Here is a 60,948-nt window from a genome sequence, read left to right on the forward strand (position 1 = left end):
TTACTATTTTGATATGCGAAGCATTCAATTTGGATCCTGAATCGAGTCTTTGTTAGTTGATTAAGTCGAAGTTAAGGTGGATTCAATTCCCCTTTAATTCTTTATCTAGATTCAAACCCTTAGCATTCTATCATTTCGTTATTCGTAACTTGTTAATTGAATTCGTATAAGTAGTAGAGAATTCCCTCGTAAATCTCTCATTAGACTTTGGGTGATTAGTTGACTAAACCATTGATAAAGAACTAGGAGTGGAATGAATCATTTACTCCCCTTATATCTCAATAGGATTGAGAGTAAAAAATATCTTTGATAAATCTAGTAACAAAGCAGTTTTAGTTTTACTTAGTTAGAGTTTCATCGCTTTATTCATTAGTAGAATTATTCATTTTACGATTATCAAATGGCACCGCCGCTATCTTAGTTCCCTTTTAGCATTGGTTTCATAGTATAATTAGTCATTTTAAGTCCCATTAAACCCACCCACCCTTGTTTGATTCATCTTTGTGGTTGTCCGTTTTTAGCACTTAAATTTTCCTCCATAAAAATACACGTGAAGCATTCGCCTAAATAGAGTGCTACCAAGGCCAAACGCATGGAAATTCATTTTGTACGGGAGCTTACGGGCTGTTTCAAACAGAGCGCCACTGCTGCGCCAAAACACTGGACATCGGACAAGTCCCCGAGCATTCTCAAGGCTTCAAAATGAGCCACCGCCCCAAAGACTGAACTCAAGTTGTCATTCCGAGTGCACCATACCAAACAGAGCGCACTCCACGCCTCTTTGGCCGAAATTGCCCGATTTCCTCGGGTTTGTTTCAAACTTTCCATTTCTTCAAGTTTTCAGTTGTTCTAACTTGTTATACACACCGAAAGCACGCGTAGAAACAAGACACTATTCATAAGCGAAGCAATGAGGCATTCAGGTACTCTTTTCTTCCACACCTCGTGATCTCCGGTTAGAGGTTTATACTAGTATATCAAGATTGTTTGGAGTGTTGTTGTCGGTTTAGACTTACCCCTTGCATGAGATTGAGGTCCGGTCGGAGAAAAACACCGAACGAATTAACCGGCCAACGCCAACAAACACGTCTATCTAGTATACCAATCACTACACCTCTAGCTACTATTCCACATAAAGACACCCGACATAATGGTTGAAGAAAGAGAGACTCCTCTCTCCAACTTTTACAAAGCCTCGAGCGATAACCTTAAATCTTGCATCGCTCTAGTAGACCGGTGGGGATTTTGAATCCCCCAAACATATTTAATTTGTTACCCGCTTTTTCATGGTTTAGACCATGAAAAACCTTATCATTTACATACGCATTGGGATTGAACAAGTCCTTATAACATTCCACCATCCTACGGTTGGTGCGGAACAAATTAAACCGAGAGTATTTCCCTTCACCTTTAGTGATAAGGCGGCGCCTTGGTTAATCGCCTTGCGCTAATTCTCGTGGACTCGTGGGCTAAACTTGTTCAAATTGTTTATGGAACATTTTTACCCACCCCTAAAGACGGATGAGATGCTTTCCAAGATTCATTTCTTTTTCGACAAAATCCTCATGAATCATTTTTAGAGGCATGGAATCGTTTCACCAATCTCCTTATAGAGTGTCCACATCATAACCTAGCTAAAAGACACGTTAGTTCGGCCTTTTCAAAGGACTTCTACACCACCAAAAAGAAGTCATTGACATAATGAATGGGGTAGTTTCCTAAGTAAAGGAGCCCTGAGGCTTACAAATTTTTAGAAGATCAAACTAAGCTTAAATAATAATTTGGGGGTAGTGATGATATCCCCCCCGCTCTCGCTAGTTCTTCTTCAACTTAAGGCACGGTATGTTTGGGATGAAACCCGATCCGTAACTTAAAAATTTAATCGAATCTCTAACTAAAAAGGTAGAGGCTATTTACATTCAACAAAAGCCTATCCCCGTCATGAATGTCAACTCCAACCCATGTAATTTCTGTTTGAGTCCCCGAAAGCACCTCGACTCTATTGTCCTCTCTCGCTTATGAACAACAACAATCAAAGCAAGATAATGTTTGCTCCATTAATAGCTATCCTATTCCTAATGCCCCATGGAGACAAAATTTAACTTCACCATGAAACAATCAACAAGTTACACCTCGAGTGGTTTAATAACAAAAATGTTAGGTGTGCAAACAATTATAACCAAGCTCCACCTAGGCAAGGACAAGGACAAGGTCGTGGAATTATAATAATTATAACAACCAAGTGCAACCACGACAAGGTCAAGCACAAGGTCGGGGTAATTATAATAGTTATAATACGATAGAGGTATCGTTAGGTTAACAATAATAACTATCACAATCCTACCATAAATAATCAACGGAGATAGTTAGTTCGGTCGCGGACTACTACACACCTACACAACCGGATCGTATTGATACCTTTATACAGGTTACCCAACAACTTTTCCAATCAATGACTTAATCGAACCAACAGATCTTACAATCCATAAATCGGGGCATACAACGGTTAGCTTAGCCAAGAGAAAGCCCAACCAAAAGGCGTGTTTCGGGCCAAGTGATACCAAACCCTAAAAACAAAAAACACCTTTGAGGTAAATGGTAATACTAGTATGAAAACTACAACCGTAGGTGAGCTTAAATGCCATCACCACTCTCCGCTCGGTAAAGTGGTTGATAACAAAGTAACTATGCCTATAGTTACCCCACCAAGAGTCCCCTACACCGGATATCGAACTAAATACGAAATAGAAAATGAAGAGCCTACCAATCGTAAAAGGTACCGGTTAAACCACAACCTAAGAAACAGATACCCAAGGTTAGACATCCGGTTGAGCCATACGCTTAAATATAGAGAGAAACCACCGTTTCCCGTAAATTAGCCATGCTAACCGTGGATACAAACTTTGAGGAGATTAGAACGTTTTTCAAAAATCTAACGATAAACCTTCCTTTTCTTGAAGCTATTAAAAGCTATCTAACCACGCTTAAGTTTCTTAAGGAGTTGCGGCACTACTAGGCGTAAGACCAACATACCTAAAGGCGCCTTTCTAACCGAGCGGTTCCTAACTTTATCAGAAAATAATGGAATTGTTAAGTACAAGGACCCTGGTCGTCCTACTATAAAATGCACCTTATGAGATTCCCACACCGACACCACTTTATTAAACCCGGGGCGAAAGTGTTAACTTACTCCCATTTTATTTGTATAAACAAATAGGTCTACGGAAATGCAACCTACAAAAATGACGTTTGCAGTTAGCGGACAGTCTATAAAGTATCCTAAGGGTGTAGTGGAAAAGCGTGCTTGTTAAGGTTCGTGGATTTCTACTATCCTGCGCTAGATTTTGTTATCCTCGATACGTAAGTCGCTAACGACTCTATACCGATCATCTTTAAGGCCCCTTCTTGGTAACCGCCAACGCGCTTTTATAAATTGCCGCGATGGTAAGATGTCCTTATCTTTTGGCCATCTTTCTTCGTTGAGGTAAATGTTTTAAAATGATGAAACAGGTTACCATAATCGCCTATAGATGGGAGGTTAGCATGATCGGAGAGTTTAGCTTAAGATTATTTTAACAACATGTTTCCAAAACCATATGTATAAATTCCTTTTTTTTTTGGAACTTCATATTTTGTAAATGACTCCTACTTAGAGGAAGTCAACACCATCCTCGAGTCCACACCAATTGTTCGGTTGCTCCATATATCGAGTATGAAGACTTGCTACCTAAGCAAGTATTCATTTACAAGATGAGGGACCCCGATGAAACATCTATTGACATTCCTTCCACCGATTGCTTAAACCTCTTCCCGAGTTAAAATATATTCAACTTGATCCGGATGGTAGTCATCCGTAATTATATCTTTCTCGTTATCTAAGGATGAAGAGACACGCGTTTAATCAGGGTGATTAGGGAACATCGGTCTGCGATTGGTTGGTCCCTAGCCGACATTAAGGGAATTAACCCTAATGTTTGCACTCATCGTATCCATTTGGAGGATAACGCGAAGACTTCTCGCGAACCTCAAAGATCTTTTAAACCTTGCCATGAAAGAGGTGGTTAGGGAAGAAGTCTTACGATTACTCGATGCGGGTATCATATACCCAATCTCTGATAGCGAATGGGTAAGTCCCATTCATGTAGTTCCTAAGAAATCGGGGGTTACCATGGTACGTAATGCTAAGGGTGACTATGTTTTCACACAAGGTCCTATGAAATGGAGAATCTGTATTGATTACGGACGTTTAAATGCTATGACATGAAAGGATCACTTTCCTTTACCTTTTATAGATCAGATGCTCGAACGTCTAGCTTGTAATGCTTTTTATTGTTTTCTGGATGGCTATTCTGGCTATTTTCAGATTATTATTGATATTGATGACCAAGAAAAAACTACCTTCACATGTCCCTTTGGAACGTATGTCTATAAACGAATGCCTTTTGGCCTTTGTAATGCTCCTAGTACCTTCCAAATGTGATTGTATGCTTCATATATTTAGTGACATGGTAGAGCTTTATGGAAGTTTTCATGGATGATTTTTCTATCTATGGAGACTCCTTCACAGATTGCTTGTCAAACCTGTCTAAGGTTTTGACGGTGTGAAGAAAAGAGCCTCGCTTTTAAATTGGGAAAAGTGTCATTTCATGGTGAAAAGGGCATAGTACTAGGTCACATTGTATCTAGTGATGGCATCAAGTAGATAAAGGCCAAACTAGATAAGATAGTGACTTTACCTATACCACCGGATCGTCCCAGTGATATTAGAGCCTTTCTAGGCCATGCAGGTTTTTATAGGCTTTATTAAAGATTTTTCGAAAATAGCTAGGCCTTTAACTAATCTGCTTTTAAAGGATGCCATCTTTGATTTTAATTTTAACCGTAAGCAGGCTTTTGAAACTTTAAAAGCCTAACTCTAACCTCTGCAGACTAATTATACGTGACCTCTCCGATTGGTCTAAACCTTTCGAACTCATGTGTGATGCTAGTGATTATGTAGTTGGTCTTTGTCTTGGGATAGAAACTAGATAATAAGTCCACGGTTATTTATTATGATAGTAAAACCTTAAACGATGCTCAAATCTAAATTATACAACTCTTGAAAAAGAATTCTTATTTGTCATTTATGCTTTAGATAAGTTTTCGGTCCTTATTTGGTTGGTTCTAAAACTTTAGTTTACACGGACCATCGCGATTTTTAGGTACCTTCTTGCAAAGAAGGATGCTAAGCAAAGATTAATCTGATGGATTCTTCTCCTACAAGAGTTCACATTAGAAATAAAGGACAAAAGAGGGGTTGGAAACTTAGTTGCCGACCACTTATCTAGACTTACAAATGACGATGATAGTGATTCCGAGTCCATCTGGGACTCTTTTCCCCGATGAGCATCAGATGCTATTTTTTCAGCACCATGGTATGCTGACATTGTAAATTATTTAGCGGCTGATGTTATTCCTTATGATTGGTCAAGAAATGAACGTAAAAGCTGTTCTTGGCGAGTTAAGTTATACTCTTTGGGATGAGCCCTACTTTTTAAGTATTGTGCGGATCGATTATTAAATCGTTGTATTCCCCAGTAGGAATATAATGAAGTTCTATCGTTCTGTCATGACAAAGAGTGTGGTGGCCATTTTAGTGGAATGAAAACAGCCGCTAAAGTTCTTCAATGTGGATTTTATTGGCCTACCCTTTTTAAAGATGTCCAAGTGCATTGCAAGACGTGTATTCGTTGCCAACAACTTGGGCGAATCACGAAGCGTAATATGATGCCATTAAATCCAATCATGATAGTAGAAATTTTTGACGTTTGGGGCATTGATTTCATGGGTTCCTTCCCTGTTTCCCATGGTTTCATTTATATTCTAGTTGCCGTGGACTAATGGTCTAAATGGATAGAGGCCATGGCTTGCCGTAGAAAGCAAATGACCATAAGGCGGTTTGTATTTTTATTAAGGAATATATTTTTGTCGTTTTGGCATTCCTAAAGCCATCATTAGTGATGGTAGAACACATTTTGCAATGAGAGTTGTTGCATCTCTAGTGAAAAAGTATGGAGTTACACAACAAGGTAGCAACTCCTTATCATCCACAAGCTAGTGGACAAGTAGAAGTTTCTAATAGAGAAATCAAAAAGATTTTAGAAACAATCAGTAAATCCCCGATAGGAAAGATCGGTCAAGTCTATCGGATGCCTTTTATGGGCGATAGGGGGCGACTTTCAAAACTCCTATAGGTATGTCTCCCTTTAGACTTGTATTTGGGAAACCTTGTCATTTGCCTCTGTTGAATTAGAGCACCGCGGCTCGTGGGCTATAAAAGCCTTAACTTCAATATTGATGAGGCGGGTGTCAAACGCTTGAGTTGCGAATTGAATGAGCTTGAAGAAATCCGTAACGATTCTTACGATCTCGCGAAAGGATTATAAAGCTAACATGAAACGTGTTCATGATAAGCAAATCTTGGCGCAAAGAGTTTGTGGTCGGTCAAAAGGTCTTGCTTTACAACTCCCGCCTACATATTTTCCCTGTGGAAACTAAAACCCGTTGGTCCGGTCCTTTTCTCGTTATCAAGTCACCCCCTTACGGGGCAATCACCTTGGTAAATCCCAAGGACAACAGTACCTTTCAAGTCAATGGCCAACGGTTAAAACATTTTCATGAGCTTTTGTCCGCTGATGTAGAGGAAGTCCTTTTACAGGACCCTGTCTATGAGGACTGACCTTTGTCATTTGGTGTACTTCCTTTCACTTCCATATAGTGGTAAGTGCACCATTCAGGTAACCGGGCCCTCCCTATGGAGTGTGTGGCTGTAAGTACCGGATCCTAAGTCCACGTTTGTCGCCGCGCCGTTTCTCCCACAGGTTGGGATTCGTCTTGATGATCTGACGTTAAAAGACTCACCTTGTAAATATGTTTACCCTTTCCCTTTGTATTAAGTTTTGCACATGGGATTCGTGTCAAACCGCAGATGTTGCATACTTGGAACACAAACGGGCAATGGATTCCACCAGACCAACCCTAGAATTGGTTACTTTGAGTCCCTTGGGGGCGGTTTGAGGATAGCCGTATGTAAAAAGGGCAATTTTATTAGATCAGAAAGCGCGACGGTCCGGGGATGGTACCGATCCCCGCCCCTAACCCTATAATACATAGAGGTGAAGCCACAAGTCCATTTGGATTGGGTTCGCTCCAGAGCCGACATGACAGTTGTCTATGATTTAAGATGGTGACTCCCCTAGACATCCAATGTTTTTCACGTATATCTCCCTTGTATGTAAATAAAACATTTACACTCTCCTTCTCTTAAAAATAAAAAAAAAATAAAAAAAAAAAAAAAAAAAAAAATTGTGACTTTCAAGAATGACTCATACAATTGGATAGAATTTTTTGTGCCGATTGTTTCGATATCTCATTCGTCCAATTCGGAGTCCAAACGAGTCGTGGGTACGCATTTAGATTTTTAGGTTTAAATCAGGCTTTAGGCTTGATTTGGGCTTCGAGAAATTTTTGGCCCAACCAAAATATCGATTTCTCGGTCCATTTAAACCCAAAACCCGATAACACGCAGCGCCACAAATACACGATTCGTCTTCCTAAAACCGGATCTTGCCCCTCTCGAATTAGTTTCGCACTAAAAGCAGGCCCACACTAAAACCGGTCTCGCAGAGACCCTCACTCCGATCAAGAATTCCTTCCGTCGGATCATCCCAATTCTCCCCTCATCAAGAATCAATATCCATCCTCTCTACAAACAGAAATGGCGGAAACAGCGGATTTGTGTTGAAAAATATTTTGGGAATTTGTTTGAAAGCGGGATGTTTGCACCATTCTTTGATCACTTAAATTCACTCTAGAGGATAGGAGAGTTTGTTATATGCCAATGGAGGGCTTTATTCCAAGGATTTGGTGATGAAATTTCACGACAATGGGAGCTTTAATGGCGACCATTTTTGGGTCACCATCGAGGGTGTCGCGCTTCTTAAGTCACACCGGTGTTGCTCTCCGGGATCACGGGCATTCCATCGGGTCGACCACGCATCGACTTCACAGTCCGAAATCCGTGTACCCACGGAATTACGACCTAATGCTCGACACGCTTAATCGAGGGAGAGTACAACATCGACGGAAATGCGATATCGGTATTTCGGTCGCGACGGAACCCAATACTAGCGGTTGACTCAATGGTGGGACCTGAACGTCATTGGCACCTCGAAGCCTTCCGACATCAACAAGACCTTCCTCCACCATCTCTGGATCCTCCAAGAGGCGAAAGGGTAACTTCCGTGATCGTTACCTTTCTTTTTGATATTATCACACATGCCACTCTTAGGTCAGCTCCCCTTGCCATTCTAGTAACGCAAGTCATGATTAATCTGGGATTTGTCTGCCACCCCACTACTCCCTATACCACAATATGAGAATATGCTAGTCTTTAAGAAATGCATACAAGACCCTTGGGAACCCACAGCACCTAGGGCTGCCGAGCACGCTAGCGTAGGATCCTCTCACCCACCATACTTTGATGAGACTGCCATGAGTAAGATCACCCAACCCATAGAGGCCCTACGTGCTTTGTGAAGCGGTGGTCTAAGAGACATGTACACTCGCTGTATCGATGAGATGAGGCCTACCTTGGGTGAGTTAAGGACGATATGACCACTTCGCCACGAAGTCGATGACGCATAAAGCATGGGCTTAATTCCAGCAGGAAATGAGAGCCTCCATGACTGCATTTCAAGACAATATGCTTACTCACCAGAACCAGTTCCAGCGAATGATCATGGCGAGCCAGCATCAGTTTCAGGCTCAGGTGATGGATACTCTTGGTGATATCCAGGAGCAGTTATCCTCCACGGGAGCTCAGATTGCCGCGACGACGCCGGGACTCACGGGTTCTTCTTCTGCAGCCCGAGGATTACGCTACTGACACTGAGGATCATCAGTAGCTAGATTTATTTTTTCTGGTCTTGTATAATATTTTTATTAGATACTTTATTTACGTGTTTGCATTTTCCAGCTTAATAGTAGATGGTTCCTAAATATTTCTATCTTAATATATTAGCTATATCTAATATTTTAGTATATAGGTAGGAACATATATTGGTAATAATAAATTATATATATAAATATATATTTTAAATGTCATACTTAAACAACAAATTTTAACGTAAACTAACGTTTTATAAAACATTCAGAAACCGATAATGAAAACGCATAAAAAACGGTCAGAAAACGGTCATGAACCACATCGAAAAAACGGTCAGAAAACGGTCATGAACCACATCTAAAAAATGGTCAGAAAATGGAAATTTTCTTTCTATAAATAAGTTCAACCCTTCCTCCATATTCACTCATTTCATATTCTTCCCTCTACACTTCTTATTCTAAAAAACGTTTTTAGATCACTCCAAACTCAAGATTCATGGATGCACTAGAAAAGTTTGAGCAGCAGCAGCTTGAATATGCTACTCAAGTTTTCAAGCTCGGTTGTTTTATTATAGTCATGTTGTTAATGTGGCATATAGTTCTATCTAATATTTAGGTTTGTAGTTAAGTCATCGTATCATTATGTTGTGTTTCCATACCATTTATGCGTTCTTACATCCTATTGTGATAGTATATCTACATTTTCCTTGTCCTTCTACTTAAAAAAAAAAAAAAAAAAAAAAAAAAAAAAAAAAAAAAAAAAAACAAACAAAGGGGCACTCCTTGCCACATGCCCCATTCTTCTCATCCACACTTCATCCACTTTTGTGCATATCTTAGAAGATACGCGTGGTCTAACTACCCTGTGACACCTCGAAACGTATCTTTTACATTTTCGGATGGGTGCCTATTTATACCAAGGATAGACACCTCAAAAATTTAACTTCCCTTTTTCCAAAATAATTTTTCACCACTCCATCTTTAATGGCCCTCACTCGAAGTTTCGTGTCTCAGCAAAATTTTATGGAAAATTTTCAAAATGGTCTTTTTCATCCTTTTTTTGACACTGAAATATTACGTCGAGGATGGTACCCTCTTTTACACCATAAGCAAACATTTTATTCCAGAGAATTAGTCTTGTTATTTTATAAAAGCGGTTATTTCCAAACGGACAATTCTTTTGTCCGTGCTAACGGATGTGAGCATGAATTGACTATGGAAATCATCATCTCGAGGTACTTCAAATTCCTATTACAACCCAAGGAGTACACCTTCAGATTCACCTTTTCGATAATATCCGGCATCTGATGTTTGCAACTATCCTTCACGGCGAATACAACCGAAAAAACCGTATTGTTTATCAGCGATCTTTACAAAAGAACCAATTATCTGTGATCCAATGGGTAGCTCATAATGTCCTAGGCACATCTAAGACTTCCGAAATAACCAAACCCCTCCTCCATTTACTCTGGGTGTTGCAGACTAACTGCAATGATTTTTGCATTATTAAATTTCTCTGGAATGCGATCGCACGTGCCAGGAAAAAGGCAGCCCCTTTACCAACCATTGTGACACTTATCATGATACATTGGGGTTTTTCTAGTACTTCTCCTCACACACCTCTTCGAACAGCTAACATTCTTACCATTCACTCAATATGTAGGAACGGATTCTGGAACCCCGACGTTGCAAAGAACCATGTCGGTGCAGGAACCAACGAAGATTGTTCCACCGACAACATCTTTCATGAAAATGCATTATGCAACGTATTTAATCCCATGGAAGGGCTTCGCTTAATTCAACAAGGACTGATGACATTATTCAAACGTCAGAACATTATTATCACCAGCCTTCTTGAATTTCGGGACTGCGGACAATAAACTAAGAGGAACAAGCACAATTCTTGCACGACCACAACCAATTCTTGGCAAACCACACTCTCATAATGGAGAACCACGCCAAGATTTACCAGACAGAAAGCAAAATGTTGCAACAGGCTGTTGCACGGATTGACGGCATAGAAAATCTTATAAATGGATCCCTCCACAAAAGGATCCTCGCGTTAGCATTTAGGCCAATGAAACCATTTAAATCTTGCAATTTTATATTATTTATCATTTTCTTTTTTAGTTTTAATTTTTCGTATGGTAATTTGTTTTTACTTAATTATTCTCATCATGCTCTAATATTTGTTTATCCTTGTCTAAACAGTCACATTTTTTTCACACAATGGAAGCTCCAAAGATGATTCGAACAATCCTTCCATTCATTCTTTGAATTCTCCCAAGATATGGACATCTTTTCGAGACTACATCACTCAAGTTGGATGGAACTCTCTCATTCTACACCGGAGCATATACTCCCCGTGTTTGGCAACTTATTTTTATGATAACATGGAAGATCTACCACCTGTCCGGGGTTTCCCTTTGAATGGGTTTACACTACGTATTGGTAACACCCGACACGCTTTTACGAGCCAACGGTGGCTATGGCTCTAGACCTTCCTCCTCTTCACCCGGATCTCCTCATCCAATACATGATAGAGAATGACCTTAATGACTACTCTAGGGAAGATTTTTGCTGCCCGCTATGGCGATGGCCTTGCTCACTTCAAAGAACGCGTCGCGAAGGCGGCGATGGCCAGAATTCACTATTCCACTAGCCGCATTATGACCATGAATGTTGGAACCGCAATGTTATTTATTCTTACGAACATCATGGGAGATTGGCATTTTTCCACGGCATCAAAGGCGTGTAAGACATTCCATGCATTGGCCCCAAAGAACGTACCACCTTCGACATTTACGTAACTAGTAATTGAGAATCTTAAGAAGGCTCGGTCTTTTCGGCAACACTATATCACCCCGCGATTCTGATGCGGGATAGTGAGGACGTACTTCCTCGAAGTTTGCAGCCACCTTCAGATTTGGGTAAAGGTCGAATTTATGTATCCAACAAACAAGATAATTCGTTCTTTGCGATTTCGGACATGGACACGCCACGCAAGGTATCTTAAGAAAGTTCGTTTCTTTCCCTAACGATGATAAAATGATAGCTCATCTAAACAATGCAAAGAAGAGGAAGTGGAGTGAAGTCCGGAAAGCTATGATAGATTGGCGGGATGCGAAGGAATGACATTTCTACTGAGGGGACGAGGCAAGGAGGGACTATCCCCCGTTCAAGGATGGGGCAATGTGAGTTTATGCATGTACATATTTGTTTTATGTTTTGATGTGAAATAAATAAATAACCTAACAAATTGTGCTACTCTAACAATTGTGTTTCTACTTTTATGATGTATAATATATAGTGTGTTACAATAAATTTCTGTGGAAGATGTCAGCTTTATTTTTGCTCAAAGCCCCTCAGGTATACTCTTTCTTCCTCTTAAACACTTTGAGGACACAGTGTCCGACTGTCTGGGGGTGGTGAGGACCTTTTGCAAAAATTAGGAATGCATAGTTGTATATAGTTACTTAATGTCTAAATAAACGTATTTAGTGACAAATTCTCGTTTCTCTTTCTATGATGAAAAATATTTAGAAATCTCACCCTAGCATCAAAATTAGGACTTGTTCTTAGAAACTTAATTTAATACGTATGCAATAGTTTTTACATCTTTTCATGAGCATTCATGCAACCGACTATCATTAAATGTACACAAAAGAAGTTTCGGGACCCACGGTTAGACAACTTAATTTCCATATCCCGTAAGAATCTAACCAAAAGCCTCAAAATGTATGATATATGAGTAATGACACAGAGGAGTAGTTCTTCCGAATAGAGAAGTTCACACGCCTACTTACTTGATCACTACCCAAATCCTAGGCGAGAATTTAGGCCTTCTTTGGATCGATATAGCCAAAAATTAGACTGTAGATTTTTTTTTTACCGCTTAGTAAGCCTTAATGAACCTTTCATTAATCCTTTCTACTTCACCAATAAAATCATTACCCATCTAGTAACCACAAATAAATAAGCCTACCTAGATGATGAGTATATGAAATAGGATGAAGTCTTGAGAAAAATGAAGAGAAAAAACCTTGTCACAAATCAAAATCGCACTGTTTTAAGAAAAGAAAAAGAAAATAGAAATATGTTTCCAAAAATCAAAAGGCCAGAAATCAAATCAAAAGTGAATACAAAAGCTTGAAAAATCCAAGTATGGAAACCCATGTTAGAAGCAGGAAGGAAAATAAGAATTCTCTAGTATAAATATCTCGAAGACCTTATTCTCTCATACTTATCATTTTTTGAACTTTCCATTCCATTTTCTTTTACACTACCACCTAAGCCCCATAACACCTAATAAAGACATCTAGCTCAATTAGGAATATGATAGTATGATAATAAGTAGTAGTTGTGACTTCTCGACCTCGGCTCCTCTAACTGTCATTGAGTATGTGAGGAAATGTGTGCCCACCGCATTAATCGGAGATAGCAAAGCTTGAGTGGAAAAATAAGAGAGAAATTGTGTTTCGGATACATATACCTGTGAGAACTTACTTAAGGACGCTTATCCAAAGGATCGAAAACGCCCCTTTCGTACATTTCATTATTAGATTCCTAGATGCATGCTCATATGTAGATGTTTCAATTATTGTATGTATATTAACTTGAATTTGAAAGAATAAAATCCTTGTTTCCCCTTTAGTGAGATGTCTAGATACCGAGATTAATTAAAGAAACAAGCCTTTGTTCCGAAGTCGTCGTAGTAGTATAAATGAAGTTTGTGAGTATCTTCTCGGAAAACTCTCACGAGGGCTATAACTCATCCACTAGGGAATTCCTAGTGGTTCAAGGCCTTGTTGCATACGGTCAATGCAACCGCACTCTGCGAAATGAGATTTAGCTTAGGACAACACATTTTTACCACTTATCGTCTTAATGTCTCTTCTTTGCTTGAGGACAAGCAAAGTGTTGTTTGGGGGTGGTGTGATAAGCACCCAAAACTATAATATTAAACCCCGAGAGACGTAGCATTTTGGTCGATTATGTGTTTAATAATCATGTAATAATTATATTTTCGTACTTTTGCAGGATTCCGCAATTAAAATAAATATAGTGATAAAACATGCATCGAAGTACAGGAATACGGGAATAATTGAAGTTTTCCACTCGACCCCCGTGAAGCCGAAGTTTCCAAAAGAACAGAACCAGTGCGGAACGGGCCCACATATAAAGAAGCAGCAAACTTCCGAAGCTCAAATCGGATAAATCTAGATGCCGACGTTGGCTAGTGAAGCTACCAAGTACAGGAATACGGGAATATTTGGAATTCCCACTCAATCCCCGTGAAGCCCAACAAAGCCTGACTAGAGCCGAAGTTTCCAAAAGAACAGAACCAGTGCAGAACGGGCCCACATATAAAGAAGCAGGAAACTTCCGAAGCTCAAATCGGATAAATCTAGGTGCCGACGTTGGCTAGTGAAGCTGCCATAGAGACCGGCTAATTTAACTCTGCAAGTAAGGACAAAAGTCGTAAAAACGCCAAAATCAGCGTCGCCACTGGACACACTCTGTGGGCCCAGAAGGCATGATGAGTCAGTATAGGCAGGTGGCAAATGATGGTTTCAATTTGATACCACCTGGCAAGAGAGAAGACACGTACCAATTCAAACCAGGTGGTTTGAATTGAAATGAGCTACAAAACGAAACTTAAAACAGCAAAAAGACGAAAAGTTAAAACAGTTAAAACAAAACTTTGAAAACAGTTAAAACTAAACTTTGATTCTCAAAGTTTCGAACCATTCAATTAGCATAAGGCCAAAAGCCAATTAAATCATTCACGGATAGTCATCCTATGATGCCTATAAATATGAGGGGGTGGCCTTCATATATCCTCCTTCAGCATATTAATGCTTTAGCTACGCTTTTAGTTTTTTTTTCTTCAAGACTTACCTTCCCCATTTCCATTTCAAAGAAACTTTTAATAATCGTAGTTATTTTACCTTTAATAATTAAGTCACTTCTTTTCTAGTTTAATTTCTCGTCCGCATTTATTTACTTAATGAATACAAAGAAGTTTTATTATTCCTTCTATAATGATGAGCTAATCCCCTCGTGGGGAGGGTTATCTTTGCTTTCATGTAAAAATCGGATTGACTTGTTAATATTATAGAATCACTACTTAGGAATTAGGCATAGAATTAACATCCGGTCCCAAAATGACTGAGACTGTACAAAGTTGGACTGCTGATGCTCCAAGACAGTCTCGGCGACCTAAAAAAAATGTCTAGCGACTCTCTAGTGTCGGGCGACTCTCCAACTCGTCCGGTGATGTGAAATCGAGCCAGGAGCTTAAATAATATACCAGAGATGAGGTATTATTGAAACTCCTTATGCTAGTGAAATGCGACCTAGAGATGTGGGCATGCACTAGGGATCAATACTCAACGTCGTCTCCGAAACGAGATGAATTAGAGATGTAGTGATTTGGTAATAAAAACTGTTGAAAAATGATTCTTGCATGAGCATGATTAACTCTCTCCCTATTTCTCTACTTTTGTTTACCTACATATAATCGCCGTAGTAATTTATATTATTTGCATTACCGTTATTTTAATTAAAAACCAACTAAAAAAAAATCTAAAAATCCTACTCACCAAGTTGTAATTCTAGTTGTGAACTTATCCGAGCCCTAAGGTTTGGACGATCCCTTACTCAACCTATCTAACCAAACCCACGTGAGTAAGGTAACTTGACTAAAACGTACGACTATACGGACGTTGGACTTTGGACTGTGGACCTCGGACTTTGGACTGTAGACCTCGGACTTAAGAAATTAAGTAACTGAAAGCCAATAAACGGACTGTAAATTAAGTTTTATCATTTCACCCTAGCACAATTCGTTATATGCTCATCTTTTGTAAAATTGTTTTGGAGTGAGGGTTGACAATTTGGCCGATATCGGCATATCTATAATTATATGTGATGGCAACATGAAATTTATGAGAATTTAGAAGTTACTATTCTAGATTCAGCATAAGATATATTACATTTAGAATAGAATCCAGAATATGGGTTGTTTCCGTTTTCGGTTTGGAAACTTGTTGTTTCCGACAATTGCCTTTAAATTTTTTGGCAACTTGCCGAATCGGTTTAGGAACCCAAACCATATATAAACTTCATTCATTCTCCACACAAAACTCACATCTCCCAGATTCAACCATCACCCTTCACTCCCACGTTTTCCCTTCTTTTCCTTTTCACATTCCGCGGTTCAGCAACTCGGAGCGCACCTGCCCTCCTGTGGAGCACCACTTGCACCTTAAGTACTGCCACAAATTCTAGTCAGAGCGCACCTGCGCCCAACACAAGCGCACCTGCGCTCAAGTGCCTGGAAGTCCAATTCTTCGGAGCGCAACCTGCGCCCCATCTGAGCGCACCTACGCCCTGATTTCCGTAGACACGAAATTTCTGATTTTGGGTGAGTTGTTCCAGGATCGTCGCAGCTATTCCAGAGAGTAGTTTTGAGATGACATCTCTTATAGTCATTCCTGAACAGTCGTTCGAAGACTTGATGGGAACCGATACCTATGAAGCATCGTCGTTCATGAGCCGGATCGTGCGATTAGGATGGCATCTTCGGTGAGGGATGACGATTCTTTTTCACCTCAGCTAACTGAATTTTTCTATAATCATATTACATTCTATTGTAACCAAGAAGGAGAACAAAAATTTTCCCTTGCAATTAATGACACGACTATAGAATTCAGTAAGTATTTGGTAGCTTTGGTTTTGGGATTGCCCTTGCCTGACCCTATGTTCACGTGGGGGTATATAACCGATAACTCATACCTCTATGAATATGCATATTTTCCATGAGTATTATGGAGGAGGGGTATTTCGTGTCATGGACCAAGGGCGATATAGCATAGCCCTTAGTAGCCTATAACCATGTTATTCATTATGATGAATATTTTAGGAGAACGGCAGTTTACTTCTGCCAATAGTATCGCTGGTGACGTTTTCTTTGCTTTACCTGAGGGACGTCGCCGATATGACATTCCCCGAGTTTTAGTGGCTACTCTAAAAAGAGCCCATACCATGAGGCATAAGTATCTTCTTATGCCTGTTTTGGTTGGCCGCATTATGCGCGGTTGCTTACCGGAATTCTGTACCCAGTTCACGGATTGGAAAAAGGTTGAAATCATGAGACCCACCAATCGCGTAGTCAGATCATTTCGAGCCATGACTTGGCCGGGATGGTAGGTGCAACCTCATTTGGTTGCCCCTTACACCCCATCAGAACAAGTAACACTCGAGAGATTAGCAATGGTTGATGATACACGACGGAAGGCGTGGCAAGTTGTTATGGCATGGCAGGATGCGAAAGAACCTCGCCCCTTTGAAAGAGAAGAGAATGACGAGTAAGCGGGAGTGCAGGTAAGTTTTTATTTCTAGTTAGTGTCTGTTTATGTCCCAAGCAAGTAATTTCTTATTACCCCATAACGGGTGGAACTCCTATAAAGTTGCGTCAGTTTTTATTTTCTATATTAGTATGTTATAACTTTGTTTTACAGATGTTTATGAATTTCACGCGTTTCAATGGTATTTTTTCTACCCTCTTTATTTAAAATACTTTGAGGACAAAGCATGCTTCTTGTTTGGGGGGTGCATAGAAACACGTGTAATTAAGACATCTGTTAGGATATAGATATGTATAATATGCATTTGTTTTCTAGTTAAAATTTCAAAATTTCAAAAATATAAATAAATAAGTTTATGCTATACACTTAGGAATATTGGTATTGTTTTCTTTCTCTATGCTCTTAATAATCTAGAAGTCTCACGTAGCTTTTGCATTAGAATAATTTTTAGAAACTTAGGTTAATATGTAGGTAATAATCTTTGCATCTATCTATAAATATATTACATGAGTATCTATGATTGTTAGCAGTAAGTTTCTGAAATCTAGGCTAGAGTACTTATTCTACAAATCCTGTAAGAATATAGCCTAAAGCCTTATATGAGCGAAACATTTGAGAAATGACACAAGGGAGAAGTAAAATCCGGATAGAGAAATCACACGTCCACTTGCTTGATCACTATATCATATCCTAAGCGAGAATTTAGGCCCTCTTTGGATCGATATAGCCAGAAATTCAACCCTTATGAAATTATTTTCCGCTAGTCGCCCCTCTAAGCCTTTCCTTAGCCTTTCATAAACCGCAAATTTCTTTACCCTGTTACGAAAACAAAAACAAAAAAAAAAAAAAAAAAAAAAAAAAATAAAAAATGAACCTACCCAAGTTAGAATAAGTGTGAGAATAGGATGAGTGAAGAAAGAAGAAGAGAAAAACCTGTGCAAACAAAAATTAGTTAGTTGCTTCAGAAAATAAAGAAAATAAAGTTTCCATCCAAATGAAAAATAAAATAAAATAAGAAACAAATATAAGAAAATAAAGAGTTAGAACTCCAAAAATAGAATCAAAGGAGTCAAAAGCCAAAGAAAAAGAAAAATATGGATAAGGATGGAAACAAAGTGTAGAAGCAAAAGTGAATAACAAGGTTTTCTCTAGTTACATAATACGAAGACTCTATTATCTCAGACTTGGTCTTTTTAAATATCCTTTTCCTTCCTTATTAAACCATCTCCTAAACCCCACAACACCTAATAAAGACCTCTAGCTCAATTAGGAATAGGTTAGTGTGATAGTAAGTGACAGATGTGTTTGATCAACTCCGGCTTCCTTGTGTGTTATTGAGTTGTAAAGTAAAGTATGTCCACTGCACACTGGAGTAGCAAAACTTGAGCGGAAAAATCAGAGTGGTTTTTGTCTTGACATTTATGTGAGGACCTACTTAAGGACGTTATTCCGAGTTTTTAGAAACGGATCTGCTATTGCATTTCATAGTATTACTCATTGTATATATGTTTATTGTAGAAGATTGATTATTATATATATATTAGCTTAGGTTTCGACTTGATTATTCTATATTCATTACTAGTGAGATGTATAGTTAATTTAGAGCATGAATAAGGAAACAATAGTTTTATTTCTTAGTCGTTGTAGTATAGATGAAGTTTGTGAGTACCTTCACTGGAAAACTCTCACGGGGCTATAACTCGTCCACTAGGGAATTCCTAGTGGTTTAAGGCTTTGTTGCATATGGTCAATGCAATCGCATTCAGCGAAACGAGATTAGTTAGAACTCCATTTTTGGTCACTTATTCTAATTTCTCATATTTGCTTGAAGACAAGCAAAATGCTGTTTGGGGGTGGTTTGATAAGAGCCCAAAACTGTAGTTTTATCCCCTTAACAATCATACTTTTAGACCAATTATGTGAGTAATAAATAAGAGTTAACACTGATTACGTGTTTTTATGTATTTCAGGCAGTAAAGTCAATTATGTACAGAAATGTGCTACTTTGGCGAGATAAAGGAGCAAGGATTGGTTGTTAAGAAATTCTGTGATAAGGGCCAAGATTCAAGGAGACAAAGCCTTCGTAAAGCCCGGTCAAAAGCTGAAAAGTCAACACGGGCAGAAACAGTGCACAAGTTGGCAGAACTTCCGAAGACCATATCTTTGAACTCAGACCTCGGAATTGGGCCTACCTTATGCTAAAACGACCGGCTCGGAAAGAGCTTTCCAATGGCCAAATCAGAGGAGCAGAAGTGGATGAAAATTCTGTTGAAGCCAAATCCAGCTGAAGAGCCCTTTTCAGACTGAAAGAATTGGGGTTTTGGCCCGATTTTCTGGCCCAAAACATGGCTCCAAGCCCATACACGATTTTTGGATCTGAAGCGTATAAAAACAAAAGTTTAGCTCTTTGTAAATGGGTAGCTAATTAGACCTAAAATATAGATAATTCTAGATCTAGTTTTAATTGTTTTTAATTAAGTTTAGTTTCATTTCATTCTTTGTTTTAGATTAAACCTTGAAAATATTGTTATTGCTTGATTAGATAAATAAAATAGTAGATTCTTGTTCATTTTGATTTTTGTCATTTACAATTATTTAGATCTAAATTCCTTTATTACTTGTTATTCATTTCCTATTTATTACCTGAGATTTCAATTATTGTTTAGTAAAATTGCATAAGATAGAAGTTTTATATGATATCTAGTTTTAATTCAATGGGAAATGATAGTAGTATGACTCAATGCTAAACCTCCATTAGAGGGGGTTGAAGAAGCCTTGATGAAGCTTGATCCTTGTTAACTTAGAAATCGTCGTGAGAGTTTATTCCACTCTAGAAGGTCGTTGATTCGCCATGAGAATGGGTGGACGACCTCACATGCTAGTTATTGATTGGTAGAGATGCCATGTATAATTAGGGATTAGAATTACTATTTTGATATGCGAAGCATTCAATTTGGATCACGACAAGTCTTTGTTAGTTGATTAAGTCGAGTTAAGGTGGATTCAATTCCCTTTAATTCTTTATCTAGATTCAAACCCTTAGCATTCTATCATTTCGTTATTTGTAACTTGTTAATTGAATTCACCTCGTAGTATAGAATTCCCCTTGTAAATCTCTCATTAGACTTTGGACTGATTAGTTGACACGAAACCATCGCATGCTAAAGAACTAGGAGTGAAACGAATCATTTACTCCCCTATATCTCAATAGGATTAAGAGTAAAAATATCTTTGATAAATCTAGTAACAAAGCAGTTTTAGTTTTACTTCCATTTAGAGTTTCATCGCTTTATTCATTAGTAGAATTATTCATTTTACGATTATCAGCTACCATTGAAACCATACAAATTGGTCTGAGGAACCTTTAACTGATCTCTATCTATGTTCATCTCTTCCATGGCCCCTTTAAATAACAGATCTACTGAACTTCCATAGTCTATCAACACCCGCTTCACTAGATAATTACCCATTGCTATGGTAATCACCAAAGCATCCTCATGCGGCGAAATCACTGATTCCAAGTCTTTCGGTGTGAACATTATGTTTCCTAAGCCTATTCGCGGTTCCCAACACTAACAGCGGTTTTTGCCACTTCATTTACCTCATTTGCAGAAGCTCATTTCTTTCTTATCTTGTCTCGGTGGGCTTTTCTTCCGAGTGTCTCTCCACTGTAAATGACATTTATTGTTCCCAAGATCCTAGCAGGAGCCTGCCCTCTATCTGCATGACGAACCTCCATGACATATTCTCTGAGCATCCCATTCTCAATCATTCTTTCCACCAGCCACTTCAAAGCATAACATTCGTTAGTGGCATGGTTCCTAATCTGATGATAGGCACAAAAAGGTTTCCCCTATATCTCTCCAAGTGTATTCCGCGGTCCTTCATAATGCTGCAACCCCTTGATGAGTGGCAAGATTTTTTCTAATGGCCTGTTAAGAGGTGTCTGTTCTATCTCACGGTATAGTTTTCTTTCACGAATATCTCTCCTGTTCCGATCTCCAGTTCTTTCGGGTCCATGACTTTCCCCTCTGTAGGATCCCCCTTCTCTCTCTTCTCTCTTGCCCCTATCTCTTCGATCATCTTTGTCCACCGCCTGGACTGCCTTCCCAGATCTCTTTTGTTCCCTTGCATTTCTCTGCATTATGTCCTCGTACCGAATATATTTTTCTACCTTTGGGTACAGAGCGTGCAGAGTGGTGATTTCGATTTTGGACACCGACTCGTGGACCCTAGTCCCCTGCCTCAAGCCGTGCTAAAATGTAATGACCGCTGTATGCTCATCCAGATTCTCCACCCTCAGGGTCTCTTCTTTGAATCTACACAAAAATTCCCTTAACGATTCCGCTGACCTCTGTTTGATGTTGAATAAGGTCGCGATATCCACTACCCTCCGTTTATGGTGGATGAAATGGTCCACGAAGGCACGCTCTAGCTCTTCAAATCTACTGATGCTCCGTGAAGATAAGCGGTAATACCAATTCGAGGCTCCCCCCTTAAGGCTGGTAGGGAACATCATGCAGCGCAATCCATCATACTTACTTTCCTCCCACAATGGCATCTGTTGTCTAAAGTGATGCAAATGATTAGTTGGGTCGCCCTTCCCATCATACCTTTCAAGTCTTGGTTGACTGAATCTCTTAGGTACCTCCGAATTCCAGATCGAATCCACCAGTGGATTATTGTTGAGGTTAGCAACCTCCTTTTGAGCAGCACTTTGGTTCACTTTTTCAACCGCACGGTTCACTTCTCTATCTTTCTCAATCATTGCATGTACTACCTCCAGCGTGATGCCCTCTACTGGATCTACTCCCCGGGACTGGTATTCCTTATTTTCCCCTTCCATCTCACTGCCGCGATGATCCTCACAATCCATGTCTTCCTGTGCGGTGTCTTTTTCCTTTCTCAACTCGTCGTTCTCGTTCCTCAACCTGACTATTTCTTCTTGCATAAGTGTGGTGGCGTCTGCCGCCACATCAGATATCTCTTCCTCTCCACCCACCTCTCTTTCTTCTCTCACCACTTTCTCTACAACCTCTCGAACAGTTTCTTTTCTAGGTCTTCCTACTCCCTTTTTTGTTATGGTGGCCATTTTATCTTGCTCTCCCCACAGACTGCGCCAAAATGTATACTCAAAAAATTATAACTTAATGGCCCTTTTCTTTTTCTCTCTCTATCCTTTATATCCTATTTCTTTTTTCCTAACTTCCCTTCTCATCAGGTTCGTTCATCTCCTCTCCATCACGCACCCCTCAAAGCTCTCCTTTGCCCCACTTCCTATATGGCGGTTCGCTAGGTTAGATTACCGGACTGGACTGATCTGCTGCATCATGTCTCCTCTTCGCAACTCTGCGTACGACCCTTTTGCTACCTATGACTCCACATGTCATCAATAGGTCCTATACAATTTTCAATAAAACTGTCAAGATAGATGAAAAATATGCGTCATAATATGTTTTTTTTTTAAATAGTGTGTATTTGTAAATAGGCATGAATACGATCAGAGTACGTATAGAAAACAATCTTTCGAGTTTCGAGTTTCGAGTTTCGAGTTTCGACAACGATATGTAGTTGTATACTTGCATACTGCTCAAATGCACAATTGCACAGCGTCAAATGTGTCGCAAGTCGCAACAAGTTGAGTGTCAACCTCTTCACTAGTGTACGAATCAGTTGTTAGCTATACTTTTCAAAAGTAAATCCGTACCACACTAGCACACTTTTATTTGGTAAAGATACAACACTGGCAAACTTGATTCTATAGTCTTGCCAACTATTATTGTTCCAAAGAAAGGGCGCATTGGCCTGAGATTAGCTGACGAAAGAAAATAATTTAATGCTTGAACCGCGAGCATCAACCTATCAGTATACAACAACCATGTGACTTAAAGTCTACAAATAAATAATGTAAACAGAGAAAACTGTTGGCAATCATTCTGGTTTTCTGACGTATTGAGCTACAATTTACAATTAGATAGCACGTCAGTAGTCAGACTAACATGTGAAATGCAAATATGACAAATATTCTTTATCATGGCATCCTAATCTTAAAAGGAGAAAAAGAATACACCTTATAGGCTTATATCAGCCTATCTGATACTGTAACTGCTCAACTACCACCGATAATGATATTTCAAAACGATCCAAACTGAAAAAACGACCGGATTGTTTTTATTTATATTTTTTTTTCTTAAACTGTTATTATTAGCTAGGCCATAAGCTACATAACTAACATAAGTACATAACATTGGCTAACTTTGGTTTTTTCGTGAACTATTATTAGCTAGACGTACACAAGCTAAAATTGGTTTTCACGTCTCGTACAATAGGAATAGGGTCCATACTCCATACTTCCATAGCCCAATTTCATGATGACTTAGAAAAGAATATCACCACGTGGCCTTCAATAATTAATGAGGTTAAAAAACGAACACATATTCTCCACGAGTTTGATCACAGGCAAAAAATGGTACGAACTGTGAAAAAGTACTTACTTTATCTAGTAAAGTCCAAGTAACCGTACACGGAAAGACCATACGGCTGTCCGACACGTCCACAGATACTTCATGTTACTTAATGGGTCCCACCTCTTCACTCCCCCACCACTACGTTCCATCCAACGTTCTTGTCTTCTTTTCCCACCACTTATCCCTTCCCACTACCCTCATTCTTCCATTAAATAACTAAACTACCCTTTCCTTAAAACGCGCCAAATGAGATTTAGTGGCATTGTTGAAATAAAAGAAGTATATGAGGGGTAACTTAACAAGAAAGCATGTTTTGTACTCTTTAATGACTGAACCCGGTTTGTCTGCTAAACATGAATCGTTACACGTTACAGAAGATGATGATGATGATGATGAAATGAAATGAAACAAACAGCAAAAATAATAATATCTCACAACTCATTACAAAGATGACAATGCAGTATATCTATCGTCGACCACTTTTTTCTCAAAGCTTGAAAGTGTTGCATTTCATCAACTAACGTAGTTAGTTCTTATTTCTTGCGTTCAATATCTTGTTCATTGAGTTTACTTCCGTTTAAAAGATGGTGGTAGTAGTATAAACTTTTGTTTCTATGATGTTCTGGGTTCGAGCTGGTGGAGTAACTTTGTTCTTTTATATTCCTGCATAAAGAAGTTGGTATTATTAGTTGAAAATGAGTGGTTTCTAGTTTCAATGGTGAAAAACGTTGCTAGAGAACATAGGTGAGAAATGGCATTCTTTTCTTGATCTGATCTATATGATTGGGTGTTTGAGATTGATATGTTAAAGATGGCAAGTTTATGAATTTGAAGGTTTTTTACTAGTGTAGAACACTCTTTCTTGTGTTGTTTTAGCTTGAATAATAGTGGGAGAAATAGAGAGATATATTCATTGATAGATGTTCAGGGAGATGCAGATTATGTTTGGATCTTTGGACGGGAGACGAGTTTAGATTATTTATCATTTTTTGAGATAATATGTTGAGAAATTATTTTGGCCATTGAAGCATCCACATTATATTAGAACATGTAGATTTCATGGTTGTCGATTGAATAAATGAAGAATTTGAATTGGTTGAAACAAATTTCGAACAATGGTAGACTTGAAAGGAGGTTATCACTTGGAGAATATAAGCGAGCTGTTTCTTGGTCGAAATATTTGGTGTTGTCTGGTGGAGAAATTAAAGGAGATGGAGAGGAAGAATGGATTGCTGATATGTCTCAGCTATTTATAGGGATTAAATTCGCGTCGGGGCGGCACAGTCGTATTTATCGGGGTTTATACAAGCAGATGGATGTTGCAATTAAACTGATAAGTCAGCCTGAAGAAGATGCGCACTTGGCTTCTTTGTTGGAGAAGGAATTTGCTTCCGAGGTTGCATTTCTCTTTCATCTTCAGCATCCAAATATAATCACGGTGAGGTTCTTATCCTGAACTTATTGCATATTGTCTCAAACTTTTAGATTTTTGTATAGCCTTTTGAATAAAGATGGGTATTTGTGGTAACTTATATGTGCAAAGTACCTTTATGAGTTTATATATGAGATACAAAATATGGCGTACATAAGTCCAGTTCACTATTTGATTGCACTTTCATCAAGCAGGGTTTCTCATGGCTGCATATGTAAATGTCTAAAAACTATTGACTATCCTTCAAATGTTGTCCAACTTGACATTAATTATGAAATTCAGGATGTCAATAGCAATTTATGGGATAAGAGCTCTTTAAAACTGCTCCAATATTTACTTCCAAATTCACCATTGTTCTAGACTTAGTATTTTCCTACATGTGTGTGTATAGCAATAGGTAGGTTTGAGGGATAAAGTAATTGAACATGTATATTATGATTGTATCTGTTTTCCTATATTCATTCTCTCATTCTTGCCTGAACTTCAGCTCATAATATGGATGATAATCTGATGTGAAGTGGCAATAGCAATTTGCTACTGGCTAGAATCCTAGTAGTTAGTTGGGGAGAATATTGGTGCCAGTTGAGGGCTATGGGTGCCATGTGTGGGCCTTAGAAGTGGTACCAAAGACGATGGTTCAACTGGACTTAACAACATTTATGATACACAATTGTATAAGAGTCTTTCAGAGGTAGAGCATAGGAATGCTGCAACCCAGGTGTCGCTTAAGGAAGTTTCATTGTACATCATGTGGTGCTCAACTAGTTGAATGCATTATGCATAGAGCCTCAAGACTCAGGAGGGTGTAGCTCGAAATGTCACAGCAACAAGTTATGAACCAGGCAAAGCGAGTGATTGAATGATCTTCAGGGTGGACTGTGTTGACCCCAAAGACTAGGCGAGATCCCACATATGTCCCCAAGACTCTCACATAATATATTAATAAAATTGATCCTTCACATAAGTTCGAGCTTATAGAGAAATTGGCAATTTAACAGAGTGTGCATTGGGTTTGAGACTCAAGGTGAGGTTCCAAACAACCACATGTAGAGAAAAAAGACGTTTTTCTCTCTTTGGTGTTAAGCCGCTTCTATGTATGCTGGACAAAGGCGCCAAGACGCCTTCCTCTCTTTGGCGACTTCGGGTTGTTAGCGCTACCGCGACTCGACTTTTACGGGCAAGTGCGTGCCCGCCTCCACCGTTTTCAAAGACGACGGATTTGTGTTCGGAAGTTTTTAGCACGAAAAACTTAACCTAACCAAAAGAAAGAAAGAGAGAGATTGTAAGAGAAAAATTTTTAGTGAGTTGAGTGTTCATTCTTTGCGAGTGAATTGAGAGCTTTTATAATCTGTTACTCTGGACATCTAGTAAAGCTTGGAACTCGCTAGTGTGGACGTAGGTAAATTGCCTAACCACGATATATCCTTGTCTTGTGGTTGGTTCTTTTTTGTATTATTATTTTACTTTATATGCTTGCTAAATTGTTAATGAGAAGCGTTGGGATAGTACTTGGAGGCATTCGAAGTCTTGTCTAGAGAGAAAGATCAATCCTTGTGTAGGGTTGGTCTATTTGGTGTGGATAACGTTGTTTCCGCATTGTACTATTCTCAACAATTGGTATCAGAGCAGGGTATACAACCTAGGATTTTGAGTTTTGGTAAAGAATCATAGTGTTCAAAATTTGCGTAGACAAGGTGTTCGACAAAATTCTCAAGTGAAAGATATTTTTTTGGGTTATTGTGTATGACTTGAAAAAAGGCTCCCAAGATGTCAAATGCTAGATTTGAAGTTGAGAAGTTTGATAAAGAAGCAAAAGAAAAGACGGTGAGGGTGATGTCGAATGAGATGACTTCTACAAGCAAGTGGAAAGGTAGTTTGAAGAAGCCTTTAAAACATGTACGGTACTACAATTACAAGGAAAAGGGGCATTATTTATGTGATTGCCATAGCCCGAAAAAGAGTAACAAGATGAGTGGTAAGTTTGAGAATGAGGAGGTTAGTGAAACAAGTCTTGCTTCCGGCTTTGATGGGGATGATGTAAGTCTTTCGGTGTCTACACAAGACGACTACATGACCGATAAGTGGATTCTTGATTCCGGGTGTTCCTACCACATGTGTCCAAATAGGAAGTGGTTTGCTACCAATGAGAACTTGAATGGAGGTTCCGTTTTGATGGGTAATGATGTTGCTTGTAAGACGGTAGGAATTGGAACTATACGGGTCAAGATGCATGATGGTGTGGTGAGGACTTTAACCGATGTGAGACATGTTCCTAAACTAAAGAAGAACATTATTTCTCTTGGTACTTTGGATTTCAAAGGCCACAAGTTTGTGGAAAATGGTGGAGTCCTAAAGATCCTTAGTGGCTCTTTAGTCATTATGAAGGGTCAAAGACATGAAAACTTGTATATATTGTTGGGTAGTATAGTGATAGGCGATGTAGCAGTGGGTATATGTGGTGATGATTCTGAGTGCACAAAATTATGACATGTGCCTTGGGCATATGAGCCAAAAGGGATTGTCTAAGTTATGCAAGCGAGGGCTACTGAAAGACTTGGAGAAACTAAGTATGGAATTTTGCGAGCATTGTGTCTGTGGCAAGCAGTGCAGAGTCAAGTTCGGTACAAGTAAGTACAAGACGAGAGACATCCTGGATTATGTGTATACGGATGTTTGGGGACCTTCTAGAGTGGCTTCTAAGGGAGATAACCGGTATTATGTCTCTTTCATCGATGATTATACACGCTATGTGTGGGTATATATCTTGAAGTCCAAGGATGAAGTTTTCGAGACATTTAAAAAGTGGAAGGCAAGGGTTGAGAATCGCACAGATAGGAAGGTGAAGACTTTACGGCCCCGACAATGGTAATCGAAAGTATACCCATAGGCCTTTCCAAAAATTTGTGCTAAATGTGGAATTGCCGGCATTAATCGATGAGGGGCACGCCGCAGCAGAATGGGTTAGCAGAAAGAATGAATCACACGTTGCTTGAGAAAGTTAGGTGTTTGCTTTCCAATGCCAATCTTGGCAAAGAGTTCTGGGCAGATGCAGTGGCCATGACGTGTTACTTGTATAATAGATCACCAGTTCCGGCGATACTGTAAAACACCTTATGAGGTGTGGACAGGAAAACCAGCTGATTATGATACTTTGTGCGTGTTTGGATCTAGTGCTTACTACCACATGAGGGATGATAAGCTTGTTCTAAAGTTAAGAAAACAATATTCTTGGGCTATGCAAAAGAAGGAAAGGGATACGGATTGTGGTGTCTTGAGAACCACAAGTTCCTAGTTAGCAGTGAGATTACCTTTGATGAGACTCGTGCTACATTTTAGCAGGCCGGAGAAGGCTAGAAATAGTGGTGATTCTATAGAATCTCAAGTGATTGAGATGGAAGCATCAGAGGATGCTATAGAAAGTGAGGTTCTTAATGAAATAACTATTCAACAAGAAGTAGAGCTACAACAACCTGAGCAGCAAACTTTGGCTAGATCAAAGCCAAAGAGAAGTGTGAAACAAGTTACGAAGTATGGGCTTGATAAGCCAGTGAAGCATTATGGTCAACCGGACTCGGTTGTCTACGCACTGAATATCGAGGGTGATGAACCAAACGACTTCGAAGAAGTTGTTAGAGATAGTCATTGCAAATATTGGTCGGTGGATATGCATGAAATGGTGGAGGCTCGTGACAAGTTTTGTACTTGGGAATTTGTTTCATTGCCTACGGGCAAAAGGGCTTTGGGTTGTAGAAGGTTCTCTATGGAGTTGAGTTCCAACATTGGTTGGAGGTACTCCACAAATGGTGGAGGCTCGTGCATTATTGATTGATGCCTTTCATAGGCATGACTTTTCGTGGGCGTGATTACTCTTTGTGAGCATGACTCTTTGTGAAGATAGCTCTTTGTGGGCACGGCATGTTGGCACGGCATGCTCTTTGTGGGTGGCTCTTCGTGAGCAAGACACTCTTTGTGGGTAGCTCCTCGTGAGCAAGACACTCTTTGTGGGTGGCTCTTCGTGGGCATAACCCTTTGTGGGCATGGCCCTTCGGGGCAGTTGACGGCGAGTTCCGGGACTAGTACTTCTTGCTGGATGTGTTCGGCTCGGTTTTATGTGTTAAAACCTCACCGTGGTGGAGAATGTAGAGAAAAAAGACGTTTTTCTCTCTTTGGTGTTAGGTGCGCCCACACTCCTCTCTTTGGCGACTTCCAGTTGTTAGGTGCACCAGCGTTCCACCGTTTTCAGCACGAATTCGACTGTTTTTTGAAGTTTTCAAAAACAGTATAAATATAAGTTTTTTCTATAATAACTTAACCTAACCAAAAGAAAGAAAGAGCGAGATTGTAAGGGAGAAATTCTTAGTGAGTTGAGTGTTCATTCTTTGTGAGTGAATTGAGAGCTCTTGTAATCTGTTACTCTGGACATCTAGTAAAGCTTGGAACTCGCCAGTGTGGACGTAGGCAAATTGCCGAACCACGATATATCCTTGTCTTGTGGTTGGTTCTCTTTTGTATTTTTATCTTTACTTTATATGTTTGTTAAATTGTTAATGAGAAGCGTTGGGATAGTAGTTGGAGGGAGTTGAAGTCTTGTCTAGAGAGAAAGATCAATCCTTTTGTAGGGTTGGTCTATTTGTTGTGGATAACGTTGTTTCCGCATTGTACTATTCTCAACACCATATGACAAAAACAATGTCAAAGAGAAAAGGACGAAAAGGAGGAACGACAAAGAAGTGAACTACGGGAGGAAGAACAATTCCTCTAGGTCTCTCTTATTGACTTTTTGTGAAACAACATCGATTATAGAGGCTTAACTTGCCCCTTTTGATTTTGGGTTACACGGCCTTATATAAAGCTGGGAGTAAATAAAAAATTAAACCTATTGTTAGCGGAATTTTGAAACAAGGTACGGAATGGTAAACAAGTGTGACAAATGCATAGATCCTCCTGGATCACCCAAGTACACGAAAGTTGTTGCTAAAACGTTGTATATGTTCATCTAGATAGAAAAGACTAGTACTCTGACTTGAATTGTGTGATGTTGATGAACAATTAAATACTTTGATTTTCGATCCATAATGTGGAGATTTTTGGAGTGTGCGGATCAAATTTAGCATAGTCCCCAACTTGCCAATATGTGTGGACTCTTCTCATATTAGTATGGAGACCTTTCATGTATAAAATTCCACGCCCGTGGTCCGATGTTGCGGTAGTATCATACTAAATGGGTGGTTAAGTGGGGACAAGTGCGGTCTTTCTGAGATCCATGGTGCTGTGGATTATTGAGGCAAATTTGTTCAGCATGTAGGAGTGTCTCAGAGAGGGCGGGATGGAGTCTTGACTCATTTGTAGTTTGTCAACAGTCTAGATCACTCGTGAGCAAAATTTTGTAGTTGGTGGATGACTTAGAGACTTTTGTTTTGACATTTGGTTGTATAGCTATTACTTTGCCCTAATTTTTTTCTTTTCTCGAGAAGGGTGTACCTTGAGATGAAAAAAATATATATATTTAGGCATATGTTTTCTATGATGACGAGCAACTGAAGACTTTTGGATTTTGGTTCAAGGTGGAAACTGTTGGGGGTGTGTGGAACTAAACTCAAGATAGTCTGACATTGTATGTGTATGTGGATTTTCAATGTGAGTATTTACGCCTTTGAAGTATAAAATCCACGCCCATGGTCAATGTTGCTGCAGGCAGGGATGGACGCAAGTCTTTTAATCAGGGTATTCAAGTTGTTACCAGAAACTAAAGATGTACAAGAAGCATACAAGTTAGTGTATGTCTCAAACATGTTGTACATCAACTACTCACAAGCTAGTTGAATAAGCAAGTTAAGAAAATGTTGCCGTGCACTTTGCAACTCTTAGCTCAGATTTTACATAAGACTATAAGAGACCACTATTATGTGATGTACCCAAACTTTAAAAATATAGATGTTGGTTGAGTAGCTACAACATTAAATTTTCCTCAAATTTATTTTCTTCAAATTTCCCATGAAGTTTAGCAAATTATATGTATTATACACTTATACATATTGAGAAAAATGAAGATGGAATGGAGAGAAGAAGAACATAGAAGGTGGGAGTCCGTAAGAAACCGGAGTTTGTGGGAAAAACAAGAACTAGAAGTGTAACATAGATTGAATTTTGGTTTGATTCTCATGGTGTGAACATAAGGTTGTTTGGCTTTTACTTAGGCAGCCAACTGTTATGGCTTGGGCACACGGGCCATGTTGAATTTTTTTCTTTCAAAATCAAGGGTATTCATCTGAATACCATGGGACATACGTGGGTCTGTTCCTGGCTTCAGGCCCATACTAGATGCGTGGTTAAGTGGGGACAGTAGTGGTGCTAGTGAGATCTAGGGGTCCCATGCCTGGGCCTAACAAAATGATATGTGGAATCTGTTGGGTTTGTTGAAACTTGAAAGGTTTCACAATGGGCCAGGATTATTTCTTTGTCCCACATGTGCATCGTGTCGAGGATTTGGGGTTGTTTAGGGAACTTAAGAGCAAAGTTTTTAGGAGTTAATGATGTTGGTGAGGAGGAGGCTTATTCTTTGGTAATTGGATATATTGCTAGTACTTTGCCTAAAACTTATTTGTGTTTTTGAGAAGAATTGAGATAGATGGAACAATTAGGTTACTCCTCAAGTGAGAGATTGACCCTTTTATAAATTAGGTCCAAGAGACTAGAGTTTACAAAGATGCCCTTGGGCTATACATGTGCACAACATGTGCTCTTAAGACTAGTGAGTATTGTGCACAACATGTGCTACTAAGACTTGTAAATACTAACTGTCCCATTAGAAGGATGTATCTTGGCATCTATTGTGGCCATTGAAAAATTTAAGACTTCAATCCAACGTGGCGATTGCTGGGTCCTGTACGCTGAAAAACAAGATGGTATTACATTGCATATTTGTATATGTTTTGTGGAGTTGATGACATAGGTTAGTCAATCGGTTGTACTTGTACTGCTAGTAATTTTCCTTCGGCTATTTATATATCATATACTATTTGTTTTCTTGTAGGGAGCATAGTAAGAGTTCCCAGGGCGTACTTCTTTCTAAAGTGGGAGAGTTTATTTGCTCAAGAGTACCCTTCCAAGTTTTACTTTATACTACATGTCTCTATTCTCCATTCTCAAAGTTGTGGTAATAGATTGAAGCCATTATTTAAAAGTTTTGTGGTGATGACTTTGAGGTCTGTAGGCATCATTTAGACCTTTGGCAAAAGTTGTTTCCCAAGTATGCTTCATATCTGGCAAAGTTACGCCTCTTTAGTTTGGAATTTCTAACTGATGGGTGTGGAAACTAAGGGAGGGTCTGTTCAGTAGGCACTCAGATGTGATCTTTGGTTCCAAATTAGGTTTGATAGGTTTCGAACTTTCATGACTCTAATTTTTTGGTCAGGTATTTTTATCCCTTGGTCTAAGATATGGATTGACCTTTTGCTTGGGCTTTTGTTTTAAGATGCTACTCTATTATAGTTTAGAATTGGGTTGTAACTTGTAAGGCTTGTATGATCTGGTTCGCTAGTGTGGTTGGTTGTATTGAGCTGTAGTTGTCTCTTTCACCTTTTCTTTTAATTCTATTGTAGTTTATCCCAATTTACTTCTCTTTTTGCTCATTGATATAAAGTGAAATATTGATTCCTAAAAATTTTACAAGTAATTCCTATGAACTGTACAAATATTGATTCCTAAGAAATATTTTATTTTCTCTACTTTAAATACTTAAATATGATTCTGTAGGTATAACACGGGATGCACCCAGCCCTGCATGAGAAAATGAAAAGGGGGGAATAGAATAAAGACAGGTTCTGATACAGGAGCATGTCTTGTTGATGTCAGCATTAATAATTGCTTAACCATGGGATCATATCTCCAAGTTAGTTATTAGGTTAGTAATTTGTAGCTAGTTTTGTACATAGTTGATTGTTTGTTTTAGAAATAGGGTTATTTAGTAGTTTCTATTTTGGTTTCCATTTAGAATAAGGAATAAGGTTTCTTATTTAAAGGCATCTAAGTCTTCATTGTTGGATGGTTGTTATTGAATATTATTTTTCAGAGAATTGTTGTTCTTGTTGAAGATTTAAACCCTAGTTTTAGGTGTTTGTTTTTTATATTTATTTGGTGTTATCAATCGTTGTTTGCTTCTGCCGACGATTACATCAGGTTCAAAGTTCAATAGATCAAAATTTATATGGCATCAACCAACATATGAGATCCTCATTATTGTGTGGCGCACTTTGCAAGAGTTTCTCTAAGGCCATTGATGTGGTAATGTCTCAAACTTCTTGGGAAAGATCAATCACATTCATGGTTCAATACTCCAATCTACTAGAAGCATTATAACTATGAAAAACAGTGTTTGGTTGATTAGAAGCTTCTGAGATTATGATAGAGACAGATCCCATTCCACAGTTCCAATCCACTTGAAACATTTAACTATAATAAACAGTGTTTGGTACTTTGGTTGATTAGAAGCTTTTAAGATTGTGATGGTAACTCTCTGTTTGGTTAGTATGGTCAGCACACTTGATTTTAAGTTTAATTGTTTTCATATTTGTCATCGACATACAAGGTTTATCCAATTCAACTCGTACAATACTTCTGTACGCTCTATTTCTCATACCATATACTTAGTTTTGTAAGCACAAACCAGCTTCATAAAATTGTGTTTTGAATTCTAGTGAACTTCAATTTACATTTTAATCTTGCTCGTGTAGTTTGTAGCAGCATGCAAGAGGCCTCCTGTATTCTGCATCATTACTGAGTATTTGGCAGGGGGCTCCCTGAGAAAGTATCTCCATCAGCAGGAGCCCCATTCTGTTCCCATTCACCTGGTTTTGAAGTTTTCCCTTGACATTGCACGTGGAATGCAATATCTTCACTCCGAAGGAATACTGCATAGGGATCTGAAGTCGGAAAACTTATTGCTGGGGGAAGATATGTGTGTGAAGGTTGCAGATTTTGGTATCTCATGCTTAGAATCTCAGAGTGGCAGTGCAAAAGGAGTCACAGGTACTTACCGCTGGATGGCACCCGAAATGATCAAGCAAAAACGTCATACAAGGAAGGTTGATGTGTACAGTTTTGGCATAGTCTTCTGGGAGCTTTTGACAGCATTGACACCGTTCCATGAGATGACTCCAGAACAGGCTGCTTTTGCCGTCTCCTTGAAGGTATGACCCTTTTGCTATATCTCATGTGCATGTAATAGTTTCTATTATATGGATGAATGTGGTGTACACATGCTAGATTGCTATCATCTAAGAATGTAGTTGCGTGTTTGTACTATGTAAAAATGGGCTGCAGATATTCACCTCAAGTGACAAGCTACAGGCTGCAGGTGATTTGGAGTGCTGAAGGTGCACCTCGGCTTCTTTAGGACATAACTTAGTTAATGTATTGGAGTGACTATTTTAGGTATCAACAGACTCATATCTATGGGCGGTATGACTTACAACTAGGAACTTGCTGGGAATTGATTTTGATAATGCAGTCAAAAGAAGATTGTCTTCGAGGGTTGTCAAAACAGTGACAAGATCTTCTCCCCTAAGTCATTTCATTGTAATTAGAAGGCCTTTCAGACCTAGCTTATTTGAAGATAAGAGAAGTTAGTTGCATTCAAATTTCCACTTTTTTGGAAGTGGCTAAGGACACCACTTTTGGTATAGTCAGGTAGATTTGATAACCGAAAAAAGAGAGAGGAAGTAGATTTAATATTGCTGAAGTTTTCAAGGTTAATCTTTACTTTCTAAGTTTTGTGGATTTAAGAAAATCTTTTGGGAAGAAGATTGTGTTTGTCTTCCTTGAAATACATTTGAATTTTATTAGCTGGTGTTGAGACAAGGATATCTTTGATTTTATCACTCTGACCTAAGGTTTTGAGTGATAGAGCAGTGACATAGGTAGCATTTAGATACTTTATATCTAATGGAGAATTAACATCCCATGCATACAAGGATCAAGATATATGAAATGGCGATGATTAATTTTGTTTGTGATCTTGGAGAAAAGAACAGGGACACTGAATCATGTGGACATAGTAAGAACTAACTAGTCATATTTTAACATAGAAGAGACTCAGAAGAGTGTTTGATTGGATATCTCGTAGGAGAAGAGTGGAACGTTTAGTATGAATGTATATACGATAGCGTCCGAGTTACTTGGAAAAGAAATCAACGGTGACAAGTCACATTAATTTTCTGTATATTTGTCAAAAATGATCATGTGAAATGAAGATGCAGGTAATACTGAAGGTCAAGTATGAGTGTTGCTTGAACTTGGCAGTGTTAAAAATGTTTGATAGGGCAGCTTTCAGGTACTAGATAAACAATGCTCAATTTGGTGTCGCATTAGAGGAAGGCTCGTTCCTAAGGTTGTAGTATTGTGATACCCCATGCATTAGGTTGGAAGCCTTCTCGGACCTAAATAAGTTATAATTATCTACTATATACGTGTGTAGACACCGTTTGAGAAGTTCTCACACACCCTTGGCTGGGCCAAGCTTTGAGCTTGTGCCTTTGGTGGCTAAGTAGGAACAGTGTCGACGTGGAAGTTTGTGGTGGGTTGTTACGGGAACGTGTTCTGAAGCCAGCCCCAATTTTTTGTTAATCAACTTGACTCGAATTGGATTGCTTGGGTTGGCTGACTTCCTATCCTCACCCTCTTAATCTGTTCATTCTTGGAATATTGTTGCATATTGTACATCACACTGACAACTCAAGCAAAAGGAACAACAGTTAACAGAATCTGAAGTAGTAACATAAGATATGGGCATATGGGCGCTCAAATAGTGAAGTGCGCCGTTGCTCAAGATAAGAGGACTTGGGGCCAAAATATCAAACTGAAAGTGGAACATTCATGTGGATAGAATTTTTGGAAGCTTTCAACAAGTATATTATTGTTGCCATTGAGGAAAAAGGAAAATAAATGTAATTGATATCATAGGTTATTGGATATAATTTATCAATTAGAATAGGAATAGATGATGGGGAATGTCAATTCTGTTGTTAGTTAACAAGAAAAGAAGAGAAAATAAAGGAGAAGAAAACCCGTCGTGGAGGTTTGGGTTCTAAGGTAGTAAAAGTGTGTTGAGCGTGGCGTTATTCAGGCTGCAAGCCCCTCCTTTCTTAAGATGATAGGAGAGATAGAAACACAAGCCCTGATGCTGGGAAGTGATCTAGGTGGATGTCTGATACTTCCATGTTTGTGTATACACTATGCTTGAAGTTTCTTTACTATTTAACTTGTGAATTTAATACATCTAAAGAATGATATTTGAAACTGATCTTATATATCTTGAAACAATCTGGAGATTTACTTGGAGCATATCCTGAATTTTCAATGATCAGTCCTAACTGATCTATACTCTATTTATCTCATGGGTCTGTCAAGCAGTGCCTGAAATTTTGCAAGAATGCCTTGGTTTAAGAGTATGCTACTTATTTAATGTTCTGCATTTTTATACCAACCAAATGGGTAATTTTCATTCACAAATTTTAGACAAATTTTAGAAAATACTCTATATTCGATGGTCATACGGCTAATAATCACAGGGAAATTCGAGCACTAATAGAAGTAAAGAAGAACATTCAGTGGAGCCAAGTTATTATCCTATAGAGTAAGCAAATTTTATTGTGGTTCTTGTTCAATAATTTATTATCTGATGGGTAAATCTACTTCAGGAATGGAAAGTGGAGAGTGATCAAGTTTTTGTTTATCTCTTTGTTTTCTTTTCGAGATGTAAAAAAACTAATAAGTTTTGGTATCTTATATCGAGTTGATGCAGAATGCAAGACCATCATTGCCCCCTCAATGTCCAGTGGCATTCAGCTATCTGATCCGTCGTTGCTGGTCGAGTAACCCTAAAAGCCGACCAAGTTTTGATGAGATTGTTTCACTTCTTGAAAGTTACACAGAAGCTTTCGAACAGGATCCAACATTCTTCTTATCGTACAAACCTTCTCAGCATGGAAATCTTCTGAGGAATTGCATTAAATGTATTGTTCTTCGTGCATCAGCTTGTTTAAAAGCCTAGAGATATTGCTTGTTGGATTAGAAGAGCCAAATGTAACATATTTTTATTCTCATATCTATTATCAAGACATTAAAAAATAAAAAAGTTATTTCTGTTGACGCACAAAAATTTCTTGTACTCTTTTTTTTTCAAGATTATTAGTTAACTATTGAGTTGTGATACAGAATGCTGGCCAACTCTCTAATCTGACAATGATTTGGTAACAATGATCTCCAATATAAAAACAAAATCTTAGAAGTTCATCCGAGGTTGAATCACTCCATCAATCAAGGTTGTTTTTAATTAACATTGGTACACCCCAAATTCCCAAAAAATTTAAAATAGGAAATTATCCAAGATATAATTATATCAATCGTCACCCTATTTAATCATCTGAAAACCTAGGATGAAACGAAATCCTAATAACATATTATCAACCACGATATTAAATCTGAGATCAAATTTAAAACTAAAAGGAACAATCCTTCAATTACATTATTAAGCTATAAAGAAATTAACCAACTCTATTACATCTGTCTCAAAACAAAACCGTACACTTCAGAAAAACTTAAACCAGAAGACTCCAAGATCCAAATCACGTGTTCTCATCCACTGTACTCCACCATCTATGTTTCTAAGAATACACTCACGTTGCAAAACAAAGCAAACATGGGTCAGCAAATTGAATTTGCTGGTATTAGTAAGACTAAAAATATAAAAACAATATGTTCAATATTTCAAATAAAGGAATATACTATTATAATCATTTCAACTTGAAAGACAAATTAGTTCCGTTTTCTCAAAACGGCATGTAGTTTCTTCTCAAATAAAATTTCACCCCCAATATACAATTCCAAGAATCTCATATAACAGTACTTATCATTCACACTTTACAAAAAAACTCACAATATAAATACCACTTACATTCCACTTATCAAATGCACATATGATAACCTAATTAAATATGAGTTTGATACACCTTACCTTTAAGCGAGCACGTCGTCTTAGAGTAGGAAATTTACGTCATTGCATAAAAGATTAATAGATCCTACCATTCTGCAAAACAGAGTTAGACATCACAATAAAATGATTTATCTCAGCTAGTCAAATTTCCATTCATAATCAAACCTCATTTAAGACATTTAAGTCTAATTGATACAATCTAGTTCGTCCCACATATTCGGGGAATACCACTTATCATAATACCTATATCAAGGGTAGTCATTCAAATGACATCATTACATCATAAAGTTTCTACGTGTATAACCATAGATCTTAGACTATAACAAGTCATTAATATTTTCGTAATAACATATCAAGTTATAGTCATTTCGCAATCACATAAAAGATCACATACATTCACTAATATTATTCACAGTCACACTTCACATCCATAACATCACACAAATTCACATATTTTTTGTTCATTCAATTCCACAATGTATCTTGTTTATTAATCACTTATTTACTGACCTCACCTTTAGTTCCTACTCCACGATTTGCACTTCACACATACCCATATGCCTCTCTCACACAGAGTACCACTACAAGACATATGTCCCAAGAGGGGATATCGCCTCTAGGAACATATTTACATCTTGCAAACTCGTAACTTGTGAGTCACAGCCATCTCTGGGATTTCCATTCGTATAATCACAGCCTCTTATGGGCATTCAATATCTCTGGTCATTCATGGCACATTCAATGAATACCTTGGGTCATTCCCGCCACATTCAAGGAATACCCATCATACACTAACAGGTCATTCATGGCACATTCAATGAATACCTTGGGTCATTCCCGCCACATTCAAGGAATACCCATTATAATACTTGTAGGAACCGTTATTTTCAAAATCAATATTTCCACAAACCGTGAGAACCACGCGCAGCGGAATTAATGGGTTCTCACGATTTTGAATAGAAAACATATATTTGAATCCGATTTAGATAACTCTGAGAATTCAAGCTTTATCAAATCTAAAATCAACCCCTTGATCTTCTGCTGTATTCCTTTAGAACAGATTGGACGTTGTGTGGGCAACGATCTACCAATCCCCTTCTTTCTCACAAAGCTAGATCCAATTTTGGATCTATCTTTCCTTGCCTCTTTTTCTAATTCAGTGAATAGTTAATTTCGGCCAGAGAGGGATTATTTTATTTATAGGCTACAACAGGGACCATGAGGAGAAATTAGGGTTGGGCCTCCTGACGGGCTTGGGCTTTCTATGTTCGCCCCGAACACACGGCCCAAGTCTGTCAACAAATGGCTTATTCCATTAAAGGCCATTGTTGCACTACCGCCCTAATCCCAAATTACGTGTCAGCGTTTATGGGCTCCATATTATATGCTCGTTGATCTCCCCGTGTTTAAGATATCGAATGTCCGTTGATTAAGTCAAGTTACTGACAACTACATTAATCAACTTCTTATGTCCTTGAGTAGTACCACTCAACCTCATTGTCATGTCGGAATAAATCCACCTATAGGGTTTACATGACAATCTTTTTAAGCTCCTCAAGGGGACATCATCAACCCGACTTCTTGCGGGACACAAATTTCTTCTATAATCAACAACACACCTTACATACAATGTCATTACCTAATCCATCGAGTTTGTTGATTCACAAATAAATCTCACTCATTGATGATTTAAAGCAATATACAATGCATGTAAGTGTCCGTTATTATATCCGGATTAGGAGGACAATCATTCATAATAACATAGGTGTTTGTTCTCTTATATAGTCAGTATAAGGAGAAACAACCTCACTTGGTCCTGTTCAATACACACAAAGTGTACTAGTGTAATCCTATAGTCAAGATAGACTAATACCAGATTATACTACAACCGTACTAATGGTTTGTCCAAATCCATCTAGGTTGTGAACGATTACTTATACTTTATAAGGTATTGATGATATGATCTTCTGCGTGTTCATACTATATCATCTACAACATAAAGTATTAAACACATGCATATAACTAATAACATATATAATATGCATAACATTTGCCCATATGATTCTCATTCAAAAAATGAAGAATTAGAGTTAATACAAAAGTAATGCTTTAAGTATATAACCCTATATATCAATAACAGGTCATTCATGACACATTCAATAAATACTTTGGGTCATTCTCGCCACATTCAAGGAATACCCATCATAATACTAACATGTCATTCATGGCACATTCAATGAATACCTTCCTATCACATGACATCTTAAGTCATAATATATAATTACCAAATCCTGAGGCGTGGAAAGTTCTAAAGGTGTGGTCTATTCGTTAAAAATAATATTCTCAGCTCACTTATCATTGTACTAGCATTAATCATGCATAACAATTGATCACACGTGCAAAAAGTTATTTTCACGCATAAATGCAAATCAATCACGTATTTAAATATCATTGAACGCAACACGAATGGTCATTAATCAAATACAATTCAAATATCCATAATTACCTACACAATTAAATACTAACATTATACACATATAGTTATCACAAAAACTAATATATAATATATACTATAGTGGCTGCACCTGTACATAAGGCTGTCTACGTATCCAATCTTTTAAGATTAGAATCAAGCCTTACGTAGCTCTTAACCAATAAATATCAACATCCTTGTATGTACCTTTAAGGAAAACAACAATTTATACTATATAAAATTATATACAATAAGTTTCAATTATTCCCACAGTCATATAAATAAAGTTTTATACCCAGAGATACACTATGAACCTTTAAATCCAAAAACTCACAAATGGATATTTCTATACTTTTGATTTAAAAAAAAAAATGATCTTATGAACCATGTCGGTTCCAAATAAAACCACAGTCTAAAAATAGGCTACACACACTATATAAAACTCCCAAGAAGAGTTTAAGAGAATCTTAGTTTATTACTAGACATTTCCCAAAACAGGTTCATGCACATAAAGGATAACACGGTAGGTTTTCTAGCCAACTTGTCAAAGCAATAACTTTTTCTACAGTCATCCAAATGATACACCACTTGATTATTTGAAAACTAGGATAGGTATACTTACTTCTTCATGTAGAACTCGAAGTCCCAACCTCATCCCATCTAGAAAAAAACTTAGGTCAAAAACGGTAAAAATCATAATTTTTAGCAAACTAGATTTCCGACGGACTATCTTCCGAATGTCACAACTCTTTCCACAGGTATCCAAATGCATCGAGGTTTTTTGTTTTGAAATTTTAACACACAGAAATTGCTTTATTATGTTTTACAAAAATACTCAATCTCAATCTAAATATGCCAAAACAAGGCTCGAACATAGTGCATAGAAACTGATTTCTGACGCACTATTTTCTGCTAGTCAAACTTCCAGACATCATAATTAATTCCACGGGCCTTCGAATGCAATGGGGACAATTGTAATAGAAAGAAGACTTCCAGATCTTACTATTTTATGTTTTATAAAAATTCTAACTCTCACCCTAACTATTTTAAAACTGGACTTGAACAAATTGCGCAGAAACTGATTTCTGACACACAGCTTTCTGTCAACCAAACTTCTAGACATTATATCTTTCTCCACATACCTCGGAATGCAACGAGTCCAATTGGGTTGGAAGGAAGACTCAGAAAACCCATTTTTCCATGTTTTGGTGAGAGTTTGAATCTGACTGTAACTATGTGAAAACTCAATTCCAAACCAGGCACAGATAGAATTTTTGCAGTTAGAAAATTCTAACGTGCCAACTTCCGAAGGGTGTAACTCCTTCTACATAAACCGAAATGCTATGGATCTTTTTGAGTTTGAAAGAGGGCAGATAACACTTATTTAACGTGCTTTAAAGAAAACCAAAATCAATCTCTAAACACACTGAAATTCGTCTCCAAATCAGACAAAAATCATAACTTGAACAGGACCAAACAACACGCACCAATATTGGAACAAAATGTATGCCCATTTGAGTACTTATCAAATTTAATAGAAGGGTTTGTGTTCATGTAGTATCCTTATACACCAAGAAAATGGTTCAAAACTAATAGATGGGCTATGCTCACGCGGCACATTAAAGTCAGACTTATAACCTTGAAAAATTATTAGGTGGGGAGAAATACAAAGGGTGTTGTACCTCCTGGTATTCAAAACTTGTTTCTCCCATGCATGGAAATCATATATCATGACTTATTTTAATGTAATAACCAACTTCAAGGTTTATATATAACAAAAAGGAAGTTAGAGAGCCCACCACCAGAAACTAGCATGTGAAATTTGCTAATAGGAAACTAACATGGAAAATACCCATCCAAACACATATATCCACAAGGGAATCTTGGCGTTTGTACTTATCTCATGCATCAAAATCAAACAATACCCTTTAGTTAAAATAGTAATCTATAAGGTTTTTAACGTAGCTTTAGACAACATTTTAAACAATCAAAAGGTTCTAATAAACCATTCAAAGCAATCAACATCTTGCAAACTACCAAAGACCACTTAACAATCCATGAAAAATCTTTATCAAGCAACTATGAACCTTGCGACAGAAGGACAGTATGTCAAATTGTCAACCTTGCTAAGTAACATATAATATACAATATATGAATTTGATAAAATCAATTTATACCTTTTTAAATCTCCAAATCCATTAAGTAAAATGCATAACTACTACAAATTATGTGATAATCAAACAATACAATTTCAAAAGAATTAAACAAGTTTAGACTACTTACCAGAATTAATCGAAAAGCGAAAACATTAGTTTATGTAACAAACTCGAAATCAGGTGAACTCGAAAATCGGCGTTAAGATAGTCTTTCTCTTTCGAAACCTTATCTGTACCACTCTCAAGGCAGTAACACTCTATCTCTCTCTTTTCACTCTTTACGTCTCTTTTTGTTTTCTTTTTTTCTTTTTCTTTTTCTTTTTTTGAAATCTCTGAAAATATCCAAGAGGGAGCAAAAGAGGGTTCGGTTGTAACTAAACCCCTTTTCTCTCTCTCCCCACGTTTTCTCTCTCTTATTTTATCTTTATATTTATCTTCTTATTATTATTACTTAATTTCATATATTTAATTAAAAAGGGAAATAAAAAAATAGGGGTGTTATAATATACACACCTTAAAGGAATCTCGTCCTGAGATTCTAGGAAAGAATGTAGATTCATCAAACAAACACTGCGCCAAACAATAAATCTTTATAGAGCCTAAAGTTAACATATTATATCCCAACAACTAAGCTTCAAGAAATAATTTAAAACATGCCAGCAAAATTAATTAAACACGTTATTTATAGCTTGCACCTAAAGGTCATAGTAAATAAATATCAGAAAAGAGATATAAGTGCATACCCAAGTATACACACCTAAAAGGAATACACGTATACAATATCGTATAATCTTACATGTAGACATACATAGATACAAACCACATACACCACCTTTTAAAAACAATGTATAAGACCAAAATCCAAAATGGGAACAAAACAAACATGAAAACAACAAGAAAACTTAACACCAAAAAGAAACACTCTTACCACCCATTACCACAATCTGAGGATCACCTAAACCTTCTCATTCTAGACTAACCTATGCTCTGATACCAAGCTGTCACACCCCAAATTTTTAGAAAATTTAAAATAGGGAATTATCCAAGATATTAAATCATCTGAAAATCTAGGATGAAACGAAACCCTAATAACATATTATCAACCACGATATTAAAATCTGAGATCAAATTTAAAACCAAAAAGAACAATCCTTCAATCACATTATTAAACTACAAAGAAACTGACCAACTCTATTATATCTGTCTCAAAACAAAACCGTACACTTCAGAAAAACTTAAACCAGAAGACTCCAAGAGCAAATCCAAATCACGTGTCCTCATCCACTGCACTCCACCATCTATGTTTTCAAGAACACACCCACGTTGTAAAACAAAGCAAACATGGGTCAGCAAATTGAATTTGTTGGTATGAGTAAGATTAAAAATATAAAAAAAATATGTTCAATATTTCAAATAAAGGATTATACTATTACAATGATTTCAATATGGAAGACAGGTTAGTTCTATTTTCTCAAAATGCCATGTAGTTTCTTTCCAAGTAAGATTTCACCCCCCCAATATACAATTCCAAGAATCTCATATAACAGTACTCATCATTACCACTTTCCAAAATAACTCACAACATAAATATCACTTACATTCCACTTATTAAATGCACATATGATAACCTAATTAAATATGAGTTTGATACACCTTATCTTTAAGCCAACACATCGTCCTAGGGTAGGATATTTACATCTCTGCATAAAAGTTTAATAGATCGTAGCCTCCTGCAAAATAGAGTTAGACATCACAATAAAATGATTTATCTTAGCCAGTCAAATTTCCATTTATAATCAAACCTCATTTAAGACATTTAAGTCTAATTGATACAACCTGGTTCGTCCCGCATATTCAGGAAATACCACTTATCATAATACCTATATCAAGGGTAGTTATTCACATGACATCATTACGTCATAAAGTTTTTGCGCGCATAACCATAGATCTCAGACTATCACAAGTTATTAATATTTTTGTAATAACATATCAAGTTATTGCCATTTTGCAATCACATAAAAGATCACAAACATTTACTAATATTATTCACAGTCACACTTCACCTCCATAACATCACACAAATTCACATACTTTTTATTCATTCAATTCCACAATGTATCTTGTTTATTAATCACTTATTTACTGACCTCACCTTTAGTTCCTACTCCACGATTTGCACTTCACACATTTGCCAAATCACACAAACCCGTGTGTGTCCTTCACACCGAGTACCACTACAAGACATATGTCCCAAGCGGGGATATCGCTTCCAAGAACATATTTACATCTTGCAAACTCGTAACTTGTGAGTCACAGCCATCTATGGGCTTTCCATTCGCATAAGCACAGCCTTATATGGGCATTCAATATCTCAGGTCATTCATGGCACATTCAATGAATACCTTGGGTCATTCCCACACCATTTAAGGAATACCCATCATACACTAACAATTCATTCATGTCACATTCAATGAATACCTTGGATAATTCCCGCCACATTCAAGGAATATCCATCATACTAGCAGGTCATTCATGACACATTCAATGAATACTTTGGGTCATTCCCGCCACATTCAAGGAATACCCCCCCCCCCCCCCCGCCCTTTTTTTTGCTAAAGGGTGATTTTGTATTAAAATGAAAAAAGATACAAAAGTAGCAAAAAGAAAAAGATTTACATTGTCTCCTAAGATGTCTGGGACAACCCTTATTTCCTAACTAGTTGAGAAACTTGTAGTAGGTTAACTCAGGGTTCTCGGTCTGGGTCAGAAATGGTGGTTTGCCATTCCACCACTGTTTACATCCTCTGTTAAGGCCTAGGCCTTTGTTTGTGCAGTGATCAGCAGCAAAGTTAACTTCGCTCCAAGAGCTTGTGATTCTCAACTCAATGTTACTTACTTTAATTTTATCCCATGTTGCCCGTACTTTCTACAAAACATTGTCAGTTTGGAAGGCCTTAGCCATTGCCGCAGAATCCGTGTCCACCCAGATGTGTAGCTAACCTTGCACGATAGCTTTCGCTATACCCTTCACTATAGCAGTAGCACTCCCAATCCTCCAACATATGTACCAATGATAGTACCATTATGATCTCGATACACTGCTGCCTATCCAGTGTTGCCCGGATTCCCCCTTGACGCACCATCAATGTTCTCTTTTATGTACCCTAGAGGATGAAGATACCAGTAGTACTCTAACATTCGAGGGGCACTCCTTGTTCTTGTTTGTAGCTGGAAATTGTGCAAAGTAGTGAGGTCCTTGGTCGTGTTATCCATATTCCCTTTGGATTGTTCATAGGCATATTTCGTTGCCTTTGAGATACAAGGCACCATGCTATGAAACCTCCCACTTTTGACTTCATCGTACACCATTATGTTATGGAATTTCTAGATGCTGATCATCGCAGTGACTGCGCATGCTTTCCATATATCTTTGATTAATGGGCTTCTATCCTGAAATGCTCCCATCATATTGGACACTTGATCGATGCTTTTACTTTCACAAAGCCAGCTGGTAATCAGTTCCCACAACCTGCTAGAGAGTGGGCAAGTGAAGAATAGATGATTAAAATTTTCAGCACTATTTTTACACATACAACACCTGGATGCTAGTTTGAACCCTCGATCTATTAGGCTACCGTCATAGTAGATGCCTTTCTATAGATTCTTCCACCCCAGTGCGGCTGTTCTTGGGTGTATTTGGCCAGTCCAGAGGAATTTGTGCCATGGTGGTGAGGGCCTTTTGTCTCTAATGGCTTCTCATGCAGATCTAATTTTGAATTGGCCATTGGGAGTGTGTTTACATACTCTCTTATCCTCCTGCTGTGCCACTGGGTCTTGCAGCTATGAAACCTCAATACCGACTCGACTGAGAATGTAAGTCATAGTAGGTGAGAAATTCCACCCAATTGGATTGATGTACGTGCTCAAAGTGTTTGTTAGTGGCTTCCAAAAGGGGCTGTTTGCCATCAGTAGCTCACTCACACTCTTCTCTCTAGTCCACCTATCCTTCCATAGATGTATGCCCTTTCCATTGCCCATGACCCATGTGGAGTGATCTTCAATGAGTTTTAGAGCTTCTTTCATACCACTCCAGAGCGTAGAGGGTTTCTTCATGATTTCTCCAGCCCTGTTATAGTATTTCCCTCTCATGTATTTTGCCCATATGCCATCTGCCCCAAGCCAATTTCATAAACATGGACCTGTTGATGTCTTTGAATCTCTTAAGCCCCAGCCCTCCCTCACACATAGGTTTGCATACCTTGTCCCATGCCACCGTAATCATCTTTCTGTCGGTAGCTTTTCTAGTCCAGAGGAAGTTTATGATAATCTATTCACTCTCTTTTCTTACCGCCAATGACCATCTATAAATGGCCATGTTATGCACTGGGATACTGTTCAACACATGCTTCATCAGCATAATTCTTCCTTGAAAGGATAAACTCTTGCCAATCCAACTAGAGATTCTAGTTCTTATCTTATCCAATAGTGGAGTAAGCATAGCTTTCTTGACTCTTCCTTGGAATAGAGGTACACCCAGATACTTTTCCGACAGTTCACCTTCCTTGATTTCCAGTAGTTCCTTTATCTCTGTCTTTCTATGTCGGTGCATCTTGCTTAGGAATATTGTGCACTTTTCCTTACTGATTCTCTGCCCCAATGTCTCTTGGTATCTATCTAGGATTTCCAACAGATTGTTAAGAGTCCTCCTTTCAGCCTTACTGAACAAGAAGATGTCATCCGCATACATTAAATGTGTTGGGCTACTGTGTGTTGCATTATGTACCATCCTCTTCATTTTTTTCCCTTTCCAGCTTATGGATGCTCCTACTTAGGGATAAGCAGATGTTCCATGTCTAGATCATCTGAGACCTTAGATTTAGATGAAGTGTCATCTAGAACTGCAGAGTCTATTCATGATGGCTCAGTCAAAGTGATAAGATTATAAAGACCTATCGAGACATTGGACCCAATTGAATCACTAGAAATAGGAATAATTGGAGCATATTCAGGAATCAACTTATGACCTTCCCCTCTTCTTCTTATCTCATCAGCATGCCATTCAGCTCTTTTGGATCTTTCTTTTATCACCTTAGCACTTCTTCTCACCCACTCGATCCTTCTTGTATTTGTAGAATTGATGAGTAAGATGGGCTTAATATTGTATGGCTACATTGTACATGATTGGTTTCGACATCTTGCCATTTTTTTGTGATTTTGGCACAGATTATTGGTTTAATATAGTATGGTTGTACATGGTTGAATTTGTACTTCATTAAGGATTTTTTGGTGAAGATATTTTGTGGTTTTTATGTTTTTGGTAGATTGAAATTGTGAAATACTCTTAACGCTTTGTTTGGTTTGATGCAAACAAATGCAAATAGCAACTAGATGCAATTGCAACCTAATGAACAACATTGAATTGCATTGATAATTCACTTCACCTGTTTGGCTAGAGTAGTGCGGAAGTGCAGAACTACCTTATGTCATCTTTTACTTAATTTTATTTATTTATTTATACATCTTTTTCATCTTCTTCTTCACAACAAATGCATAACCAAATGATTTTCTCATATCCATAGTTTCATTACTTTCATATACCCACTTTTAACTTTAAAATTGGTTTTTAATTTTCGCAGTTCTATACAAAATCAGAAATCTCAAGAATAACTAACACCCAAAAAAAAAGAGCCTATCTCAAGAATATGTTTTTCCTTCAATGATTTGTTTAATTTCGTCGAAGATTCAAATAAATTAGTTAACTTGAGATGGTTTATTCTTCATGGAGAGGAAAAATTGAGATGAAAAAACTAAAATTTCTTTTCTTTGTTGGTGGTATATGTAGCTATGAAAGAGGAGAAAATAACAAAAAAAAAACCTACGAAAGAGAGAGATAAAGAGAGAGAGCGAGGAATTGCAAATAGTTACACAACTTGTTAGGCTGCAGACAAGTTGTCTCTTGACCTATTTATATTGTGTACATGAGTGCAACTTATTACAAAATGGCCATTTTGCATTAGTGGGCCAAACACCAGTAAATGGGTAGTTAGTGGGAAATGAGTGCAAATGCATCACATTACATCGAACCAAACAGAGCATTAATACTGTAAGGAAAGATTGTTTTTTTTTCGTAGTGATGGTGTAGGTGGGGAAAGTTAGAGTAGTCCTATGTAAGTGTTGTGATATTAAATATAGGTGGGATTCTAATAGGATTAGAATTATGTTGTGTTTATTTATGTGGTTCTTGCGAGGATGACATAAGTAATGCATTCTGTTTTATTTTTGTTTATGCCTTTTCTTATTAGTATTGTGTTCGCTGCATTTTACTGAGTGTTGTCTATAATTACATATTTCATTGTTTTTTATATTTGCTAAAGTCTAGAGTCTTGGTTGTGTAACATTGAGGGGTAGCACAACTGGTCCGACTTTGTGTTTGCTCCCCAATGATCACTAGTTTGATTCCCCTCAAAGTTGTCCCGGACACCCGGTTAGCGAAAAAAAGTAAAAAGAGTTTTGGTCATGTTTCCTGGTCACTGTTTTTGGATAGGGTAGTTGTGTATGTAGTTAGGAATAATGTCCTAATGTAAGCAACTGAATTCACTTGAAATCACTGCCAGCAAAGATTTGTGCAGTTTCAAAAATCTCATAGATAATCTACATTTCCACTAAACCAAAAAAACAATTTAAAATGTTCCCCTTCACATTATTTGGATTAAACATAGAGCTCAAACCTCTACATGTTGAATTGCAGCCAAACAAGGATGTGGAATAAAACTAATTAGTCTCATGTTTTTACTGGAGCTAGTTTCTCCATTAGACCCGTTTTGCCAATTATTGCACTATTTCTATCAAACCACTTTTGGCCTATAGATCTCACTAGCAGCAATACTAAACCACCTTCGACATAAATGTCAGGGCCATCAGTACTAGTGTTGTGGGCAAAAATCGTAGTTGATATTTCATCCTTTTTGTTTTTTTGAATATCGAGATATCGACATAAAGGTCGATATCTCAATATAATTGGCAAATATCTTAATCGATATTTAAGCATTTTGTTTCTTTGAATACCGAGATATCGACATAAGGGTTGATATCTCCCAATAATTGAAATGTTGCAAGTATGAGAGTGAAGAAAGTGAGGAAGAAGAAAAATGGACACTCATCATCAGGTGATTAGAGCAAAGGTATTTGGAAAGGCCATATAAAGATTGATCTAGGAGAGAGAGATCTTTATCTTCTCCCCCACACAAAATTGTAAAACAAGAGCAAAACAGAGAGATTGTAAAGAACACCATTGTTATTCAATAAAGTTCATCTTATTTCATATCAAATCACCATTCAATCTTCAATAATTTGTTAGATCTTCACCAAAGTTTACTTGATCACTACATTGGCGCCATTCGTGCATTAGAAGCTTGAGATTTCAAGTTTGATTTTTCTCCCTTGTGGTGTGCGATTTAGTTGATCAGTTTGGAGAGATTTTGGTTGAAGATTTGCGTAGTATTGTTTGTTCATCAAGAAGTGATCATTTGAAGTGTTTCAAGGATTTTTTTTTTGAATCAATTTTCATAATCTAGTTTCATAATGGCTCCTAAACGTGCACCAACTAGTGAAGCAGCAGTGAATGAAGGAAGTGTAGGAACTGTTATTTCAGAATGAATATTTCTACGAACCGCGAGAACCCACGCGCAGCAGAATCAATGGGGTTCTCACAATTTTGAATAGAAAATATACCTTTTCGATCCGATTTAGGTAACTCTGAGAATCCAAGCTTAATAAATCTGAAATCAACCCCTTGATCTTCTGTTGTATTCCTTTAGAACAGATTGGACGTTGTGTGGGCAACGATCTACCAATCCCCTTCTCTCTCACAAAGCTAGATCCAATTTTGGATCTATCTTTCCTTGCCTCTTTTTCTAATATTGTGAATAGTGAATTTTGGCCAGAGAGAGATTATTCTATTTATAGGCTACAACAGGGACCATGAGGAGAAATTAGGGTTGGGCTTCCTGATGGGCTTGGGCTTCCCATGTTCGCCCAGAACACAAGGCCCAAGTCCATCAACAAATGGCTTATTCCACTAAAGGCCATTGTTGCACTACCGCTCTAATCCCAAATTACGTGTCAGCGTTTATGGGCTCCATATTATATGCTCGTTCATCTCCCCTTGTTTAAGGTATCAAATGTCCGTTGATTAAGTCAAGTTACTGACAACTACATTAATCAACTTCTTATCTCCTTGAGTAGTACCACTCAACCTCATTGTCATGTCGAAATAAATCCACCTGCAGGGTTTACATGACAATCTTTTTGAGCTCGTCAAGGGGACATCATCAACCCGACTTCTTGCGGGACACGGATTCCTTCTATAATCAACAGCAGACCCTACATATAATGTCATTACCTAATCTATCGAGTTTGTTGATTTACAAATGAATCTCACTCATTGATGATTTAAAGCAATGTACAATGCATGTAAGTGCCCGTTATTATATCCGAATTAGGAGGACAAACATCCGTAATAATAGAGGCGTTTGTTCTCTTATATAGTCAGTATAAGGAGAAACAACCTCACTTGGTCCTGTTCAATACACACAAAGTGTACTAGTGGAATCCTATAGTCAAGATAGACTAATACCAGATTATACTACAACCGTACTAATGGTTTGTCCAAATCCATCTAGGTTGTGAACGATTACTTATACTTCATAAGGTATTGATGATATGATCTTCTGTGTGTTCACACCATAACATCTATAACATAAAGTATTAGACACATGGATATAACTAATAACATATATGATATGCATAACATTTGCCCATATGATTCTCATTCAAAATATAAAGAATTAGAGTTAATACAAAAGTAATGCTTTTAGTATATAACCCTATCAGAAAGCACATCTAAGAATGAAGAAAGAAGAACGAGAAGATCAGTAAGCAGAGTAAGAGATGGAATGGAAGAGATACAAGAAGAAGAAGTTTCTTTACAGGCTTTACTGAGAAAATTTAATGAATTGGAAAAGCAAAATAAGGAGTTAATGGCAGAAAATAAAGCTGTCGGAGAAATGAATGAGAAGCTTACACATCCAGAGTTCTATGAAAATGATGGGGCTGAGTCGACCTCAATCACCCCTATATGGGGGATTTTCCGTCATTGATTAGATGACACATGTATGAGAAATGACCTAGGACTATGGATACCTGGAACAAGATGAGAACCATCGAATTAATTCTTAGAATAAGTTATCTCGTGTTTATCACGAGTGTGTCGTAAGCATGTGCTAGTCATGTGTCAACCCACCTCTGAATATGCTAGTTCTCCAAGTCGTTAGGAACTGATAAAGGTAGTTCCTGAATAGAAGGAAACTAAAAAGGGTGATCTTTTATTATAAGGAAGGAATCAGAATGACATATCTTTAAGAGTTACCTTTAGATATAATCTTCCCATATGCGATGGGATATTATAACCAACAAGGAAACCTACCTTTAATATGATATGATCCAGATTCAGACTTCCATAGGGAGAGAATTCCTAATAGGAAGGCAGAGTCCAAAGATGGAAGGGAACTCACAAGAGGTGAGGTTAACTATAACCCTTGGATTATCAAGGCTCTTCCTATATAAACCATAGGAATTCGCTCTTATGAACTACGCAAAATATGGTTTGATTCTTCTAAATAAACAAGGAGATACATAGGCAGCCACCAAGCGGTTAAACCTTGAACACTAAATCATCTCATCCCTTCTCTATCAAGAAAAAGATTATGAATCACAAGGCATAGAGGAGGATCAGGGGATACTCAGAAAATCCCCTACATCTTTTGGCGCCGTCTGTGGGAACGAAAGTAGGTAAACATTCATTTCGACAACTGATTTAGTTTAAAAACTCTTACCATTGTGATGGCAGGAACAAAGAAAACAAAAGGTGGTGCTACCACCCCCAGCGTCGCTGCCAGAGAAGAAGAGCACGAGATGCCTGAAGCGGGGGAGAATGTCGAACATCGTGATGCGAATAATCCCCTTCAATGACCGGTGACCAGCACCAACGGACCAGTTGCTCCCAGTGCAGACCCTAGAAATAACGCTCAAGAAGAACGACAAAATGGTGAGAATGTTGTTCTTACCAATCCAGAGTCTATTCTAGAGAGCTAGGCGGTACAGGTTCTGGAATAGCAAAGAAGCAACCTTGAGGGAGAGTTACAGCGGCTGAGGCATTTGTACCAATCTGACACAGGGAAGAAGCCACTCATCGATCTCGATGATGACGACCTTCTAGAAGGCAGTCATGCTATGAACCCAAGGCATGGGGATCCAGTTCGATGAGAAACATCAGAGTCAAAATACAGTAATTCGGATGAGGACTCGGATACGGCATCAGACCCAGAGTCAACTGACCAGGATCGTGATGTCAACCCCCGACATCGAAAAAGAACCCAGAACAAGAGACTTTCTTCCGAAGAAAGCACATGGGAGACTAAGAAAAATGACATGATCTATCAAATGCATAGGATGATAGGCAAAGGAAGAAAAATGCAAGACTCCCTTGTTCAATCTGCTATAATAGGGGTAGGCAGATTTCCTTTCTCATCATGAGTAATGATAAAGCCCTATCCCCGCGACTACAGGCAACCAAAGTTTAGTATCTTCAGTGGCAAGTCAGATCCAGTGGATCATGTATTCAGATATCGTGCCACCATAAGACAATATGAGAGGTATGACCATGTCATGTGTCAAGAGTTCAAAGCTTCCTTGTCAGGATCCATACTCCAATGGTACCATAGGTTACCTGAGTAGTAGATTAGGTCTTCAGAAGAGCTATTTCAAACCTTCATCGACAGGTACTCTTGCAACAAGCACCAACCAAAATGGATCGATGCACTGTTCAACATGAAGAAAAAGTATGGAGAGGCATTGAGTTCCTCCATGAAATAGTTTATGGAAATTTTAATCCAGATAGAGTCTTGTGAGGAATATATTGCTATAATAGCTTTCAAACAAGGGTTGGATGAAAACAACGCCTTATTTGGGTCCTTCTCCAGGAAACCACCCCGTGATTTGGAGGAACTCTTAAACAGGGTTGAAACTCATGCAGGGTGGGAGGAGGATGTCCTGAACAGATGTCAGGAAGCAAAAAAGACTAATCGGACAACCCCTGTTATCCCACGAGAGGGGAACGAGAACTCTTCACCTCTAAAGCCAAAGAGAGATCGTCATCGTGGTCGCCAAATGGCAAAATCCCTATCAAAGGGACGAATGCCCAGGGGGAAATACCAAAATGAGCCAGCAATGGAGATGGAAAACTACAAAAGAAGTCACAGATGGAAGGAGCTGAAAAAGATCTTCCCTCGATGGACATAAACTTTGCCCTTCTAAACAAAATGCCAGATGAGGTCCTGGACTCGATCAAAACCAGAGCTACCTCAAATGCCTAACTCCACTCAAGCAAGGCTCCCTGGATACCAGAGACCAGATGAACTACTGCAAGTTCCACAAGAGTAAGGGTCACAGTACCAGGGCCTGTAGGACCCTGAAAAATTAACTACAGGATTTGATTGAAAGGGGGTATTTGAAGCAGTTCATAGCACACGAGCAGGCAAACATAGTACAACTTGAGGAGATCAACACGTCAGTTCAAGATCCCCTACTGGACCACTCAATGGCCGGGTCCAGATAAACATGATTTTAGGAAAGGCAAGCAAACGAAGTAGGCAGGTCACAGACAAGGGTGCGCGATACCAAATGTGAGTCGCCAAGTAAATGAGGATCATGAACAGCGAATTGACTACGGATTTTGCTCAAGTCAATGCATTACCCCACAAAAATCCACTAATCCTTTTCACTGAGGCTGACTATCTCAGGATCCAGAGTCCATATGAGGATCTACTAGTTCTAACCCTTCCTTTTGGAGACTATAATTTGCATCACATATTGGTTGATCCAGAAAATTTAGCAAATGTGTTATACTATGATGCATTCAAAAAAATGTAGATTTCTGACTCTAAGATGGTCACCACTAACTCCAACCTGTATAGATTCAGCGAAGACAAAGCTCTAACAGTTGGGGAGGTCCAACTACCCGTAGCTACTTGTCCAGTAACCCTCATCATAAATTTTGTTGTGGTAAAAGCTAACATACCCTATCATATGATCTTGGGCAGGACCTGGCTGCACAGACTCCGTGTTGTTCCCAACACCTATCACTAATATCTAAAATTCCACATAATAGGAAAATTGAGACAATCAGAGGAGATCAGGTGGCTGCTAAAACATGTTATGCTCTGGTGACAAAGTAGCCCCCACTCCCTTTTGAACCAATAGAGGTGGGGCAACCCGCTAATAGCAATTATAGTTGGATCCCCTTCTCCCGGAGTTGGTCAGAAGAGAGAGGGAGGATCCCCCCTCACTTGAGTCGTTAGAGGAAGTGAAAATTATGGGAGGAAGCTCGCCCAAAACCACTTTCATCAGCACCTTATTGAGTTCTAAAGAGCACCATGCTCGAATACACTTCCTCCGAGAACACAAAGTCGTGTTTACTTAGTCGTTCAAAGAAATGCCAGGAATTGACCCCCATGTGGCATGCCACCGGCTCAATGTCCCAATGATTGATGATGATGAGAGTAGTCAAACGTAAAACCGAGAAAAATAGGGTCGGCTGGATCCAAAGCAGTAAAAGTTGAAGTTGAAAAGCTAAAGGCAGCAAATTTTGCCAGGGAAATCAATTTCCCCACCTAGATTTCTATCATTGTCCCAGTACGTAAGAAGAATGGGTCATGGAGAATCTGTATCGACTTTGAATTCACATATCTGAACTGCGCGTGTCCAAAAGATAGTTACCTTCTGCCACGGATTGACAAATTGGTGGATGCAACGGCTGGACATGAATTATTATCCTTCACAGATTAGTCGTCTGGCTACAACTAGATCCCATTGCATAAGGAAGACCACAAGCATGCTAGTTTCACAACTAAGGATAGCCTGTACTGTTATCATGTCATGCCAGTTCAGACTGAAAAATGCGGGAGCCACGTACTAATGTTTGGTAAACAAAATGTTTGAGGGATTGATAGGCGACATTATAAAAGTGTATGTAGATGATATCTTGATCGAAAGCCTAAGATGTGGAGATCACCTCTCCCACCTGAAATGTGCATTTGATATTCTCTGAGAGTATCACATGAAACTTAACCGGGCAAAATGTGCTTTTGTTGTATCATCAGGGAAGTTTTTAGGGTATCTGGTTACTAAGCGAGGAATCAAGGGAAACCCAGATCAGATCTGGGCGCTCATAGAAATGCCTTCACCTAAAAACATGAAAAATGTTCAAAAAATCATAGGCAGGTTAGCAGCTCTGAACAAGTTCATCTCCAAGAGTTCAGACAAGTGTAAACCTCTATTTCAATTAATGTGAAAAAATACTTCATTTGCGTGGACGGAAGACTGCCAAAAGGAATTTGATCAACTCAAAATGTACATGAGGGCACAACCGATCTTTTCCAAACTAGTTGAGGGAGAAGTTTTGGGTCTTTATCTCTCTTCATCTGACTACAGTATAAGCTCTATACTGATACGTGTGGACGAAAAGAAGGTTGAAAAACCTATCTATTTCTTAATTCGAATGCTCCTACCGGTAAAAACAAGGTACCCTAAACTCGAAATAGTCGCTTTAGCCCTTGTTTTTGCGCCAGAGAAATTATGACCATACTTCTAGTCCCACATTATCAGAGTAATCATAGAATACCAATTATGATCAGTTCTAGAAAGGCCGAATAGGTCAGGAAAGTCAGCTAAATGGTCCGTGCAACTGTCAGAGTATGATATAATCTATATCCCACAAATCTTAGAGAATGGTCAGGCACTAGTAGAATTCTTGGGAGATTTTCCAATGACCTACACTGGGTACAACTCAACAATCTCCAGTTTAGATGATAGCATCCTGCCTGAATCTCCAAATATGCATCCTGATCCTTGGGGGCCACGCTCTGGATGGCGACTGTTTGTGGATGGATCTTCAAATGATAAAGGCGCAGGAGTTGGAGCTGTGATAGTTACGCGACTGGAGAAATCCATCCGGTTAGGTTGGAATGCCTCTAATAATGAAGTAGAGTATGAGGCTACACTTGCTGGCCTCACAATGGCTATGGATCTGGGTTTAACACACCTCACAGTTTTTAGTGACTCATAGCTGGTTGTGTTTCAAGTTGATGGAGGCTACGAGGCCAGAGAAGAACAAATATCAAAATACCTGGAACTGGTAAGGGGTCTTCAGAGCAAGTCCAAGAATATTCAATTTTATCAGTTGCCTCAATCAGAAAATTGACACGCAAATGCTTTGGCATATGTTGCCTCAATGTTGGGCAATAACGAGTCTCGCTCCAACCCTATAGAGTTCCAAGACATACCTAGCATCCAGGTACCCACTGTTATAACAGTTTGTGTTACTCTAGCTATCACACCAAACTGGATGGATCCATACAAGTCTTACCTCAAGGAGGGGACACTCCCTGAGGATAAAAATACAGCAAGGTGTCTGCTTGCAAAGATACCAAGATTCACCCTCATTAGAGATGATCTTTACAAGAAGTCCTTCCTAGGACCTCACCTTCGATGTCTCTCCCCAGACCTCGCTGAACAGGTCATGCGAGAGGTTCACGAAGGAATTTGTGGCAATGATGCTGGCGGGCAAGGATACTTTTGGCCTTACATGCAAAAGGATGCACAAGTTTTTGCCCGCAAATGTGAAAAGTGTCAGTGACATGCTCTGCTTATCCATGCTCCCACAACAGAGCTGCACCCATTAGCAAGCCCATAGCCATTTGCACAATGGGGAACTGACATTGTAGGACCCTTGCCACCTGCCCCCGGTAATGTCAGATGCTTACTGGTCGCAATGGATTACTTCACCAAGTAGATAGAGGCAGTTCCTCTTTCTTCATTCGAGAATAGGATGTCAAAATGTTCATTTGGAACAACATTGTATGTAGGTTTGGCATGCCCAAGGTCATTATCTCAGATAATAGGCAACAGTTCGCTAGCGGATTGGTAGCTGAACTCTGTGAAAAGTTATACATCACCCATCTTTTCTCAACCCCCAAGGTATCCACAAGGCAATGGCTAAGCTGGGGCCTCCAATAGGGTTATTTTGGATAACATGAAGTGCAAAATAGATGACATAAATGGTTAATGGGTTAAGGAACTACCTAAAGTCCTATGGGCACTACACCTAGACGATCGACTGGTGAGTCTCCATTTTCACTGACCTACAAAAATGAAGTTGTCATACCTCCTGAACTGGTAGCTCCCACTCAGAAGTCTGAAGTCGTGCACACACTAGACAATGAGGAATTATTATGTAGAGAAATAGATCTCCTAGATGAAAAATGGAAAGGTGCCGCTTTTGCTTGCTTGGCCAACCAGCAGATTCTGAAAAGATCATATGACAAGGGAGTCCAAATTTGATCTTTCAAATCTAGCGATCTAGTTCTGCGTGAGATCCTGGAGCATAACGGTAAGCTTGGGCCTAACTGGGAGGGACCATACATCATCGACAAGGTCGGCCAAACTGATTTTTACTATTTACGTAATCTTGAAGGGGATGTTCTTGTCAAACCATGGAACACAGAGCACCTCCGCAAGTACTATCAGTAAATTATTATGTCATGCTTCTTTATGCATTGTTTATTCTCTCAAGTTATCAATAAGGTTCCTTACCTCACAATCAAATGTATTCCTTGCGTCAGCTTTTTATTTATTATCCATAATGGACTAAGCCTTTAGGGAATTAACTTCTCACTATATATTCAAAAATATTGTATGCCAATTTGCTTTGGAACCAGAGATACTGAGTTTAGGGAAACCGAACTGTATGCCAATTCCTTTCTCATCCCCATGCAACTTGAACTGTACACCAGTTTTTTAAGACTGAGATTATCCTCGATGGGTTAAGCCTTTAGGGAGTCTAACCACACTAATTGTTCAGAAAACTGTATGCCAACTTAACTAAGAACAAGAGATAGTGTTCTTGGGAGCCCGAACTATATGCCAATTCCTTGCGCTCTCATAACATCACTAATAGGGGTTGCTGGGAAGATTTGGGTTGGATCCAGATCCTAGCACGCAATCATTGGCCTGGAATTATATTGGCATGATTATATTGAGGAAGACTCCCCCACTTTTGTTATGGCGACAACATAATTATTTTTTAAATAGACAGGACCTATCGTTATTAAACACAGTGTTGTGCTCAAGGCACCAAGTTTCCTTTGCATAGACACATGGCTCCTCTGTGATGTTGTTTCTCTATTACAATTGAACTTTCAGTTATGGTAAAACTTGGACAGCTCCCATGATATCCTGATAAGATTTTGGTTACACCTCAATTTAACCTATTTAGCCTATTAGGGTCACTTATTGTTGTTCTAAATGAACTTTGGGGGTATTAGGGGTAAAATATGCATAGTAGTTCATGTCATAATATGCTATATAACATAGAATGCTTTAAATGCATGTATAAACTAGAAGAGTTGCAAAGCTCAGTGAGTAAATAGTATGTGAACAACATAGCTTAATATTACAGACCCATAGAAATATTGTTTCAAAATTAATGTTTTATAAATCATGAACTGAATATCTAAGACTTTACTTAGCCTGTTGAGTAGGGGTAAAATCGAATTTCAGTTTAGCATCAGTACTTGCTACTACACCAGCATCAAGAACTCCTAGGCCACTCTCAGGAACTGACTGTTCGGTTAGATTGGCTGGGATGGTTGAGAGCTGAACAGAGCATTCACCTGTAATGGGCACAGGCAAAAAAGGGAGCTGGATGGCAGGCATGTTATCATCGGTGTCTTCTCTAAAAGATGAGGAAGCATCATGCATAAATTCAATCTGAATCGCTGAGATACTAGTATTCAGGTCAGGAAATTAGATGAAAGGGTTGGTCACTCCCCCCTGATCATCCACCTGAGAAACATACCCAATAGCCTCAATAGCCTCCTCAAACTTAATTTGTCTAGCTGCATTGAAAGAGTCGTCAAAAACATCAAGTACTTTCAGAGCAAAACGAATAGCATTCTCAGTTGACCTCTTCTATACCTCCTACACCACGTTGGAATAGAACTCAAAGGACTCCGCTAAAAGATCACCAGCCTTCTTTTCAGAATGTAGACACTTCTCTTTGAGAGCCCTCTTATAGCCTATCATGTCTTCATTTGCATGAGTAATGGCTTGGCCAAGGGTTCTCATCTCGGTATTCCTAAGGTAAAGTTCCCCATAGACCTAGTCATGTTTTGCTTGCAGGATGGTGAATTAGGAGCGTAGTTCCAAGAAGCAGCTTCGGCAGCTCCTTTTTGGGCCTTATCTAGAGAATTTCGGAGGTTGGCAACTGTCTCTCTCATATTCTTAAAACCAGCATCTGACTTTTTCTCTCTGGCCAAAAGTTGGTCTACTTGGGTTTGCAGTTCCTCAGCCCCCTTCTTAGCAGCATCTCTTGCCTAGTTCAGCTCGCCAGTGGCCATGTCATCAGCAGCTGTACTGATGGAGGTTGCAAAGATTGGTTCTTTCATGGACAAGAAGTTATTCACTAATTGAAAAAAAATACAAGGTGTGTAAGTAACACAATGGGAAAAACATAATGTTGTACAGAGAAGGAAGTTTTACCTTGGCAAGATAAATGACAACTGTGAAATGACAGATCTAGACTACCAGCCATACTAGCTTTAGCTCTATCAACCGGAAGTCGCATAGCTTCTAGAACTCAAAGCGCGATGTCAACATCATTAACTGAGTGTTTATTGGTAATGGGAAGCTCATCAGGTCAGCCCCAACGCCTCATCTCCACAATCATCTCCCTTTCAGGAGAATATGGGGATTCTGGTGAGAAGGGCATATAATCTGCCCTCCTCCTCCTATCAGCTCGAGGAGGAAGGAGAGAAATAGTATTGTAGCAGCCGTCTCAATGATGCCTTTCTCCTTTCGGTCATCAGGGAGGAAAGGATTAACATTAATGGTACATGGTCACCAGCTTATTCAGAACCTAGGAGAGGGTCTGGAACTGGTAGTGGTGTAGTAACTTTTTCAAAAAGTTTACTTGGAACATTCACAGGAGCTTTAAAAGATATATCTTCATCCACAGAT

At 38.5% G+C, this 60,948-nt stretch overlaps 1 protein-coding gene and 1 pseudogene across 2 annotated transcripts; one reads left to right on the forward strand and one right to left on the reverse strand.

Moving 5' to 3' along the window:
- Positions 1-1,536: 1,536 nt before the first annotated feature.
- On the reverse strand, positions 1,537-1,632 carry LOC147497499 (small nucleolar RNA R71; annotated as a pseudogene).
- Positions 1,633-24,134: 22,502 nt separating this feature from the next.
- On the forward strand, positions 24,135-37,353 carry LOC147497500 (serine/threonine/tyrosine-protein kinase HT1-like). 2 transcript variants are annotated; one of them, XM_086559980.1, is made up of 4 exons: positions 24,135-25,202; positions 33,929-34,384; positions 36,764-36,828; positions 36,997-37,353. In XM_086559980.1, exons 1-4 carry the CDS (start codon positions 24,843-24,845, stop codon positions 37,046-37,048), a joined length of 933 nt encoding a protein of 310 aa, XP_086416106.1. In that variant the 5' UTR covers positions 24,135-24,842; the 3' UTR covers positions 37,049-37,353. The 2 variants fall into 2 exon arrangements, with proteins under 2 accessions (XP_086416106.1, XP_086416105.1); XM_086559979.1 differs by lacking the exon at positions 36,764-36,828 and having other exon boundaries at positions 24,139-25,202.
- The last annotated feature ends 23,595 nt before the right edge of the window (positions 37,354-60,948 follow it).

This window comes from Coptis chinensis, chromosome 5 (genome assembly GCF_015680905.1).
Source record: "Coptis chinensis isolate HL-2020 chromosome 5, ASM1568090v1, whole genome shotgun sequence".
In the NCBI taxonomy this organism is placed as follows: domain Eukaryota; kingdom Viridiplantae; phylum Streptophyta; class Magnoliopsida; order Ranunculales; family Ranunculaceae; genus Coptis; species Coptis chinensis.

Coding starts and splice junctions, on each gene's coding strand:
- LOC147497500 (XM_086559979.1), top strand. CDS start 24,843: ATGAAGAATTTGAATTGGTTGAAACAAATTTCGAACAATGGTAGACTT. Junction 25,203..33,928: donor AGCATCCAAATATAATCACG/GTGAGGTTCTTA, acceptor TTGCTCGTGTAG/TTTGTAGCAGCATGCAAGAG. Junction 34,385..36,996: donor CTTTTGCCGTCTCCTTGAAG/GTATGACCCTTT, acceptor GAGTTGATGCAG/AATGCAAGACCATCATTGCC.